Genomic DNA, 72,089 nt, shown 5'->3' with positions numbered 1-72,089 from the left:
TCTTCTGATGCATTAAGAATTGCTCATAACAAGAGCTTCCTAATGTTATATATCTTACGTTAAAATAGCGACATTTATCTCAGTACTCTGCATAGCTTTTGTATTGCAAAGCTAAGAAATTTTAGCTTATTTACTTATCTCTTGTTCATGATGCTGACATATATTGGGGTGAGTGTCAATTGGTAAAGACAGGACGGTTTCCCTTAATATAGTTGAAATAAAAATAATTCCATATAATATTATAAAACAATATATGTTCAATTCCACGTAACAAGGCTTGAACTCAAGACCAATAAGTCTTAAGTTACAAAGCTTACCATCTTAGCCATTTATTAGTTGTGTTTTTTTATCCAACAAAATTATAGCTAACTTAATTAGATAAGTTAATTGGTGTTTTGTTATACTATTTGTTTCCATTATGTAATGATTGAGTTTGGCAATGAAAAAATATTTATAGCAACACTTAAACTCGAAACCAACAAGTACAGACTAGCAACCCGGGGCATCGCCCGGGTCACACACTAGTTACTAGTTAAATCCAAACAACATAATTCATTATGCGCATTTTCACAGTCTACAAACCAAATAAAGAAAAATATTTTTTCTTTCAAAGATGGAAATTAGTTTAAATAAAAACAATAAAACAGCCCAAAGCAGCCACAATACATTACATAAGTTTCTTCCTCCAATCATGAGGGATCAAATGATGGTGCCATAGCACCCACATAGTTCCATGGAACACAAGTTCCATCAAAGCAAACAAAATCTGAAAGCCTTAAAATGTGTATGTCAAATTATGGTTTGAAAAATAAATTACACATAAAATTAGAATATCCTCCTCAGGCCACAGCATGCATGTTTTCTTATACGACGCACCTAGCTGTATATGGTGAAGTCTCAAGGCTTTACAATACAATTATCTCTGCCATTGGCGAAGCTCGGCCTAGTCGCATCAACTCACTTTCTACTTGCATCTTTTCTTCATCGAAGAAAGGCCCATTGAGCACGATTGTCATTACCTTAAGAGCGGGAGAGCATGCTAGTACAAGTTTTATCAGCTCTAACTCCATGCTCTTCATGAACTTAAAGCCAAATTCAGCATATTTAAGACAAGGAAGTGTGAAGTTTCCCTTGTTCTGAACACTCTTCGGAGAACATTTCTTAAATGATACAACCTGAGTATTTTACACAAGAGTACGTAACAAAGGTTAACTTACTTTGAGCTCGAGTAAGATATAAGATCCCTTAATTTTTAAATTCTTGGTCCATTTCTCCATTTGCGGAGTTTTAGGAGAAATTAGAGAAAGTAATAAATTATGGAGGTACTGGGGTTAGTAGAAAGTAAATTGGAGAAGAGAGAGAATCTAAAGGTAATAATAATCTTATTGGCTCCCACTAGTTGAGAAAAATGAACTAAATATTATAAAAGTTTTCGAAACAAGGAAATGAAACAAGTAATAAAAAAAATAGCCAGAAATGAAAAGTAAATAAAGTATTTAAAAATGGAGGAGTATGATATACGAAGTATAAGCTAATGAGGACACTTACATTGATGAATAGCCGTTGTAAATTAGGAGAGCTTCGAAGTAAGCAGAGGATAAAATGGACTGCGTAATTGCAATTCAATGGTACTTCCATAACTCTAAGAGTTTGTAAAGCTTCCAATTCTTTTACGAGCTTTTTAGGAGGTACAAAATCATGAATTAAATGACAACTCAGCTGCAAAACAATAAGATCAACAAATGATTAGGGGACAAAGGAAGCAAAAGCAAAGACTGGTTAGTTGTTTTCCAAAATCAACTACTCATTCCGTTCCACAATGATGTTCATGTTTTGAATCTTTCACTTTTTTAAGGAAGAGAGAATCTTCTAAATTTCTCTTAATCTATAAGAGCAAATATAGTCATGTGGGATCTAGTTTGATTCGTCTTGGTGAGTAGATTATTAATATCTAACTTTTAAATTTTTTGGTAGTGTGAGATTAAAAATATTTGCGGTCAAAGGTAGGTAAAATTTTGCATCGATTCGCGAAACAGGAATATCATTATGAAACGAAGGGAGTACTATTAAGTCTAAAATTGTACATACCATGGGTACACAGAATTGTTCGTCAAGAACAAGTTTCTGACAACTGAGCAAGCTGCCGAAGAATTCATTCATGCTTCTCTTCAACCCAGCATCTTGTAAAAGTTTCACATCCATTGCTATAACTTTTATGTTTCGAGTTTCTTTCAAGGATAGACTAGAGAGGATGCCTTTCACAACCAATTCTTGAAGATTTGGAGCACAAATTGTTAAATTAGTCCTTATTACTTTGATGTTTAGTTTGAGGTGCTCTAGCCTCGAGCAAAGGGAAATAAGATTTTCCAACGTCTGTGCCTCTAAAGCTCCAACTAGTACTGTATGGCTTAAATCTAGATCCATGACCTTAAGGTGAGGAAATCCTTTGAATGTTGGAGGCAAATTTAGATCATGGCAATTGTAGAGTTCCAACACCCTCAAGTTCTCAAAAGAATATAGACAAGAAGGCAAATTTAGCTTTGGTGACCGAACATGATGATTATTAGCCAGAGTAAATTCTTTGATGCCATGACGAGCAACGAATTGCAACCACTGACTTAAGTCTGCTTTCAAGTGAAACCAAGAGGGGATACAAAGAACAAACTTATCAATAGGGCCAATGTGACGAAGTAAAATGTTGCTTATGATATCCGAATATGCTTGTGAAGCCTCACAAATTCGATTTTCAAACCTCTTTAGGACATATTCAAAGAACTTTTGGTCAAGTATTATATTTGGAAGCATAACCCATTTATACCTCCAATATCTAGATAAGATGCTCATCCTCACAGCATGATCATAGGGTAAGCGCATTAGTATACACTCTGTTATTTGTTGCGGCAAATTGCTGATAATGTCATTGCTCTCTTTGCAAAGCTGCTTGCTGATTCCTGCAACAAAAATAACCAATATGCTATGAACAAATTGGTACTATTGGGATCATTATATCCTTGTAAATAGTTTTTTATTACCCTTAGTTTATTTAGTGCTTTGGGCTTGTATATTATATTTTGTCTTGTAATTAAAGGCCCATGTGTTGTACTTTTAGGTTGTAATATATTAGCCTTCTACCGACAGAGAAAGGCAAGAGAACAAATTGGTACTAATCGAAGCTTACAACAGAACACAAGTATTGTAATTTAAAGCCATAGAATACTAATACATACTCTTAAATTTACATAAATCAGGCCAATTGAGGGGACACCGAGCTAACAGATGCACATATATAGAGTTAACACCCAAGTCCCATTTAATGAGTGTTTTACTAATGACAGATCTGAATAATTTATTTTTGGCGTAAAAATTTTCTTCCCGCTAGAATATGTTGTCTTCGGTTTAAAAATCCTATTTCTGAGAAATATGGAAGAATATATACCATGCTAAAAATCAGAGTATATGATACCAAGAATAATCTTAAAATTTCTACAAAAGTCTTTCAGCTCCTACGTACTAAAGATCAAAGTCCATATCTTATTTAAATCCTAACATAAACCAGTTAAGATCATTCCAAATTTCAATATACCAATTATCATTTCAATACTACTGTCATAGATATTGGCCATACATAATACTTCGTAAGTTCGTATAAACTTTCGGCAGAGGGATGACCTTAACTTAGAACTTGTCGAATCCTACCCTAAAATACGGTATGGATCTTAATTTTCTAGACTTATGAGTCCGAGTAATTAAGTGAGTAGGGTATGGGTTTAGGTGGCATCGGGTAGGATATAAGGTTTGGATATAATGTATAATGTTTTCAAACCTAAAACCTACCTACAGACTCTTAAGACTCATACATAGACCCTCATATAGACTCGTACAATAAATTAACTTAGAAAAAGTTTCAAAATCAAATAAATCAACAATAAAACAAATGAAATGGAAGCATATTAAGTTTGTAGTTTTGCACTTAGTGGCAGATCCATGATTTCCAAGATGGTGAGTCACTATCAATTATTGATCACATTTTTTTCGGATATAGTTCAATATTGTTTTTATTCCAAAATTATATAAAAATAAATATATTAAAACCAAATTGATTTCAATCCAAAATAGGACACAAAAATTCATACTACAACCAAATGGGCAAATAGTATTTACAAAATCCGTCTTACAAGCTAAAAGTACTACAAATAACATATAACAAAGAAATAGTAAACACACATTACTCTTTTAATAAGAAAATGTAATAAATTTTTTTAAAAATAAAAGTAAAATGACTTTAGAGACAAGTTGTTAGATATAAAGTCTCTTTTAATTAAAAAACACGAAACAAAAAATAGGAAAATTTTGTCAAATAACACCTTTTAAAACACCTTTATTTCGAAAAACCACCTAAAACCAGATTTATTTTTGTGAGATAACACCTTAAGCCGGTTTCATGGAATTCATTCGGTTTTCTGGCATTGACCCTCACGTGAGAGTCACATGCTCGCTTAGAATTAAACCTACCCTTTCTTTTTTCTTTCTCTCTCCTCAAAAGCACCAAGACCACCACCTAGCCAACCCCAAATACCATTACAACCCACCTGAAAAAACCTATAATCTATCACTATCCACTTGAAAAAAACCCTTCCTTTCTTTTTTTCCCTTTCCCCCCTCTAATTAGACTTTCTCTCTCCTCTATTCTTCTTAACAACCCTCGGAATCTATCAATTGAAGGGGGAAACTCCATTGCTTTGTTAAAATTGCTGTAAACAACCTCAATTGACCTAATTTTGAGGCAGGTAAGTTGTTAAAGTTAACGAAATTGGTTGTTAATTTCATCTTTTTTATTTACCATAGTTTAGAGTTTTTAATTGGACGTATCAAAGGAGGAGAAACTGCCACCAACCCTTTTCTCTCTCTATTTGTTTGCTTAAGAGTGTTAAGGGTTTTTGTTAAGAAGTTTAGGGTTGTTAATGAGGTTGTTAGGGGTGTTTATGGAGATGTTTAGGGGTCTTTTTGGGTTATTTTCATAGTGGGTCTAGTGTTTTTGAAGGGTGACGGATGGTTTACGTGGTGGGGTTCAAAAGCGGATGATGGCGGCTAGGTTGAATTGGTGGGTGGTGGTGTCGGTGTCATCGCCTAGGTTGGCTAGGTTGTGGTTTGGTGGGTTTAATGTGAGGAGAGAGAAAGTAACTGGAGTAAAAAGGGGGAAAATAGAAAGGAAGGGTTCCGGCACGAGACCTTCATGTGAGGGTCAACGCCGGGAAACCTAGTCAATCTCCCTAAAATCAGCCTAAGGTGTGTTCTTGCAAAAAAATTCTCATTTTAGGTGTAGTCACACACACACACACACACACACACACACACACACACACACAAGGTGGTTTTTCACAAAAAAGGATTGTAAAAGGTGTTATCTTACAAAATTTCCAAAAAATAGAGATAATAAATAAGAAAGTTGCAGTAGTAATACTACCAACATCTAAGAGACCGGTTATTTATAATATCTGGTCTCTTACTTTAATTGTTTTAAAAAAAAAAAAAATTCAACTTCGAATTTTATGTTTTTGGGCTGGTGATACACGTGCACTACTGTGCACTTAATGTTACGGGACTTTGAATTGTAATATGTTTATCAGTTCGAGGATGACAACAATTTTTTTTTTTGTTATCGTTCTAACAATTTTTTATATAATTAATTTATGACATGTCACATTAACCTTTTTTTTTTTTTTTTTTTTTGTTTGCAATTTTATTTTTTATTTTTTTTTTGTTTGCGCGCAATACATACAATTACACTCAACAATAAACATTTAAAAGTTTGGGAAAAAAGTTGGTAAAGGACAACCCTAATTGGACCCTAGACCCAATTTTAGACCTTAAGGGCGATTTGGGTAGGGTATGGGTATGGGCATGTTAAAAATTCTATTTCCGAGTATTACTAAGCTAGATCCTACACATTGCCGGCCATCCCTACTTTCGATCCTTCTCTTAAAGTGAACCGAATAACTTAAATTAGGTAGTAGAGAGCACGAATCGAATATCTGATATCCGAAAGCTATGAAATTTGCAATCGGCCGAAAAGTTTTGGATATTCGATATCCGACAATTTCACATTGATATATTGGGATATTTGATATTTGAAATACGGAGTACTATATTAATGTTTTTATTTATGGATTTTTTCAAAAATTATATTTTTGTAAAAAAATATAAAATAACACCCTATTTTTTGGATTTTTGATCAGATATCTACTATTCGATATTCGAAATATGACTTACTTATGATATTTTTCGAATATCGGATATTCGAAAATCCGAAAATTGATATCAGAATAGGTATCCAATACCCGAAATTTTCAGATCGGATATCCGACCTGAAATCAATATCGGATCGGAAATTTTAAATTATCAGATCGGATGCAGATGATCGGATCTTCGGACAAAATCCAAAATTAATCAGGCAATTTTCCAACAGTGATCAAATTATTGATTATCAAATTCAGTGATTTATCAAACTTCATAGCAATACAGAAAAATTATTCAAATTACAGACCATTTGAAATCCAATTCACATCTAATTTATCAGAAATCAAGTTAATTAGTAGTTTGTCTGACAAATGAACCCTAAAAGCTCAAAAAAAAAAAAAAAAAAAAAAAAAAAAAAAAAAAAAAACCCCAAAATATTTGCATTTTATTCAATCAGCATTGTTATAGTATTTTTTTTTTTAAAAAAAAAACCCCCGAAATTGATTGCAGGAAGAAAGTTAGGAACTTGATGAATTGAAAAAAAGAATAAAAATTAAAAAAATAAATAGAGATGAAAAAAATGAATAACCTGACTGATAAGTGGACTCCAATGCCATTAATCCCAAGTATCAAAATTCTGTCAATTTTTGTAGGTGATGTTTGAAGCAACTTAATGAGAATTACCTCAAGGGCTCAAGCCTCAAGGGGCTTCCAAAAAAAAAAAAATTTCAATTTATTGTAAGAATAAAGTTGTGGGATATTATTTTCAGTTTATTGTAAGAATAAAGTTGTGGGATATTATTTTCAATTTATTGTAAGAATAAAGTTGTGATCTATCGTAATACCGTCTACATACATGTATAATATACATGGTAATCTTTATTTTGCACCAAAAAAAAATATATATACATGGTAATCTTTTGGAAACGCTCAAAATAGGATAAACATCAAGTGACGCGTGGAGTAATAGGTACCACAAGCTGATGTCACGAAGCAATATATTGAACTCAACGTGCATAGTGTGTGTATCACATTATTATTCACTTGAATTTCACTTATCTTGTATGAGTAATTAAAAACGGGGGCGGCAATATTAAGAATACACTTAGGAATACACATAATGAGTAAATTATGTACGTAATTATATTTTACGTTTTAAAATAGAAAAGACTCCTAATTCAAGTCGATGTTCGATAGGGGACAGTGAAGGGTGAAGGCCTAAGGCCTCCTGAACAAAGGACAAATTTAATCATCAAAAAGAAGAAAAAGGCTTAAATATGTAAATAATCATTACAATAGCAACCAGCCAACCACTACCAAAAATATCAAAATAAAAAGGAAAATTTGCGAGGAAGGTCCTTTTAATTAGCTAGTTGAGCTTGTGAGGAAGATCCTTTTATAAAAATAAGGTGGCAGAAAAGATCCTTATATCCCATTTGGGTTGTGGAGTGGGTCCTTTGACCAAGCTCCAGTGTTGACTTAAATTTTCTGACCAAAAATAGTCATGTAAGAAAAAAAGAGAGAGTTTAAAAAGAGAGAGAAATATGACAATAGGAGTAGTCCCCGTAATTTCTTAAACTCTCTCTTTATTTCTTAATGTTTGATACTTATATAGTTATATGTATTATTTCTTTTATTTAGAAATAATCTATTTCAATAATTTATTTTTGATTAAGATTGAATTTTGGTCAACTTTATTTATTTAAGATGTGGTAATTTGACCCACAGTAACACTAAGATTTGCATCAAAACTAACCAAAAACTTAAATATCTATTGGTTGATACCCAAGTTTAATGTGTTTTTTTTTTCTTGTTTGGCGCGGGGGGAGGGGGGGGGGGTTTTAAGATCCATACCTTATAAAAAGTGGGAGAATACTCTTATGAATAGTGCATGGACATTTATATCCCTAAAAATGTTGTTTTACATATTTACCCCATTGAATTCAAAAGCCTTAAAATTGTCTCTAAAATTGATTAATTATTTGTGTTTATTTCAATATATAAAGCATTTGCTAGACTCTCCATTTACATATTTACCCCCCTCCCCCTGAATTTAAAAGCCTTAAAATTGTCCCTTGAATCACCAAAATTGAATAATTATTTGTGTTTATTTCAATATTCAAAGCATTTTTTAGACTCTCCATTTTTTTACAAAAATATATAATTATATGATGACTTGTTAAATTTATTTAATTTGTCTCATCAATAAGTACTTAAAAATTACTATGCAAATAGATATAATAAAATACCATGCAAATATGCATGAGACATAAAGACCACCAATAATAATTCTACTTAAAAGGCTAGTCATCTGCACGCATCGCGCGCGTAAGAATCCCTAGTATATATAAAATAGGAAATGTTTGATTCTATTTGCATTGTACAATTTCATGCAACTTCAATGATACTTTTTGAAAAATTCAAACGCTATTCATTTGCATTAGAGTATTAAAGAATGAAAATTACTTGATATTAAATAAATTAAAATCTGAACGATCATTGGGTAAGAAATAACCCATATGATTACATTTAAATGCAATTGGGATGATAAAAAAAAAATTAGTAAAAAAAAAAAAGTTCAACAAGTTCTCAACGCAGGCTTGATATGATGCAGCCTTCAATTCAGCTATCAACTTTCAGTATCAAAAGCCCCTTTGAAATTAATTAGTTGAACCTACTGCACGTTTTTCTAATTTCTCCTTGATTGCCTGTTAGTACATCAAGTGCTTGCAATTTCACCATGGCACTAGCCAATTTTGAGTTGAATACGGAAGCACTTTGCGCGAATTGTTGAACAAAGGGAATCGTTTTAGGATCACGAGCCAATGCTTGGTCGATTGGGAGAATTCCTCTTTGCTTTTGGATTTGAACAAAGAAAGAGTTGTCGACTATATTCGAGCTCTGTGGATTTTGATCAAGAAATGTGGAATTGTTCGCTGTTATGCCCTTAGGGCATATTGGCATAAGTTGTTGGCGAAGAGTTGGGTCCATAATTGGGTCAAATTGGGTAGTACCTTGGTAAAGTCTATTTTGGAAGAATGCACAGCTTGAGACACCAACTGTGTGGCAACCTAAAAGAATAACCATCTCTTCTGTTGTAAATCTTTTTGCACTGAATGCTGAAATAGTTTCACTAACTGTCAAAAATGGGCTTGGAAGATTAACATCTTGGGCTCTTGACACTAGTCCATCTCTTCGTCCGGTTTGTACCGAATAGTTTGGCCCACCTCCCTATTAATTTTGGAGACAATTTATTAAAATATTTATAACAAAAAGATGCAAATTTTCTCTTGATATAAATTAAACAATTCAAGTAATTAAATAAATAAGGCTATGAAGTTACCAGTTTAATAAGCTCCTTAGTAGCAATAGCAATAATGTCAGCACACGATACAACTCCTGGACATTGTGCTTCTGCTATAGTTTTCATGGCATCAATCAATTCATATCCTCTTACGCTAAGGTTGGGACCAGCTGTTTTCTCAGTGGAAAGTCCATTTATAAGGATTGATGCATCACATCCCTTTAAAAAATAAAAATAAAAAAAATCATTAGATGACATATTTATAAATAATTATGACATAATGGGTGCTGGAATTACTAATACTTGTATTAAGTCACATTAGTTAGCATTTTATATGACAACGACGTACATGCACTATAAACTTTTGCATGATCAATCGTGTAATTTTATTAAGGGGAAAAAAAAAAACATTTTACAAGATGAGGTAACTATAAGTACCTATTAAGCTATAATAATAACTGTTTGTTTATAATGTGATCACCCTTTGAAAATAAAATTGATGCAACAATAGAGATAGAAAGAAAGTTAAGGGCTTACATGTACGAAACAATCATGGAATTGCATACGAAGGATGGCAGGAAGAATAATTGGATCCTTTAGGAAATGTTCTTGTACTTTGGCTGTAAGCGCTGCCTCAATATCCACTAGTTTGTTAGGGCATAGACCCTTATAAAACCCAACTTGCAAACCCGAAGGTCTAGTAGGGGTAGGAGGACTCGGAGGAGGGCTAAGAGGAGGACTTGAAGTGACTGGGGTAGGACTATTTCTAGGGGGCTTGTTATTTCCACGACCCATGTGTCCACCCTTGGAACCATGGCTCTTTTGCCCATGAGTAGAACCATAGGATTTACGACCATGGTTCGATTTTGAACCTCCTTGTTTCCAACCCGAACCTTTGGATTGACCCACATGGCTTAGAGCCAAGATGAGCATGGTTAGAGCTAACACTCTAACCAAAATACTAGTAACCGGAAACTTCATTATATTTTTTTTGCTTATTGTGAACGATTATGGATAAAATTGCTAGTGTACGTTTGCAAATGTGTTAGCAATTTGGTTTGTATGTTTCAATTGCGCAAATGCCTATTTATATATCAATGGAAGACATGCAAATTAAACTTTTGAATTATAAAATTTGTTAATAATTTAGATTTATTTAATAATTAATCAATAATTTCTAAACTTGGCTGTTAAAAAATAAAAATCACAATTAGTTTTGCAACAATACGTGCGAAGCAGATTGTATTGTCTCCGATTAAATTCGCCGTGGAATGTACATGTACATTTATACGTCGGTGTATACGTAATAACCTGCAGATTATTCCTTATATTATTATGGTAGGTGGATGTTTCCTAGACAATTATTCTGAACAATATTATCATATTATTATTATTGTACATTGCCAAGAAATTTGGGATAGAACACATAATAGAAGAGTTGACTTCCAATTAGAATATGAAAACACAAGAATATAGCCTGATTTTACATTTTTACAACAAGCTCAACTCAAAATATTCGAAGGTATATCGGAAACTTATTTTTTTTTTTCTCTGTTTTTTCAATTGTAAATAAAGTTGAGATTTCATACTTGTTATTATTGCATATTTTATATCATAATATTATTAAGGAATATATGTGAATAGTACTTCCTCCGTTCTGTTAATATTGCAACAATAGATTTTTTGCACTATTCATCACTCTTTTTTGACCATATAATATGATTTATACATTAAACAAAATATAGTCATATTAGATTTGTCTCATAAAATACTTTCACAATATCAACTTTTATTATTTTTACTATAACAGAATTATAGATATTTAGCATATAAAATGTATATTGGGATGCGTAATTTCCTCCTTGTTGCAATATTAATAGAACGGAGGAAGTATAAAATATTAAGGACATTTTGTGAAAAACTACCTTATAAAGCACTTTTTTTGCGAGAAACTACCTAATAAAAAAAATGTTGTAAGAAACTACCTTATAAAAGGATAAATGTTGTAAAAGACTACCCTTGGTCGAAAAATCACATTGACTTTTATTTTCCGGCGTTGATTATGTCACGTGCCAATTAAGAAAAAAGGAGGGAAAGAGTGAATTAAAAGTCACGAGATTGGCACGTGATGATGTCAACGCCGGAATTTGAAAGTCAACGGTGACTTTCCGATCAATGGTAGTCTCTTACAACATTACCCTTTTATAAGGTAGTTTCTTACAACATTTTTTTTGTTAGGTAGTTTCTCGCAAAAAAAGTGTTTTATAAGCTAGGTAGTTTTTTACAAAATGTCCAAATATTAAACGTTGAACTTAAAAATACTAAAGCAAAGTTATAAACATTTGGATCCTTTAAAATAATCGCATGGGGGAACATTTATTTCAAAAGGTTTTGTGTGAGACCGGACTCACGTGAGACCGGGCTCAATAACAAAAGTCCAACAAAAAAGGCGCGGGCTAACTAAACTCGATCGCGAGGCTCGCAACACCAAATACATATGACAGTAATAGTCTAATACCTGACAATAATATTCTTATACATGACACTAATATTTTAATATCTGACAATAATATTCTAATACATGACAATAATATTCTAATACCTGACACTAATATTTTAATATCTGACAATAATACTCTAATACATGACAGTAATATTCTAATACGTACATGACACTAATGTTTTAAAATCTGACAATAATATTCCAATATGACACTAATATTCTTATACCTGACAATAATATTCTAATACATGACACTAATATTCTTATACCTGACAATAATATTTTTATACATGACACTAATAATCCTAATACCTGACCATACTAGCTAATTTATTACCAAACAAAATAAACCTAATACCTGACTATAATAACCTAATATCTGACATTAATAATCTAATATCTAAATATCCAATATCTTATATAGTAGTATATATAACCTAATTTCTGACAAATATAATTTAATTTCTGATATTTATAATCTAATATATGACAATTGTAATCTAAAATCTAACAATTAAGATCTAATATAGCACCAATCTCGGAGATTCAATCAGCTTCAATATGGCGTCTTTTTCCCTAATTTCAGATCAATTTCAACGCTCATCTCTTAATTGAAAGCCGAAAACCTCGGCGACCGCCTCACAAACTCTCGATCAATTACAGAATTTTGCTTTCTCTTACCACCATTAACAACTGAATTAGAGCTCAAACTCAAAGCTAATTTCCTCGATTCCGAATTTCTCACCGTCTTTCCATTCTATTTCGATAATGTATAGGCAGAAACATTACAATTCCCAGATTGAATAACAACATTGAACCTTGGTGACCGTCTTACAGGCGAAGAAGATGGAGGTTTAAACAACAGGAGCCTAGTATTCTGGGGTGATGAACTTTGAGAGGTTGAGGAGTGTAATGTGGGTCATTGTGGAGTACTGATCCAAGAACAGGGTGTGATCTAGAATTATGATGCAATATGCATGAGAGCTAATTGGTGGTAATCGAGAGGAGAGAGAAAGAGTCTGGGAGATCTTCTTCTGAGAGGAGGTTCATGCAATTTATGTTTGTACGACTGGACTCACGTGATTCCGTTCTACACAATACTTTACCCATTTCATTATGTTTCATTAGTATTTTATGAGATTGAATTGATAAATATTTATCCAAGATTTTCCAGCATTCATAACTAATAACTTATTACTCTCTCCATTTCATAAAAAAATACTAGAGCAAAGTTATGAACATTTGAATCCTTTAAAAATATAGCATGGACGGCGGACATTTAATTATGTTTTAATAGTATTTTATGAGATTGATAAATACATATATACCCAAGATTTGTCGGCATAACATAATTGAAAACTTATTACTCTCTCCATTTCATAATATAATATAATGCTCTCCATTTCATAATATAATATAATGCTCATTTCTATCTAATTGAATTTTTAGAACAAAAAATTGATACTTCGTATTAGTTAATTATATTACTAATGCTGGAAAGCATTGCGTATCATGACAATTTTGTAAAGCAAGGGTCGTGCCATTTTTTTTTTTTTTAAATGTTATCTCAACTTACCAACCGTTTAAACAGAACAGATATATATACTTGTCAAAAAATATATACCTGGATATAATATTTATCACAAATTTTTGTATGCGGCTGGCCACATGGTGTGGCAGGGGTTACTTGTATGGTGATACTATAGGTGTTACTTGTTTCTGGGGTTACTTGTATGGGTGTTACTGGTTTTGTCAGGGGTTACTTGTAGGTGTTACCTGTATTCCGGGGTTACTTGTATGGGTGTTACTGGTTTTGGTCAGAGGTTACTTGTAGGTATTACTTGTATTATGGGGTTGCTTGTACTGGTGTTACTAGTTTTGGTCAGGGGTTACTTGTAGGGTGTTATTGGTTTGGTACGAGATTTTGGTCTGGGGCGGTTACTCAACCCATTCAAGTGTTCCATACAAGTAACCCCAGAATACAAGTAACATTCTACAAGTAACACCTACAAGTAACTCCAGAAACAAGTAACCCAGAATACAATTTTTTTTTTCAAGAGTTACTTGTACGATATTACTGGTTTTGGTCAGGGGTTACTTGTAGGGTGTTACTAATTTTGGTCGGGGTTACTTGTAGGGTGTTACTGGTTTGGTACAGGGTATACGTACAAGCAACCCTTGAACAAGTAACTCATACAAGTAACCTTGAATAAGTAACTCATACAAGTAACCCATGCATACAAGTAACACTTATAAAAGCTAGTAACGTAACTCATATAAGTAACTCTTGAATAATTAATCATAAAAATAACCCATGAATAAGTAATCCATACAAGTAACCCCTTAAAAAAAAAACAAGTAACCCCTAAAAAATACAAGTAATCAGTAACTCTTGAAAAAAATAAAACAAGTAACCCCTGAATGATACAAGTAACCCCTGAATAAGTAATTCATACAAGTAACTCTTGAAAAAAAAAATATAAGTAACCCCTAAATAAATATTCATACAAGTAACTCATGACAAAAAAATACAAGTAACACCTGAAAAATACAAGTAACCCTGACAATACCAGTAACTCCCATTATTTTTGCTGACTTGGCAGCAGGCCACACCATGTGGCCTGCTGCACCAAAAAGGCACTGTTTATTTTTTTGAAGAAAATATTTGCAAAATCTGGTTCATTTAATTTGAACCTAGGTTTGGTGATTGATATAATAATTTGACTTTTTTAGGGGAAAACCAATCATTGACCTTGAGCTAACTAAATTATTTTTGTGATCACGAAAGATGTGCGAATATTTTAAAAGATATGAACAAATATAAACCAAAAGACATTATTTGGATGCACATAGACATGCAGACGTTAATCAGATTCACTATATATAGGTGGTTGAAAATTCTATCATAATATTTTCCCAATTGTCTAAACTAAGCCATGCATGAATTATAAGACTTATTACTATAACGTAGCCCGTACCATATGATACTCCGTACCTAATACTAAGGTAAATGGATGCTATATGTAACTAGTATTTGGCCCGTACCTGTATGATAGTCCATACCTACTACCAAGGTAAAAGGAAGGATGCTTAATTTATAAAATACTTAGATAACAATAATGTAAACGCGACATGATTCAAGGTACCAATACTAGAATAGCATGCACCAGGATTAACAGTCTAACATATTTCTATTGACTTTATTTAAGTTGTATAAAACATGGAAATATATCTGTTTAACATAACCTAAGGGATAGTTCCTTACTTTCATATACTACTAAAATAAGTTCCAATAGAGTCTAGGAAAAATGAGTTCCAATAAGGTCCAGGAAATTAAAAATAAAGATAATTTGATAAGGAACTTTTTTTTTTTAAAGGATCAATAAGAGCTAAATAAGTTCAATTTATAATTATAATTAAAATAGGTTCTAATAAAGTTTAATATGTTTAGATACCTTATAATTAGGTGAATAGAACGTATTAATAATAACTAATTACACTACTATTTCCCCTCAAAAAAAAAAAAAAAAAAATTACACTACTATTTCCATGAAATAATTTTTTTTTTTTTTGGATAGGTTTTGTTCTTATACTTCTACATTTTCCTTTTTCTTCCCCCTTCCCCTTTTTTTTTTTTTTTTTTTTTTTAACTTTGTTTTACTTTATTTTACGAAGTATTATTTTTTTTTTTTATGTCATCCCTTACACTCTACAGAAACGCCCCACCACTTAATCACTTTATTATTGATTATTGAACAAATATCATGCTTATAGCAAATACATACCTGTATTTGATGAGCGTCATACAACACAGGGTATGTTGGTCAATTTTTTTCAACTAAATTTCAATGACATATTTTGTGTACCATTAAAAATATATATAACATCATTATTAAAGTCTTAATTGTAGTATATACGTATAAGATACCACATTAGTATCATTGAAAGTTATCCATAAAACTCTATTTATACTACTAGAAAAATATTATGGGCTCATATTATCTACAAAAATTGTCAAGGACAAATAGTAATTATATTACATTATCGGCTTATCGCACATTGCCCAAATTATACATTTCTTGTTGTAATTTATGTCCCAGTAGTACTGTCAAGGACATACACAATAAATTTTTTATTCCAAAACTAATAATTAGTTTTATTAATTTATGACTAATAATTAATTGGTTTATGGAAAGTTTTAGAATAGGAGTAGACAACTGTTTAAGCTGAGAAAGGCCAACCTAGTTGACTTTTGAACCTTGAAAGTTAATTGTTCTCCATACCCTTCCTCACCACTGTCCTCCTCAAAACTAATTCAACTGCCTAAATAACTAATTGTTGAAGCCTAGGATTGATATTATTATTATTATTATTATTATTATTATTATTATTATTATTATTATTATTATTATTTTTCAATTTTTAAGTAGGTGCGACGTGTGACTTTAATTACACTATTTTGATGACTCGAATTGGATATTATGTTGCATTAGTTAGGGTATTAAAACATATGAATTACTTGTTAGTTGTTACCATATAAACTAAAATCTGAAAGATCGATCATAGAGCAAGAAAGGAACATATGTGATATGTTTACATATAAATGCAAATGTAATGATAAAAAATTGTATTGTAAAACAGCTCATCAACTTAACAATTTCGGGCTTGATATGACACAGCCTCCGTCAGCTAAAAATTTTCACAATAATAATAAGCAACTCTGAAGTTTGATTAATTGAACCTACTGCACGTTTTTCTAATTTCTCCTTGGTTGCCTGTTAGTACATCAAGTGCTTGCAATTTCACCATGGCACTAGCCAATTTTGTGTTGAATAGGGAAGCACTTTGCGCGAATTGTTGAACAAAGGGAATCGTTTTAGGATCACGAGCCAATGCTTGGTCTATTGGGAGAATTCCTCTTTGCTTTTGGATTTGAACAAAGAAAGAGTTGTCGACTATATTCGAGCTCTGTGGATTTTGATCAAGAAATGAGAAATTGTTCGCTGTTATGCCCTTAGGGCATATTGGCATAAGTTGTTGGCGAAGAGTTGGGTCCATAATTGGGTCAAATTGGGTAGTACCTTGGTAAAGTCTATCTTGAAAGAATGCACAGCTTGAGACACCAACTGTATGGCATCCTAAAAGAATAACCATTTCTTCTGTTGTAAATTTTTTCGCGCTGAATGCTGAAATGGTTTCACTGACTGTCAAAAAAGGACTAGGCAAATTTACATCTTGGGCTCTTGACACTAGTCCATCTCTTCGCCCTGTTTGTACAGAGTAAATTGGTCCACCACCCTGTTGTTGGAAAATCATTAAAAGTAACTATTTAATCCGAAGAATTGGCATCGAATGAATTGAATAATCACCATTAATACGAAAACAAATTAAGTTAATCGTTAAGGCTATAAGCTTACCAGTTTAATCAGTTCCGTAGTAGCAATAGCAATAATGTCAGCACACGAAACAACATCTGGACATTGTGCTTCTGCAACTGCTTTTAAGGCATCTATCAATTCATATCCTCTTACGCTAAGATTAGGACCAGCTGCTTTCTCAGTAGAAAGTCCATTTATGAGGATTGATGCATCACATCCCTTCAAATAATTTAATAAAAAAGACCCTTAGTTGACGATTACAATTCATGATAATGACATGATGGGAGTGGGGAATTAAAAACTTTAAACTAAATTAATTAATTAGTGTATTTTATATGAGAGACATATAGAAGTTATAAGCTATTGCATGATTCCATCAAATTATGTAGAAAGTAGTCAGCTTAAAATAAATGCTTATAAGTAAGGCCATCACTTGGAATTAAAATTGATTATGCAATGATATAAAGAATCGAGAGCTTACATGTACAAAACAATCATGAAATTGCATGCGAAGGAGGGCAGGAAGAATAGTTGGATCCTTTCGGAAATGTTCTTGTACTTTGGTTGTAAGCGCTGCCTCAATATCCACTAGTTTATTAGGGCATAGACCCTTATAGAAACCGACCTGCAAACCCGAAGGTCTAATAGGATTAGGAGTAGGAGTAGGCGTAGGAGTACTAGGAGGAACATTAGGAGGACTTAGAGGAGGGCTTAGAGGAGGACTTAGAGGAGGGCTTAAAGGAAGGCTTAAAGTGATTGGAGTAGGACTAGTAGTATATGTAGGAAGCTTGTTATGTCCACGACCCACATGTCGACCCTTGGAACCATGGCTCTTTAGTCCATGACGAGTAGAACCATAAGACTTTCGGCCATAGCTCGATTTTGATCGTCCTTGTTTCCAACCCAAACCCTTAGACTCACCCACATTGCTTAATGCTAGAATGAGCATTGTTAAAGCTAACACTCTAACTAAAATACTAGTAGCTGGAAACTTCATTTTATTTAGCTTCTTTAAATAATCGATTATTTATCAAAGTGTGTTATTAGTGTATGTTTGCAAATGTGTTAGCAAATTGGCTTATTTGTTTCAGTTGGGCAAGGACCTATATATATTGCAAGACATGCATAGGTTTAGAGGTATAATTAATTGTTTATTGATTTTTTTTTTAATTTTTTTATATCTCTTAAACTTGGTGGCTGAAATATACAATTAGTATTGCAAGAAGACGTGCTCAGCAGAACGTATTGTCGCCATATTCTTCTGGTAGGCAAAGTCTCCAACACAATTATTTGGAGATTGTTTAAAATATAAAGGATAAAATAGACGTGTCGCCGTACAACCTTAAGCTGGTCTAATTAAATACGGATATAAGCATATTATCTCTCTTTTGTCGGTTGAATAAATAGTGTATTAAGCATATTATATAAGCATATTATATCAACATAATCCAAATTAAATACAAGTAGTATTTATCGATTGAATAAATGTACTAAGCGCCTACTATTAGAAGTTGCACAAGATCCTTGTAAATTTGTTATTGTTCGCATTGTAGTTTTGCCTTTAATATTGCTTGCTTCCACTTTAATTTTGTAATGACAAAGGTTTTAGTTTCGAATATTTTTTGAGTATTGGAGAATTTTTTTATTTCTTTCAATGCAATTAAAATCATATCCTCCAAAAATGATAAGTAAATATAAAAAGAAAATTGTAGAACTTTTGATAATTCATCTTAACTCTCTCACTATTATTTAATAAGTTACTATTGATAATTACAACTACTCCAGTAATTCATCTTAACTCTCTCATAATTATTTAATAAGTTACTATTGATAATATTCGTTAATAAAAAAAATACGGAGTATTAAACTAGAATTAGTTCTAGAGCCAAATCATAGTTCATTAGGATCATGCCATGGGAATAACATGTTGACTTTTTAATTATGTAATCTCAACTCATGTTCGTCAAACGTTTAACATCGAGCAGCTATATCCGGATATCATTTTTTATATGAAGAAAATATTTGCAAAATCTGGTTCGTTTAATTTGAACCTGCATGGGTTCGGTGATTAGAATAACATGTTGATTTTGTAAGGGGGGATTTGGGGAAACCACTTAGTTGACCTTGTCCAATTCTTCAATTATTTTCTTAATTGACTACCAAAGTTATCAGAATGCCATAATATTATTTAATTCAAATGATTTGTTCAATGAGATATGTATGCACATAGACATGTAGATATTAATTTTATTTACTTTAGGTGGTAGAAACACCTAGCAAGAATGTTTCTCTATCTTCTTGTGATTTAGTATTTCCCATAGTCTTGCACATAAGAAAATAAAAGAAAATATTAAGATAAATAAATAGTAACCCTTGCCACACGGTGTAGGGTTACTATTAATCTATTATATAAATAGTAGGTACAGTGGTACACCAATCAACACGTGATTAATTTTGCATACATTTGGGATAGATTTTCTTACTTCTTCTTTTTTTTTTGTTTTTTTACAAAGTTTCACATGTGGCTCGCCACACCGTGCGGCCAGCAGCCACAACTTTTTTAAAAAAAATTTTGTTTTCAAATTTTGTTTTCTCTCTCTTCTCTCTCTTCTTTTCTTCTTCTCCAAGCCCAGATGCTTCATCTCATTTTCTCGGAGAACACAAATTCTGCAACCATCGTCGATAGTTGTTTTCGTGGTTCATTCGTCGGAGGTGGTGGTTTCGTTGGGTGGGTAGTGGTGGTTTGGTGACTCCGTCTCAGTAAAACACTTTCATGGTCTAATTTGGCCTATTTAACCATATTTAAAATGAAATTCGAAGTCTTTGTTTACTTTTTAATGTAATTGTTTGATTTAATTTTATTTTTATTTTATTTTTTATTTTATTTTATTTTATTTTTTTTTATGGTTTGGTTAGATCGGAGTTTGTTTGTGGGTTAGGTGAATAGTGGTGGTGGCGTGACGTATTGGGGCTGGTGGTGTGAGTTCGGGTTCAAATACGGTTAAGCTGGGTTTAATGGTTTTAGGTGGGCGGATCGCATCTGGGTTAGGGGCTAGTGGCAAGGTGTTTGGGGATGGGGCTGGTGGCATAGGTACCGGAATTGGTGGTTTTGTGGGTTTGGTTAGTACAATAGTCGAAGGTTAGATGATGGTGGTGTTGTGGCCATTATATTGTTGATGCCATTGTTGCGACTTTCGAAGATTAGATGGTAGATTGTTGTGGTGGTTGGAATTGGTGGTTTGGTGGAATTGGTTGTTAGGTCATGGGTTACCAAGTCCGGTTAGGGGTTACTGGGATAGGGGTTACTAAGTCTGGTCAGGGATTACTAAGTCCGGTTAGGGGTTACTAGGTGGGTCAGGGGTTACCAGGTCGGAGGGGTTACTTGATTAAGAGTTACTAGGTCGGTGGGGTTACTTTCCCATTGTTTGCTGACTTCGCCCCTGTCGCATCGTTCGGTTGGCCGCACTAGAAACACGCTGTTTTTTTTTTTTGGTAGAAATAATTTCATACTCCTTGTTTAATTTGATTTGTGGCATATATATTTGCTTGAAAAATTGAATCTGCGGCTTGATTGTCATTTGTCAATGAGAGTCGGAATTAGGTTGGTTGATTAAGATTTGTCATTTAAGTGACACAAATTCTTATATGTGACTGGCCATATCGTGTGGCCAACCATCAAACGAGTTACTTCGTTAGTGTAAAAGGGGTTACTTGGTCAGTGTTAAAGGGGTTACAAAAACATATAGATAGAATGAAGAAGGCTTTATTCCAATTTACAAAATTTATATGCTTCAATGTGATCAAATTATATAACTTTTTTGAATAATTTAAGCTAGAGATTAATCATCAAAAAACGTAGAAATTAATAGGATCAAAAAAAGTTATTCATAATTAAATAAATATCAATAATTGAACAATCAAAACCTCATTGAATGTACCTTATATGATTATATTACAAGGAAAATATAATGCTTGAATGTAATAACATAAAAAAGCCAATTGTTCTGAATCCTTGGCAAGATTTGAACATATATTCTTCAGATTTCAAATTTTGTATCAGATAAACTTCAATTATTAGTTGAAACTACTGCAAGTTTTTCTGATTTCTCCTTGGCTACCAGTAAGGACATCAAGTGCCTGCATTTTCACCATGGCACCAGCCAATTTAGAGTTGAATAAGGAAGCACTTTGCGCGAATTGTTGTACAAAGAGTGTCGTTTTTGGATCACGAGCCAATGCTTGGTCAATTGGGAGAATTCCTCTTTGCTTAAGGATTTGATCAAAGAAAGAGTTGTCAACTATGTTTGAGCTTTGTGGATTTTGATCAAGAAATGTTGAATTGTTCGATGTTATGCCCTTAGGGCATGTTGGCATAAGTTGTTGGCGAAGAGTTGGGTCCATCAGTGGGTCAAATAGGCTAGTACCTTCGTAAAGCCTATCTCGGAAGAATGCACAACTTGAGACGCCTACTGTATGGCAACCTAAAAGAATAACCGTTTCCTCTGGTGTAAAATTTTTATCACCAAATGCCGAAATGGTTTCACTCACTGTCAAAAATGGACTTGGAAGATTTACATCTTGGGCTCTTGACACTAGACCATCCCTTCGCCCTGTTTGTACGGGATAATTTGGTCCACCTCCCTATTGTTGAAATTATTGACCATTTAGTATATATATAAATGAATTACACAAATAAGCTTGATGAGAAAACAAATTAATTAATAAATCCATTGAAGCCTTGAATTTACCAGTCTAATAACTTCCTTAGTAGCAATAGCAATAATATCAGCACAAGAAACAACACCGGGACATTGTGCTTCTGCTATAACTTTCAAGGTGTCAATCACTTCATACCCTCTTACGCTAAGGTTTGGACCAGCTGTTTTCTCGGTGGAGAGTCCATTTATAAGAATTGATGCATCACATCCCTTTAATTTAAAGATAAGGAAATAAAATAATAAGTAAAATAGATACAAATTAGTTGAAACATATTTACAAATATGTGATAACCATAGATTAAATAACAAAAAAGGTCTTACATGTACGAAACAATCATGAAATTGCATGCGAAGGAGAGCAGGGAGAATAGATGTATCCTTTTGGAACTCTTCTTGTACTTTGGTGTAGAGCACTTCCTCGATATTTTCTAGTCCGTTAGGACATAAACCTTTATAGAAGCCGACCTGCAAACCAGAAGGTGTAGGAGTACTTGGAGGAACAACGGGAGGAGTTAGAGGAGGACTTGAAGGGATAGGACTAGGGCTATTCCTAGGGGGCTTGCCATTACCATAGTCTTTACGACCATAGCTCAATTTTGATCGTCCTTGATTCGAATTCGAATCTTGAGATTGACCCACATGGCTTATTGCCAATATAAGCATTGTTAGAACTAGGGCTCTAACTACAACACTAGTAACCGAAAACTTCATAATTTTTTCTTAGCTTCTTACAATGGATAGATTATTAATTAAATTTTAATGATTAGTGTAGTATGTATGCAAATAAATGTAATTAGCAAAGTGGGTTGTTTTTCTATTTAGGCAAATGCTTAGATTTATACCATGTACGGAATACATTGTTAGGGAAGACATGCGAAACGTGCAAAGATGATTGAATTGTCGCCATGAAATGTTCGTCAGTGTTGACGTGGTAATATGCAGATTATTTCAGTCCATAACTTATATTATATTATATTTTGATAGGTGAATTCCGCTAAGACAATTATTCTATGATTTTAAGTTATAATCCGTATGATTGTACTTCATATTGTAGTATTTGCCAAAAGAAGATATAGGATAGAAGTTACGCGTTTACATACAACTTGGAAGTTGGAAGTGGTCTAAAACTTGTGGATGCATGAATTCCTTCCTCTTTAGAAAACATACATCATTTTGATTTTACACATTTTATTTTGAAACTTTCCGATATACAAAATACATTATACAAGTACAAAGAACATTAAACAAGTATGAAATATCATATAATCACTTTTTTTAAGTTTAATCTAAATTTTTAAAAAAAAATTTAATGTAATATTTCAAGTTATGTGTTGAAAAAAATATAATTTACTAAAAAAAATTAGTTTTATATTTTTATTCAATTGCGAGTATCAAATTTAATATGAGTACAAATTAATGATTCAAGCTGAAATTTAGTTGGTACCAAAAACATTATATCTGAACCAGCAGCGTAAGGCAATAAAGTTAACATATGATTATATATTTATATGCATATAAATGCAAATACAATTGCTTAAATATAGAATAGAATTAAAATATAGCTAACCATATTCCATTCCTGGGCTAATAACATAAAATAGCCTACAGCTTAGAAGTTTGATTAGTTGAACCTACTGCAAGTTTTTCTAATCTCTCCTTGGCTACCGGTACGAACATCAAGTGCCTGCAATTTCACCATGGCACTAGCCAATTTAGAGTTGAACAAGGAAGCACTTTGCGCGAATTGTTGAACAAATGAAACTGTTTCAGGATCACGAGCCAATGCTTGGTCAATTGGGAGAATTCCTCTTTGCTCAAGGATTTGGACAAAGAAAGAATTGTCAACTATATTTGAGCTTTGTGGATTTTGATCAAGAAATGTGGAATTGTTCGCTGTTATGCCCTTTGGGCATTTTGGCATAAGTTCTTTGCGAAGAGTTGGATCCATAATTGGGTCGAATAGGCTGGTACCTTGATATAGTCTATCTTGAAAGAATCCACAACTTGAGACACCAACTGTGTGGCAACCTAAAAGAATAACCATTTCTTCCGTTGTGAATTTCTTAGCATTGAATGCTGAAATGGTTTCACTCACTGTCAAAAATGGACTTGGAAGATTCACATCTTGGGCTCTTGATACTAGTCCATCTCTTCGCCCTGTTTGTACCGAGTAATTTGGCCCACCTCCCTATTAATAGATGAACACAAAATTAATTAAAAGAGAAATAATAAGATGTATGTTTAAATTAATTCCGAAGTAATGAGTCACAAATGAATCACCCTTCCATTGGAAAATCAAAAGGAAAATCATTTAGTGTAAGAATTTACCATTCTAAGAACTTCCTTAGTAGCAATAGCAATGATGTCAGCACAGGATACAACACCCGGGCATTGTGTTTCCGCTATATCTTTCAAGGCATCAATCAATTCATATCCTCGTACACTAAGGTTGGGTCCGGCTGTTTTCTCGGAGGAGAGTCCATTTATAAGGATTGATGCATCACATCCCTACAAAATTTAAACAAAAAAAAAATTGGTGAAACATTTTAATTATGTCATTATCAACCATACAAACAATAAAATTGATGCTACGATATAGATGGCTTGAAAGTTGATTAAGGACTTACATGTACAAAACAATCATGAAATTGCATGCGGAGTAGGGCAGGAAGAATAGATGAATCCTTTCGGAAATGTTCTTGTACTTTGGTTGTGAGTGTTGCCTCAATATCCACTAGTTTGTTAGGGCACAAACCTTTATAGAAGCCAACCTGCAAACCAGATGGTGTAGTAGGGGTAGGAGTACTTGGAGGAACAATAATAGGACTTATTAGATCTAGTGGAGGTCTTGAAATAATCGGAAGATTAAATCTAGGGGCCTTGTTTCTTCCATGACCCATATGTCGACCATTGGAACCATGGCCCTTTACTCCATGAACCGAACCATGGGATTCATGACCATAGCCCGGTTTTGTTTGTCCATGTTTCAAACTAGAACCATGAGATTGATCCACATGACTCATTGCCAAAATGAGCAATAGAGCCAACGCCTTGACCAAAATACTAGTAATCGAAAACTTCATTTTTTTTTTTTTTTTTTTCCCTTCTAGCTTCTCACAATTGATTATAAATTATCAAAGAAATTGTTAATGTATGTATGCAAATGTAATTAGCAAATTGGTTTGTTTTTCTCACTTAAGCGAATGCGTATTTATATACACTACGTACATTGCATGTAAAGACATGCAAATGTATAAGTATTTGGTTAATAATTAATTTAATACAATGCACATAACAATAATACTTCCAATACATAGCTTGGTTGTCAGAAATTATGTAGCAAATCGTGCGTAGAAGATCGTGTTATTGCCATGGAATGTACGTACGTAGGAGTTGACATAATTATGAGCCAGACCTAGTTGATAACGGATATCAACAAATTTTTGTTAATATCACCAATTTTCTCTCTCCTCCCCTCATATGACCCATTTTTCTTTCTCTCTCCTCCATTACCATGGCAACTACTTCCTTCTCTCTCCTCCAATCACATGCCGGCCAAAAAAACGACAACCTAGTAGCAATTTATGAAAATTGGGGCCATACAAACCCTTTAGGGAAAGGGATTTGCTCGTACTGTGGTGTTGCGGCGGCCGTGTGGTGGTCGGCTGGAGTCGATTGGTGGTCGGCAGGGGTCGAATTCGTGAAGGTAAAGGTGGTGATGTGGGTGGTAGTAGAGGTTGCACGTGGTGATAGAGGGGAGAGAAAGAAAGTGTGGTTGCTAAAATTACAATATTAGCCTTGGTGTGATAGCTAAATTTACAAATTAATCCTTGATATTAACAAGTTTTGTTAATATCTGATATCAACTTGTATTTGCTCCATAATTATATGCAGATTATTCCAGACAACATATAATCTGGTAGGTGAATGTCAATCATTCGAATTTTATAATAATTGACAAACATATATATAAACCACTGTATATGCATGGGATTAAAATATGCGTTGACCTATGTATATGTGATTGTATGAATATTGTGCATAATTATCAAATTAAATGAATCTTGATTATCTCCTTGGTGGCTTGGCTATCATCTCAATTATTTATTTTGGGGTCCTATGAAATTTCAATAATGAAGATCAAAGGATGCATATATGTTGCTAGAGATGAAAATCAATAGTAATTCTTGATGGATAATTAATGTGTCAAACACCAGTTCTTGTCATAAAATATGAGAGTCTGGCCACATACAAGATATTGGTCTAGCTAGTGTAAAAAAAGGAAAAAAAAACGAAATAAAAAAATGATATTCTATCATTTGGGATCTAGATTTCCTTAATGAGTTTATTTTTTAGATAGGCATTGCTACTTAAGGTTATTTTATATAAATTACCAATTAATTAGTTATTTAAAAATCAACAATGCTTAAAGGGGATAAAATTTACAAACTTATTGTGATACATCATCATAGAAACTGATCATAATTTAGTTACTGTTCACTTTAGCTTAATATCAGTTCAGTTCAGTTCAGCTCCAATCAGTTCAGCTTAACTCAACTCCTAATTTTTTTCTCTCATAAAATATTCATTTCAGCTCTATTCAATTCAGTTCAGCTCCAATCAATTCAATTAAGCTCAGTTAAGCTCCAATAAGTTCAGTTCAGTTCAGTCCAGTTCAGCAAATGTGAACACACCCTTAGTACATATTCAAGTATGAGTTGGATCGAATTTGGGTTAATTGAAAAATGACTTGGGATTCAAATCAATCTTATCTGTATGTATCTGATTTTCCAAGTCAATTTTATGTCATCTAATTTTTGGTAATTTTTGGGTTCACTTAGCTTGGCAGCTGGGTCAATTTTTTTTTTTTATCATCCAATCCAAGTTCAAGTACAATTGGATTGTGGATGAAGTTAGATCATTTGGGATTATCTGATTTAATTTTGTCATAAATTTACTTATAATTAACCATAATAGTTTGATAAGTTCATATAATAACTTCAGTTAAGTTCGGATTAGTTAAATCCAAAATATAATTTACCCTAAATACAAAGATTTTCAATAATACCTTCAAGTTGTCCATGCATAAGGTATTAAGGTAGTATACAAATTCCTCACTCAAATCATTGTTTGACTTGCTTTTTACTAAGGGGAGAGAGAAAAACAAATGTTTGGTTATACTATAAAAAATACGGTATCAATCAATAACTATATACTAAAAGACACACCAACAATGACACGTGTTATTTTCTGATGTGTCCTTAGTATATATATTTTTTTTGTTAAAAAAAACTTTTGAAAAAAATGATAGAGAATATACGCAAAATATTTTTTCCCAAAATTTTTAATCGTAAAATAGTATATTTACCAACTTAGATATATAATCATATCTTTCTATTTATAAATAAGTAATTGCTTTTTAATGTATATAATTTTTATTTATAGTAAAAAAAATCATGAATATAATCTTTCAACCTAACATAATTAGCGAATGAAATTTTTTTAAAATGTGAAATAAAAAATATAAAAAAGAAAGTTTGAATTAAAAATATAATATGTAGTCATAAAAAAAAAAAAAAATACCAATTTTTTTATATATTTAAATATAGTTTTAATTGACACTCCGTAACGAAGAGTGAAAAACCGTGCATGACACGGGATCTAACCTAGTATAATTAATAATTGCGCACTCAATGTACGTTTTCTAAATTATTTTGGAAATTTGCTGCAGGTGTACAGAATCGGTTATGTATTTGTTAGTTAGACTTCTAATAATTAAATTAGAAGGTCAAATTCTTGTTTAATGCCATTATTAAGACTATTAACAATGCATGGGACAATTAGACCCCTAATAATCACGTAATACATTGCATATCCTGCTAGAACGGTACAACTTGTGACATATTTACAATATACATGTATCTATAACAATTATTAATATCATAATTAAAATTGTTGTTAAGATTTTTTTTATTCACGTACAATATTTGTTAACCGTTAACGTCAAACAGCAGAATCTGGGATACTATTGTTTTTGGATTTGCGAAGTCTTGTTCGTTTACTTTGAACCTGGCATATATTGTTTAGGGGCGATTTGGGACTTTGTATGCGCTAATGCACATGGAGACATTATTAGTAAACTCTTTTGGAAATTTTTAAATACTGAAGCCTAAGTACTTTTAATACTCTAATGTAGTTATGCAGGTAATACATATAGTTCATAGTTAATACAACCCCAAATATAAAATGTTCACGGCTTAATATTCCCAAAATGTATAATGGTCAAGACAAAAGAAATAAGTAACAATTTTCTATTACTCTCTCCGTCAGTCCGTCTCCTAATAAGTATAATTTGTATTTTGCAAAGTACTTCAACATCGTAATTGTAATTGACTAAAGACGAATATAAAAAGCAAGCTAAGATAGCGATATTTGGTTGATTAAAATTGCATGAATAAATAAGAAAGATCAGATAATGGGACTTAAAATCATATCTCATGCCCTAACTCGCATAAAAGTAACGGGCTTTTTGGACTTTTTAGGCCAGGTTTGGGTTTTTAACTAAACATATGTTTTTGAGTTTGTCCAAACGCATCCTATATTCGAGATGGGCTAGCGGGTTAGGCCGATATCGATCATCTCTTATTTAGAGTGAGTGTGAAATACCTTAGAAATTTTATCTTGATGAATGTGAAAGAAGTTTTATCTTGGGATAGGACAACAAGTGTTGAGATGATATGAGATTATGAGACTATAATTTGGGGGCAAAGGTGATAATAGATGCTAAGTTGCTTTTAAGGTAAGTTATCATCACTAGGTTTTTTGGGTATATAGGGACTGTCAATTACAAAAGTGGTGTAAATAAGATTTTATTCCTCAAGCATTTCTCCAATTTTTTGCAACTCCTAATATATATACCAATATATAATCAAATTTTCTTTCGAAGAAAATAATTAATTCATGTAAATCAACATGAAATAATTAACTAGATTGTTATAGTGAAATTGAAATGCAAGCTAAGTATTAAAAACATACATAAGGACTTATTTCAAATGACATACATGTCACTGATGTCACTGATCCAAGTGCTCAATGAATATATCTAAATATTTACATCCACTATCTTCTAACGCGTTCCCTAATATTTTCCGTAACACGTTAATTTTTTTCCCTCAATTCATCTCCTTTTTGTTGAATCATAAAACTCTTAATTTGTGCCGCTATATATCTCCTTCCTTAACGGATTTTCCTTGCACAAATTAATTCTAACCTTCCAATCATCAAGTAAAAACTTTCGATTAGAAAATTGATCAACAAACACCGGAAAACACAACAATCGGAACCTCATACCACATGCTTTTTAACACAAAGTTCCACTCTCACAATGTGTCAAGAATCCACCAATAGCAGAATGAGACAAAATCGCGATTTGATTAGTCCAAGCAACAACCATCCCACGACCACGAACGAGCTCCTCGAACCCAACGGGCAACAAGTGATCGGATTCATGAAGCAAAGTACGAGGGCGAAGCACCCAAATAAAATCAACGTTGCTTTCCACAAGACCATAAGCAATCTCCATAACATCATTTTGAGTGAAATTAGAAAGGCTACCAAATGAAACATACAAAACCGAACAACTGGGCTTGGTACCTAGCCATTCCAAGCAATTGGACTCGGCCCAAAAACTTGTGGACACAATATTTTGAAGTGACTTGGATTAAAAAATTGGCCCAATTGCAAAATTGGACATGATATCTTGTAAGGCTGAAATGGTGTTTGACTCAAGCTCTTCAACTGTGTTACAAAGTACATAATCTGCTGATCTAATTTCTTGGAATGATGGAAAAGTTGAGTTACGAATGTTTGTTGAGATATCTTTGTCATGGAGATATGACATTAAGTCTTGTGGGTCAATTGAGTCTACTCCTGGTATGTAACTAATTGGATCCTTCCGAATATCTATTGACAAAAATTGATATGACAAAATTTTAACATTAGTATAATATGGTAATTATTCAAAAAATTCATCCTTCTTTTCTATCAATCCAACATACAATTTATCTCATGCAGCAAAACACTCTGTATAACGTAAGAGAAATTAGAGGAAAAAAAAAAATTAAGGGTTTTTACGTTATACAGAGTGTTTTGCTGCATGAGATAAATTTGCTACACGAAGTAATTATTCAAGAGTGGTGATGGCCTTTGAGTAGTGCTGTCAAATTTCAAACCGAAACCGTTTAACTGCCCGAAACCGACCGACCCAAATGAGAACCGAACCGATTAAAAACCGATTTTTTTGAAACCGAAAACCGACCCGAACCGTATTTTAGTAAACCCGAAACCGAATCGACCCGAATAATGTTAAACCGTATAAGAACCGAACCCGTTAACAAACCGAACCAAATATAAACCGAACTGAAAGAAAACTGAACCGAAAAAGAACCGAACCGTATCTAACCCGAAACCGGTTCCAACCCGAAACCGTTTAAACTGGCAAAAAAACCGCTTACACCGAACCGTTAGCAAACTGCTACCCGTTTGCACCGAACCATTTAAAAACCAAACTGTTTGTAAACTGAACTGGTTATAAACCGAACCGTTTATGAACCAAACCGCTTTTAAATCGAACCGTTTACAAACTTTTTTATATAATTAAATGGATTTTTTTTTTTTTTTTGACGGGAATATAATTAAATGGATTAAATATTAGAAATCTTAGAATATTTTTTTAAAATAGCAAGGCAAATCATTCATTAAGGATAATCAGTGTTCACAAATAAGAGCAAAACAAGCAGGCTCAGGCCTTGCCTCAAACTATTAGCAACACTACTGCCTCTAGTCATGGATATAAATTATTAAATAAGAAGCATATAATAACCTAATTGTAAACACAATAATACATTAATACACTAACTCTTATAATCTACTTCGTAATAAACTAGTAAGATCAGTATGACTAAACTTGAAACAGAACATAATATGTATTTATAAAATCAATGAGAATTTGTTTAGAATATGATGCCTAAATAGTAAATATGAAATGATTCGCGACTTTATATAAAACTTGTGAACACAAAAGGTTAGCAAGTACTATCAAATTTCAAACCAAAACCATTTAACTGCCCGAATCCAAACAACTCGATAAACAATTTATTTTTTGAAACCGAAAACCGACCCGAACCGTAATTTAGTAAACTTGAAATGGAACCGATATGAATAACGTTAAAGTGGTTAAACCATCGAAGAACCGAATCAGTTATAAACTGAACCGAAAAAGAACCGAACCAGTTAAAAACTGAATCGAAAAAGAACCGAACCAGTTATAAACTGAACCAAAAAAGAACCGAACTATTTCTAACCCGAAACCGTTTCCAACCCGAAATTGTTTGAACCGGGATAAAAACCGTTTACACCGCACCGTTAACAAACCGCAACCCGTCTGCACCGAACCGTTTACTACCCGGACTGTTTACAACCCGAACCGAATTAAAACCGCTTAAGAATAAACCGAAACCGAATCGAACCGATAACTATTTAAACCGAACCAAAACTAACCCGTGAGACAATTAACCGATTTCAAACCGACCCGATTGAAGACCGAACCGATTTCAAACCGAACCGAAACCGAACTGTCAAACCGTTTTGACAGTGCTACCTTTGAGAGATTCAAATCGTATTCTAGTGATCCATCATTTTATTTTTGGATTATTAATTACTCTTATCAGATCATTTTCTTTCTTTTCCTTTTTGTTTGTCTCATACTTGTGAACAATTTTTCGAGATGTACACATATTCAAGCTATCAATATAAGAAAAATTGGTAAAAATAATCTCAACTTTAACCCATTCGCTTTTAATAATCCTAACTTTGGATAAATATTGATGAATAATCCCAAATTTATGGGGTATTCGCTTTTATTGGTCCCAGCCGGTCACATGACCTGTTATAAAAAGTTGTTGGACACGTGTCATTACCTAAGTGGTCAAAAAAATTAAAAAAAACTAAATAAATAATAAAAAAAGTAAAACAAAAAAAAACCAATCCCAACACCCAACCCTGCCACTGCCGGCAATGGGCAACCCATTTCCTCGACTCCCACCTTCTCCGGCACCCGTTAACCCCCAATAATCCTACTACCGATAGCCCACTTACCCAGCCCCACCTTCTTCGACACCTCCTAACCCCCTCGAAACCACTACTCTACTCATTCAACCACCCCGAAATCACCCCTACCCACCACCACAAATTTGACCATCACCCCATCCCTAGCCCCGAAACATCATCCTATCCCCTTCCCTAGCCCTGAGCCCCGGAACCCTCTAAAAGAGGAGTTTTAAGGCCTGAAATGGGGAGAATGGTGGTTTTTGTGGTTGGGGAAAAGGGAGGAGGGGTGATTTTTAGTGGTTGGGGGTTTTTAAATACTTGCTCTATTTCCTTGTTTGGAAAGCTTTTACAATATTTAATTCATTTATCTCACCTAGTGGACCCAACCTAAATCATATTTTATTAATTTCATATTCTCTTGCTTTTAATTCTCTTCACTACTTTTGCCTTTTATAATTTTTTATTCTTCCACCTATCCCACTACCTCCTTATTTTATCATTTTTTTTCAATTTCTCCTTAAGACTCCGTACATGGAGGAATGGAATAAGTATTTAAAAACAGAAAGAGTATTTTATTTATCAAAGATTTTTCATACTTAAAAAAAATGGAGCTATGATAGACAACTATACTAATTCAAGTCGAGTATAAATTTAGGGGATGTAAATTTCGATAAATTAATGTTTGAATTTAAATCAGTTCATCAAGTCAGCTAATTGGATACATATACTATTTTAACTATGTTAACTTATGATTTTTAGAAAAATTACCACAATGGTTATGTTATTATCATCCATTCATCCTTTAAGATTTTGCTCCATACATGAGATATGAAATGCCATAATAGGTTTCCTCAATAACATAATAATCCTCGCATCAAATAGATAATTAATTAAATAAATAAAAGAATGTATAAAGAGTAATAGAGATAGAGAGTAAATAACTAAATACCAGGGCAATCAAAGTGACCATGTTGCTTAAGGAGATGAATATGATACGGAGTAATAAAGATTGAAAACCAAAGCAGGCTCAGTCCAAAACGAAGCAAATCGAAGCCCAAACTTTTTAGCAATCCTAGAAGCCCAAGGATAAAATAAGTCAATAATTAACACATCAACTTTGGGTTTGCATTCAACACTAATTCCTCAATTTCCTTATTTACTAAATCAAACATACCACCATGCAAACACCAACCTACAAACTCATCACCTTTACCCGCCCCATCAAACTCCAATGGCAGCCCGTCCGGTATAGCCCTATATACCGGATATCAAGCTCGTTACGAGCTTGAGAAAAGATATCATCGGAGTTGTCACTAGGGCGGGCTTGCGTGATTTGTTGGTGGAGGAATTCAAAAGTTAAGAAAGTTATATGGTGAAGTTTTTTGATGAAGCAAGTTTAAGGGAGAAGTTAACTGCTGGATTTAAGTGGCCTTGAAGTGGTAAGGGAAGAACTATTGCACGATGAACTTTTTTATTTGAGTTTTGAGCTTCCATAATTTGCCATTATGAAGGGGAATGTGTTACTTATATTATTAGCTTGTGTTGGTAATTTAATTTCACTTTTATTGCCGTCGAAGGATTTTTATATATGTATATATATTGTTGGTAAGTAAGAAGAACTATCAACTAGTTCAGAACCTCTCACTTGTTAATCAAACTTGAATTAGTGAATTAGACACTTATAAATTAAAGTAAGCATGAAATTAAAGATAAGACGAGGATTTCCACCTTTAATTTAAATAGTTTCTAACAATAGAAATAAACCCCCAGGCTAATAAATATCAAAGTACATAATTTATTTCCTTATCAATAGACCAATAATATAATTTTTTGTTTTTCTAGGTGTTTAGAGAATCTAAGATAAAATGATGAAAATCGATTCTAAAATCTTTTGGAATCGGGATGACAACTGTAACCACTTGAGCCATCTCCTACTCTCTAGGCCAATACTTTGTTAATGGCATGGTTTTATATAGGGTTGGTGAAATGCACACTTGCACAGTTTGGTCAAATGATTATTTACGAAGGCTAAATATCAAAGGTAATATATTTACTTGTATTCCTACAAATTTAGTGAAAATAGTAAATTTTAGAACAAAAACATAGAGTTTTACCCAGTTAATTCTCTAGACAAACAAATTTTGTTTATCTAGGAGTATAATCGTTTTTTCAAGTACCCGTGGAGGAGTACATGCGTCTTTTTATGTACTAGTTGAGGAGTATATTTGTAATTTCATCACCAAACAGTAAATACAAGTTGCAAACAGTAATTGGACAGCTCACCAAAAATACTGAATAAATGACCACACTTTTTCAATAAATTTACAAAAATGCCACCAGATTAACAAAAATTTGTTTATCTGGCAGATAAACTTGTATTTGCAAAAAAAAAATAAGTACAAAAGGACAATAAAAATAAAATGTGAAAATATGTGCTTTGTAGGTCCATGCATATCTTTAGAGCACATGGTGCAAAATATCTTGTTTGTTTAATTTAGGGTGATATTGCTCTTTCATTATTTGTCCTTTGTTTTCCACCGTTTGTCTTTTCATTAGTAACCGCGTTTGTCTATTAGAACTGTGCAATTCCGCGTTTGTCTATTAGAACTGTGAAATTGTGCACTATTGCCTGTGTGTAGGGTGAATTTTTTTTTTTTTTTTAATAACAAAAAAGTTTCATTAATTAAAAGTCATAAGACATATACAATAGAGATTCGACATTAACAAATACATAATATATTGAATCAAATAAAATTTTCCTCCATAAAAACTACGATCGTCGAGTAGATCTTGCACTGTAGAACATCTCTCGCTTATGTCACTGAAAAATATAGCCGTGTTGGAGAGACAATCTAACAATCCTTTGTAGTCGTGAGGATGTTTTCCTTCTGATTCATATTTATGTATTCGAAAGCCTAATAACTTTTTCACCAACGAAATAGTTTCACTACAATCCATTAGATCTAATATCATGGATTCAAAACTAAGAAATTTCTCCGTCGAAAAGAGAAGATAAATCTTGTCTTTCGAAGGAGGTCGAAAAACCCTTGTTTTTTGAAGAAGAACGAAAACCCTTTCTTTCTTTCGAGGGAGAAAAGTTCGAAGCATTATTATAAACCTAAAAAAACTTTAAAGAAACAAGAATTGGGGCTTTCCACCGGTTAAAACCGATGGAAGCCCCTTTAAAATTCAACAATAGAGGCTAGGGTTTTGGAGAGAGGAAAGAGGAGAGAGGAGAGAGGTTAAGGTTAGTTGACAGTTATAGAATATTAGCATGATGTCATCCTTGTACAAGGTGAAGCTTAAATAAAAGAAACGAGATAGGAAATAAATGGAATATAAAGTTAGGGTTCATTAGGCATCACTGTGGTTTTCTGTTTTTTGGTTTTTTGTTTTTCAAAATAATATGATATATGTCATATAATAAATCAAAAATTAGCTAAACTTGTTAAAGTCATAATGTATAGACACCTACTTTTAGCCTCTTGTCTCAGCAAGAAGTGCGATGATGTTACAAAAATCCGTTCTTCATACTAGATCAATGTTGAAGTGTTTATGGACTATGAAATGCATTATGAAGTAAGTTAAAACCCATATTTGAAACCAAGTTATCTTAGAGCATTATCCGATTATTAATTAGGCCTAAAACATGCTCATACATGTTTAAACCTGATTAATAACAGACCCAATGCAAATGTGTCAAATGCAATGATTGGATCCAATGGATCTTACATTGTTAAAAACCGAGCCAATCTGATCAACCAACTATCAAATTTCTATGCAAGGCCAATACCGATAGATAGGCCTTTTAAGATCTTTCCAACGGTATATTATAACCCCCACAATTCCGAGTTAAAACGAAGAAGTTATGATCAAAACACTAAACTGGGCCCTAAAATCGACACCCATGCACTCCAACGGCTTTGCTCCATAACATATTTTAACCTAATTCCAACGGCATTGGAAAGTAGACATTTAGAGATTTCCAATGATATATCACACGTCTTAATCCAACTTCGCAATAAAAAATTATGGGAGCTTCAAAAACATGTTTTCATATAAGGCAAATCGCACCGAGCGCAACTCAGTGAGTTGCGCGCTCCTGGAGCACGCAAGTCATTGAGATGCACGCGGTACCCAGCGTGACTCAGTAAGTTGCACGCCCCACCTGACGTCGCGGCTCTAAAACCCTAAACTTAGATTCCTACGCCTATAAATAGGGGTCTTCGTTCAACCTTAAGAGGGACGGAAAAATCAAAATTCTAACCCTAGCATTCTCAAAACCTTAATCTCTCAAGTTCTCTTACTATCATACTATAAACCCAAAATCGTATTTTTTAGAATAATTTGCGACTTTTTTTACGACAATAAAAAATATTGCTCAAATTTTTGGCCTACTTTCATTTTAGTTGTGTATATTAGAAACTACAACTAATAAATACAAATACCAAATCAACATATCACGTACTTTTATTATTCCTCGACTAATTTATGATTATTATACTTATCAATCAATAATAAATTATTATATAATATTGTGCATGGCATGGGATCTAACCTAGTTAAGTTAAAAGAGAACGCAATTTTTATACTAAGCCTAAGTATCATAAGGCAAAGTTATATTTAACATATTCAACGATCAATTTTTCAAACATTATTTTATATTACCAAGGAGAGATTATACATTTAAACTCCAAAATATTTAATGTTATATACAGATTTGGGCCTTACTCGCAGATCAAGAGAATGGAGAGAGAGAGAGAGTCTACTTTATAAGTTCAAAGGAGGTTCCGTCCTAACACCATATGACAATGGAAATAGCCCCTTAACCTTAAAAAGTGATTGTCACTTTCTTTTTCAATCAATGATGGACACTTATATGTGATGATAGTTGGGAGATCTATTCCACATTTAACATATGCTATTTTGGCAAGAATATAAGTAGTATATTATATGACTGCGCAATCTTTTATACTTTCTTGAAAGGAAGGAAGGGAGAATGATTTAAACTAGTGCCACACATCACACATGTGCATTTTTAGAGTGAGTTGGTGTGTTTAAGATTTTAAGTATTGATCATAGGTTATTCCCCAAAAAAAAAAAAAAAAAAAAAAAAAAAGGGTATAATCATAGATCTTCTGAAAAAGCTACTCAAATTAAAGGCTCCCAATGTGTAAGATTACTTATAAGTCATTCATTGATTTATGTTGCTCAAAAGTATTTCTAGATGTAGCCATAATCTATGTTATGTTAAAACTAAAAAGTCTCAAGAGGTAATATGAATTTGTGTGATGCTAAAACTCTAAAAGATACATTTAGATACAATCATAGTCATCAGCTTAATGTAGAAACTAACAATCTTTAAATGCAACCCTAACTTGTTTGTCACTGAAAGTCATTTTTAGAGGCAATAAGCTAAAATCTAGTGAAAGCATTTCCAAACCCAAAAAAAAAAATAAAAAAATAAAAAAATAAAAGGGATCTAGTTAAAATGTAATTTTAGAGGCAACCATAAATTTTGTGATGCTAAAATTTTATTTAGAGGCAACCCTAATCTATGTGATGCTAAAATGGTAGTTTTAGAGGCAACCATGAATAATGTGATGGTGAAAAATAGCTTTGGAGACATGATGTTAAAAAGGCAACTTTAGAGCAAGGCAAATAAACACAAAAAATGTGAATATCTGATGCTAACTTGCTAAGTACCTTATCCAAATAAAGTTCACAAACGACATTTTCCAAGTGGGAAGTTCCTACTTCCCTACTCCCTCGTTTTTAAATACTTGTTCCATTTTTCATTTTCGGTCGTTTTTAAATGCTTGATTTATTTCCTTATTTGGAAAACTTTATGATATTTAATTCATTTCTTTCAAATAATTGAACATAACATAAATCATATTTTATTAATTTTACCTTCTCTGTCCTAAAATTATCTCAACTACTTTTGTTTTTTATAATTATTAATTCTTTCACCTACCACACTACCAACATATTTTAATCTCTCTCCAATTTCTCCTAAAATTCTGCACATAGAGAAATGTAACAAGTATTTAAACAGAGAGAAAATTATTTTACTTTCATACTTTAATTTGTAGACTTTTCAACACCCCAATTTAGAAGCTCTCAAAAAAAAAATTAAAAAAAAAAAAAAGTGTTTAGAAGTTATCACTTGTATGTAGCTCTACGTGTATGGTGTATTTGGGTAAAGCAGCGTTGCTTTGAAGTACATTATATCGATATACATTGTAGCTTGCTGAGATCTTGCACTATGAATAATTGAACTGTTACAATTTTGGGGATATGTTTTCTTTTATTCATTGAATTTTTCTCATATAGATAATAAAAATATCTAATTCTAATATTCCTAAATGTCTTAACAACTTAGATATCACTCATACGCACACTAGGAAACTTCTTAGGAGGTCTTTCTTTCTAAGACTAATGTCAGCTAAACACGCTTATTTGAGAAATATTTTAGTATATGAGTTACCTTTTTGTTTTTTTTTTTTTTGGGAAACCAGTATATGAGTTATCTAAAAGAAGGCTATGGTTAAAAAAATTCCCTTCAATTATATTTTTATCCACCTTTTGATTTTGTATTACCATTTAAATTTTAAACAACCTACAAAACTCTTATTTAATAAGGAAATTAATCTAATCTTACCGCACAATTGCTCTCAAAGTAAGTAATAAGGAGTTGGTATTACTAAATTTCTGAAAGTAATCCACTGTTGACCTTATGTTTTGATGATGACTCAAGGAACCTAAGCAAACTCATATTAATTTAACTTTTGTTTAAGTTTTGATGATGACAGGTTTATGCAACGAAATTCTAGAGTAAGAATGGAGCATGGAACAATGTCTAAAGATAAGCTATGAAAGGATAAAAAAGACAATCAGAAGTTAAGTTCCTTAAGTGAGGAACTGAAGCTCCAGAGTCGAAGCTTCACAGAGTTTCAAGGAGTCTAATTTATTTTATTTTTATCTTAGGCTTCTTGTATTTATGTTAAGTACTTTGATGATTGATAGGATTTAAGTGGATTTTAGGTTATATGAAAAATATTTTATTTTCCATATTTTAACTAATTTATTTTAGAAAAATATCTTTTAAGTTAAAATATCTTTTTGTTAAAATTCAAGAAGACAATATTGTAGTTAGAGAAGAAAACAAGAAAATATCATGATCTTTTGATTTATATAATTTTCTCAATTATCAATGTGTTTATTTTTCAACTGTATGACATGTTCTTTTCAATTAGCCAGCATGTTTTTTTTTTTTTTTTTTTTTTGGATATATTTAATAGGCTCTTTCTCAATTAGCGTGTTCTTTTCTCAATTGTACAACATGTTCTTTTCAATTAAGTAGCATGTTCTTGTTTTTTGCTGCAAAACTAGCATGTTATACTTCTTGTTATTGATATAATCATGTTCTTTTCAATTAGCTAGCACGCTCTCTCTCTCTCTCTAAACTTCTCTCTCTTATTTTCTCAATATAAAATATTTAAACTAATTTAGATTCCGTGTCATCCACGTTAATTTGTAGTGTAATTATTAATTTACAACTATTTTAATCAATAAAAAAAATTGTCAAAAATTAATGTGAAATAAACTGCTAAAACATTTACTAAAATGAAACATAGTCATGAAAAAACCGATTAGCTAAATATGTACTTTAAAGTTAAGCATTTGAGCATATGGTTATTTTAAGTATTTCAGTGTGATATTGTTAAAGTGTAATTTTTCTTGTTAACTAAATGAAATTTTTTAAAGTTATGTACTAACTTTAAGAATAAATTTTCTTTGCACACACTATTAAAATCACTCCAATATTTCAATCAAAACTGTGCAACCTACAATATAATAATATTATTACGTATCATTTTAAGGTTGTCTAAACATATCATTCCGACAACGTATTATTTATTCAACTAACTTTTATTCTGATATGAACTCTAATTAGATATCATATATTTTAAATTATATTTTGGTAATATTTTATATAATAATTTATATATAGTTATCAATCAATATGTATTACTACCTCTTATTTTTATTACAACTTTGGGGTATTATTTGTGAGATACAAAATATTCCAAAGTTGCAAATAATAAAAATCGGAGGTAGTATATATTTATTGATTGATGTTCTTACATAAATATCAAGGTAATTTGCCTAACAAAAATAAGTAATAAAAATCCTATGTTGATAATCTAATACGTAAATGATATTTTTCCTAAGGAAGTTATTGTATTTTATTATTTCTATAATTAAGGATATAAATTATTATTATTTTTTACAATTAAGTTTATTAACATTTTAGTCAATTTTTTTTTTACCCTTTTTTTTTTTAAAGTAGTCAACTTTTTTTTACCTCATTAAACTTTACTTAAAATAATATTTTCTCCTAGAAAATAAAAAAAATATATATATATATTTAAGGACACATCAGACGATGGCACGTATCATTGCTGCTGGAAGAATGTTGGGATTTTGATTTTAGAAGCTAATAAAATGGAAATGATCAAAAAAAATTCCTTGAATTGAAGAATAGATTGATTTGAAATTTTTTTTATTTTTTTTAATTATGATGATCTAGCAAAGTAAAGCATCAATTTTAACTGGGTCAGGTGTACTATGAAATTTTCAATTCTTTTTGAACTTGCAAATATACCAATACAATGAGAACACCTTTTCTTTTGAACCCATCATATATTTTTTTTCCTTCTCCTCGTGTTTAAAGTTTTTCACATTCTCTCACATGAACTCTCGTATTTTTATCATCTCATCTTGCATGAACTCCGTAATTAAGGTTTTTTTTTTCTTTATCTCATCTCATCTCATCTCGTGTTTTTTTTTCTTTATCATCTCATCTCATCTCGTGTTTTTTTTTTCTTTATCATTTGCTCCTCCCACGTGAACTTTCGTGTTTAAGGTTCTCTCATTCTCCCACATAAACTCTCGTAATTAAGGTTTTTTTTCTTTTTTCTTTTTCACTTGCTCCTTAGCTTCCACATGAACTTTCGTGTTTAAGTTTTTCTCATTCTCCCACATAAACTCTCGATGTTTTTCATCACCCTAGGCTTTTGGTACCATGTTAAATTTTGAAAAAATATTTCTTTTTGTATTTTTCCCATTCATAATATTTGGCCACATTGCAAAGTATAGACTATAGGATTATCTAACCCTAATATTCCTAAATATTTTAACAATCAAAATATATCACAATAGCTCACATTAAATTTTTTTTACATGATATTCTCCAAAATATTATCATAATATAATATCACAATAATATGTTTATATTTCATTCTATTTCTTAAACTAGACTCCTAGTATTACATAATAATTAATTCATTGTATGATAGTATTCTCACAATATTATACTATATGAAGCCCGTGTGATGTACAATTTATTTGTATTTTTTTAAAAAAACAAATCTAATATATTTATGTTATAGAATTTTTTATTTTATTTGTTCTACGTAGAATACCATTATTTAATATTCTAATTTTTAAAATAAATTATGAATTTCCTCTCATTCGTTATAATTTTAGATAATTTGTTTTTTGAAAGATTAGATAAAATTTCTAATTTCACAAGATAAAAATAATTTAAACTTTAAAATCTCATTCGCCAATTTTGCTTATGTGACATTTGAATTATTTAATACTACATGAATTAAAAATCTCTTATTTGATTGGCTATCACTAAAGTTTGTAATCCGATATGGCGCATTAAGAAGAATTATATCCTACATGGCTCTCTAAAACTCGAAATAAACTCCCATTTATATATAAACTAGTATTGTGCCCCGTTTGTTTATTGAATTTTAGAATAAACCTTTTGGCTTGAATGTTAAATTCGGTCATATATATTCACTTTTGATGATGTAGGATATTCAGACATGTGATATCATACTTAAATTATTTTTAATTAAATTGAATGTATTGATTTAATTTTTTATTTTTTTTTTACTAATTCTCTATTATTTTACATACATTATAAATAAATCTTATTTTGAAGAAGTTTTTAAAACGAATTTCAGGATGGAAATAGAACCGAGTTATTAGATTTTTATTAAAAGTTATGTTTAATTTTTTATATAGATTATATAAGTAGTGTATCGATAATAAAAATTTATACAATATTTTTATCTTAAAAAATCTATCCAAAATTCGATTACTTAGCATTATATGTGTCATAAAAACCTATTTGTCCCCTACATGGCACAACACTTGGCAAAAAACTAAAATGCCAAGTGTTGCTTTCTCATGACCTGGCTGCTAGACCGACTTTATTTATTAGTGATATGACTAGCTTTGTAGGGTAGGTGGAAGAATAGAAATTGTAAAAAGCAAAAGTAGTGGAAATTAAAGTATTGGAGGAGAGAGAACATGAAAGCTATACTATATAATTAAGTTCACCATAAGTATCCCTAAAGTACACTTGGCATTACATCATTAAAAAATTTCCTGCTATTTGTTACTTTTTTTTTTCTTTTTTTTTTGTTATTGAAAGAAGTTTGTTAAGTTTAGCCTTATATTTAGGGAAGGGAATGATAATTTTAATTAAAATATGAAAGTGTAGTAGTAAAGTATATAGTAAATGTTATGTATTACTATATAATACTACTTAATTTTTTTGAAGAATAAGATTAAGCTTTAATATTACGAATACTAAAAGTCTTAAATTACTCCAGATTTCTTCCTTTTCACATTACTTGTATATCACAATATGATGTTTATTATAATTTGTTTTTTCTTATAGGAAATGATTTCGTTTTACACATTTTTAAATAAACGAATAATGAAAGTATTATTGTACTTTAAAACCATGCATAGTACGGGTTTTAAATTAGTTAATAAAATATGATTAACGGTGGGTCCGTTAAGTGAGAGAAATTAATTAAATATTGTAAAAGTTTTCCAAATAAGAAAATGGAGCAAATATTTAAAAACAGATGGAGTATTATTATTATTATTATTATTATTATAATTTTTTTTTTTTTTTTTTTTTGGAAAACCTTAGTCCTCACAACCTTAATAAATGAATATCATTTTTCCAAAAAAAAAAAAGAATTTAATGACAAAGGTCTAATTGATGACTAATGAGTAATTGACTAATTGTGTGAAATGTTCATACTAGCTAGTACAATATAAAGTTTTTTTTTGACACAATATAAAGATAAGGTCCAAATAACGTCCACAAATATCATTTCGAAGTTGGATGCTTCGCCCCTCCCCCGCTCTCTTGTACTGATAATTGGTTTTTTTGTAGCCATCCCGTTAAGGACAGGTTTTACTTGTTCATATGTCAAGGACTGGTAAGGTCCCCCACTACAAATTCTACTCGTATAACTATTTGCACATGCTTAAATAGTTATACAACGTTGTAGACTTTTCAACACTCTACTTTTTCATTTGGGGTAAGTCTAACAAAGAAGACATAAATGACACAATGAATTAGTTTTGCGTAGGATTTGAAGGGTATTATTTATTTGAAGGGGGTCTTTTTTATCTATCAAATTGGTTAATTGGCTTTATCTTGAGCGTTATATCACTTATATAAATTGAATTAAAAGTATAAATTGATGTATCTAGTGTTTATATTGGGACCATTGTACTATATAACTAGTGTTTAAATTATTTAAAACATTGATTGCATCTAGTGTTTATATTGGGACCATTGTTTTATATAACTTGTGTTGAAATTATATTACATACCATCTATTTACCAAAAGTTCACGCGTTGTAGTAGGTTTTTTTGACTATAAATATCTTGGTCCAGCATCACTTAGTAAAGGTCTTTTTATATACTCTTCTTCATTCACTCTAAAAACAAAAACAAAACAAAACAAAAAAAATAAAAACTCTTGTTAGTTTAACAACAATAATAATGTTGTCCCTTGGTATTACCATTGTTGTATTTCTCCTTGGCCTAATGGGTTCATGGAGATCACTTATGCAACTACTTAAGAAAAAATTTATGATTATGCCCTCATCAAAATCATTGAATACACCAAAATTACCTCCTAGCCCACCAAAATTACCCATCATAGGACATCTTCACTTAGTAGGGAGCCTCCCTCATCGTAGCTTCCAAAACTTAGCCAAAAAATACGGGCCTATCATGCACTTAAAGCTTGGCTCCATGGACGTCATTGTGATCTCCTCGCCACAATTGGCGGAACGCCTTCTTAGGAATCACGATGTACTTTGTGCAAAGAGGCCTATGTCCGAGGTTTCTCATGACCTTTCATATAATTCTAAGGGAATTATTTTCACACCATATAGTGCATATTGGAAAAATGCGAGAAAATTATGTGTCATGGAGCTTATGAGTGCTTCAAAAATTAAGTCATTCGCATGGTTGAGGGAGGAGGAATTAGGTAAACTAATGACTTCATTGATGGCTGCTTCAGAAGCTAATCAAGCCGTAGATATTGGCGCTAGTGTTGGTGGTGTTCTTGAGGAATTGATATATAGAATGTTGTATGGAGCTCCCAAGAATGATTTGGCTCTTAGAGCTACTGTCCTTGAGGCTTTGAGACTATCAGGAACCCTAAATATTGCTGACTTTTTGCCTTTCCTTGCACCATTTGATCCTCAGGTTTGTTTCAAGCATTGTCTCTTTTTTTTTCGTTTTTTGGTTCCTTATCCGGTTCATCTTTTGGGCTAATCCGGAATTCAGGGATTAGTTCTTGGTAGTTAGATTCTAGCCTCTTTCTAATTGTTCTTGCGGGGGGTCGAATTAGATGCATTCAATGGTTTACTGGTTAATTTAAAAGTACATACATGTAGTCTCTAAACTAAGAATATGGTTAAATTTTATCCACCTCATATTTTTTAAATTAATTAAAGTTAACTGATTTATTTAATCAAAAGCTTACATGTACTGTAGAAGTCAAAACTAAATAAAAAAAAGCATATAATATAAGATCAAGTATAATTCTACTATGATAACACTAGAATTGTTATATTGAAATCTTACTCATTCGGAAACAATTAACTAATGCATTAGAAATAGTAGAGCTTTTTATAAATACTGCTAATTATTAATCAAATCATATTTTAATTATTACTAGTGTTATAATAAGTAGATGCCCATGCATGTTTTCCTATACAAGTTAAATAAATCAAGCACAGTTTGGGGCATTACCAATATTAACTATTATGGATTTATCAGGGACTAAAAAGACGCATCAAAAAACTTATGAAGATTGTGGATGATGTCTTGTAGAAAATCATTAGCAACCATGAAGATGAAACAAAAAAGGAGCAACGAACTCATAGAGATTTGGTAGATGTAATGTTGTCATTGATGAACAACAACGACAATACTAAAGCATCATATGACATTCAGAGGGATGGTATAAAAGCCATTTTAATAGACCTAGTTGTACCAGCAATTGATAGTGCTACCAATATAGTTAAGTGGGCACTTGCATCTCTTTTAAAGCATCCAGAGAAAATGAGAAAATTGCAAGAAGAGATAGAAAGTGTTGTAGGAAAAAATAAAATGGTGGAGGAGAAAGATGTGCCAAATTTCAAATACTTGGACCTAGTTATTAAAGAAATATTTCGCCTATATCCCGTCATTTTTGCTCCACATGAAGCCATGCAAGAAATTACATTCGATGGGTATTATATTCCAAAAGGCTCACAGATTTTTTTAAATGCATGGGCGATTGGTAGAGATCCAACAATATGGTCAGATAATTATGAAGAATTTCATCCTGAAAGATTTTTGGTTAACGATGTTGATATAATTAGTGGACAAGATTTTCGCCTTGCACCCTTTGGTTTTGGTCGAAGGAGATGTCCTGGTACGCAACTTGGTCTACTAAATGTTAAGCTAATATTGTCTACATTGGTGCATTCCTTTAATTGGCACATGCCTAATAATACTTCTTTCAACAATTTAGTCATGAAAGAGAAGTTTGGCCTTGTCATGTCCATGGCAAACAACTTGACACTTATTCCTAAATATCGCCTCAATGTTTAACTTGAGTCTTTTTCTAAAGATTTATTGGCACCTTTTTTTTTAAGAGAACAGCTTTGGTACTTCTTATATAACATTAGAGTTTTTATTATTATTCTTATCGTTGTTGTTATTATTATTATTATTATTATTATTATTATTATTTGCTCAAGAGCCCAAATATAGTGTTAGATGTGTGTGTAAATGTGTAACTCTTTGTAATATATAAGTACTCCCTCTGTACCATAATATAGTTTATGTTTTCTTATTTGGGAGAGCCAAAATATTGTTCTTATTTTCATTTTTAAATAATACATAGAGACCACTATACCATCACTTTTCTAACTTTATTCATTCTAGTTCTTACATTACCATTGAATTTTGCACATGCTTTGTATTTTTATCCACTTTCTCTCTCTAAATTTTGTCTATATTTGTACTCTTCACTTTTATTAATGTACTTCATCCACTCTGTCCTCATATTTTTTAAATATCGTGACAAACACACAAACAAAAACTATATTATGAGACGGAATGAGTAATAGTTTTATATATCTTAGCTTGAATTTCCCTTACTTGCTTCACTGTATCCTCGATCATTTGGGGCCCTATAATCATTGTTTCACTTATGTCGTTCCAACAAATTAGACTACGACACTTCCTCCCATATAATGCCTCAAATGGAGCCATTCCTATGCTCGCATGATAGCTATTATTATAGGAAAATTCAATCAAATCCAAGCTATGCTCCCATCCTCCTTGGAAATCTATAACACAAGCTCTTAGCATGTCCTCCAAGGTTTGAAAGGTTCTCTCAGTTTGTCCATTTGTGGCAGGGTGAAACGCTATACTCATCTTAAGTGTCGTACCAAAGTTTTCCTGTACGCTTTTCCATAATTTTGAAAGAAACCTGGAATCTCTATCAGACACAATATCCTTTGGAAACTCCATGTAACCTCACAACATTCTTGATGTAAGCTTTTGCAAGTTGCTCCATCTTCCAAGTCTCCTTCATTGGTATAAACACCGCAGATTTTGTAAGTCTGTCCACAACTACCCAAATGATATCATTTCCACTCTTTGATTTTGGAAGGCAAGTCACAAAATCCATTGAAATGCAATCCTACTTCCATCTAGGAATTTCCAATTATCGCACAGTCCCCTGGAGCCCCTTGTGCTCTATTTTCACTTTTTGGCAAGTCGGACACTTTGCTACAAATTCCGCAACTTCATTCTTCATTCTAGGCCACCAATACACCTTTTTTAAGTCCTTGTATAGCTTATCCCCTCCAGGGTGCACTGAATAGGGTGTATTGTGTCCCTCTTCCATTAGCTAATATAGTAATAATGTTGTTAAACTTAGTCAAGGTTGTTGAGTTTGTTTCCTTAGCCTCAGCTTAATTATAGCCTTTTGTTTTAATTTTTTTTAAATAATTTTATTTATATATTTATTTTTTTATGGGATACAATTTATGATGATTAGTAATTAATTATAATAACTCGATTTATTTAGCTGTTATTTTTTAAATTGACATATTGTAAGATTTGTATGTAACATAAGTTAGGCCTAACAAACTTTTGTCAAGTATTAAAGACATTTAGACATCAATTGTTATGTTACCCATATTATGTATATTTAATTTTCAAAAATCACGCTAGTGCCAGATTACATGAATAATTCATAGGTCATTGTTCGTTGGTATTTAATTAGTTAAATCACATTATTTCTAAATAAATACTTTATGACATAAGCTTGACGTATAGTCACATATTGTTTGTTTCATAATGTAATGACATATAATGTTATAGTCATAACCTTAATTCTGTTGATAATTAACATGTTAAAGTCTTCATTGTAATTTAGATAAATTATTAATAGTTAAATTGAATTTGCATTGATAATCTAATAAAAATGTTTGATGATAACATAAATAATGTGACCACAAAAGTCATAATCATAGCATTCAATATGATTACAAAACTTTTGATGGTATTAGACGAATAAACAATAAAATTGTTTGCAATAAGAAATGTGATCGGTTAGCATATTGGTGAATACTTTATACTTATTACAAAAACAAGATTTACAATTTCATTTTTTTTTTTTTGTTATTTCGTTTTTCCATCAAACAAGGTTTTGAAGAAAATATTTTACAATTTCTTCCAAGATTTGCTCCGCAAACCCATATCATCGAAAAAGTGAAAAACTTAAGATTTACGAATATATATAATAGCAGATTTCACATCATTGATTGAAATTGTCTAATTAAAATGTATTATTTAGGATTAGAAACAACTCAAATTCGCGCAAACCCCGATTTTCAAAAACCAATTTTTTTTTTGCTGATGGTTTGTAAATTGGTGCATAAGTTCATTCTTTGTCAATGCGTGAGTGAATTTAAGGGACAAATATCATAAATTAGTGGTTAATTTCATCCATAGATGAAGAATCTTGAAGAAGATTGAAGAACCTTGAAGAACATTGAACAATGATGTACAATTTTTTTTTATTTTAATTTAATTTTATTAAATCTTATTTTTGGATTTTATTTTGAAGTGATTTTAATAAAATAATTACGAAAATTAAAAAAAAAAATTGAAAAATCAAAAAAAAAATTTAAAAAATGAATTCAAAAAGAAAAAAATTAAAACAGAAGTTTGACCAAGTATTTAAAATAAAGGAAAAATCAACTAATATGATTTAAAAATAGTAATGGTCATTTTAAACATGACCATAATAGAGTTTTTACAACTACTTTATCCAACTTAATAATGTACTCCGTAGAGAATAATAACACATCATGATAATATTCTTTTTGCATATCAAGAATAATATCATGATGTGATATTATTCTCTACTAATTAAGTAATTAATTAATATAATGAAAACTTACTATCTAATAATTGATGACTGACTGAGCTTTCAAAAAAAATAATTGATGACTGATGAGAAAATGTGTTAAATGTTAAAAGTATTTTTTATTTTTGAAACAAAATTAAATGTTAAAAAATAGTCCTCGCAATTAATTAAATGTTTAAATAACGTCTACAAATGTCAAAGTATGATAATTCTACTAGTACAATTCATTCCACGTGCTTAAATAGTTATACTCGTATTTATTAAACCAAGTAAGGATTAGTCAAAGTATGATGGTGATGACTCATCTATGGTAAGTCGTTGGAATAAGTATGGTCATCCGCAATAATACTTCTCCAGTATATTTTTAAGGATAATGTTATATGTAGCCCTATATAAGTATTAAATATACTCTTGTAAATTGTATAAATTAAGAATTCAAGACAAAAACACGCGTAAATTAGTGTAATTAGTGTTTATATTTTTATATTTAAATCAGTGTAATTAGTGTTTATATTAGTGTAATTGTGGGTTACGTGCTACAGAAAAATATTAGTTACTCCATAGAAACATTAACAATCCGTGAAGTAAAGGATACACACAAAATGCACGATAATAGAGTAAAAGTGAACCAAAATACCAATTTGTCAAGTAAATAAGGTACAAAATCGCCCTAAAATCATATTGAATAACAAGTTATCAATAAACAATAAAATTGTTTATAATGGGTAATGTCCTATTAGCATATTGGTGAATATCTATTACAAAAACAATATTTAATATTTCGTCTTCGTTTTTTTAGGATCAAACAAGGTTTTGAAGAAAATATTTTACGATTTCTTCAAAGATTTTCTCCATGAACCCACATCACTGAAAAAGTGAAAATTTAAGATTTACAAATACATTTAATTGCAGATTTTACATCCTTGATTGAAATTGTCCAATTAAAATGTAATATTTAGGATTTAGAAACAACCCAAATTCACGCGAACCCCGATTTTTGAAAACAATTTTTTTGGTACATAGTTTGTAGATTGGCACACGTATTCTTTCTCCGTCAATGCGTGAGTGAATTTAAGGGACAAATATCATGAATTAATGGTTGACTTCATCCATGGAATAAGAATCTTGAAGAACAAAGATGTAAATTTTTTTATTTTAATTTTTTTGGTTTGATCTTATTTTTGGATTTTTTAAAAGAAATTTAATAAAAAAAAAGTTATGAAAAACAAAAGATTTTTGAAAAAACAAAAGTTAATTTAAAAAAACAAAGAAAATGAATTAAAAAAAAAAAGAGGTTTGACCAAGTATTTAAAATAAGGAAATATCAACAAAAAACTTAAAAAATACTCAGTAATGGTCATTAAAAATGACCATTAGTAGAATTTTTACTCCTAAATAACTTAACGCAAAAGCTAATGAACGCCCCCGGGGCGTTAGATAAGAGAATTAAAAGTGGAAATATTAGAGTAAAACTAACATTAATTACACCAAACGACGCGTAATTTTGTCATGCATTCCTAACTTAATACTCTTTCAACCAATATAATTATTCCTTAACTAACGTCCCGAAACGCTCGTTAGCAAGATCCATAACTTAATTATGTAGAGAATAACATCACGTCATGATACTATGATTTTAAAAATAGTAATGGTCATTTTAAATATGGCAAGCTTATGATTTGCATGCATATCAAGAATAATGTCACATCATGACAACTATTATTCTCTACTACGGAGTAATTAATGAATATAATGACAACTAACTATCTAATACTTCCTCCGTTTCTATTTAGTTGACGCGTTTGATTTAGGCACATATATTAAGGAGAGGAGAGAGAGTGATAGAGAATGAAAAGCAAGTGGGATAGCTTGTAAATGTAAGGTAAAAAATTTACCTAAAAAGGAAACGTGTCAACTAAAAAGAAACTTGCTAAAAAGGAATACGTGTCAACTAAAAAGAAACGGAGGTAGTAATTGATGACTGATGAGAAAATGTGTTAAATGTCAAAGTATTTTTTATTTTTGAAACAAAATTAAATGTTAAAGTATAGTCCTTACAATTAATTAAATGTCTAAATAACGTCTACAAACTAGTTAGTGACCCGGGCAATGCCCTGGGCTTGTTTCTCTTCTTCATATTCAATTACATGACAAATAATTACATGCATTATATGATTATATCGTTTTTTTTTTAAAAAAAAGATGTAATATCATTTTCAAATTGGATGCACAAATGAATTATCAAATCAATATTCAACCCCTGAGTATAAATAGTGAATAATAAAAAAATTACACGCACTAACTTTTGAGTGAATTATATATAAAGAAAATCAACCAATGGAATCTCGTATTAATATATAGCAAATCCTACATATTACACAATCATCAAACCAAAATGCTACTTATAGCAAATCCTACATATTGCACCATCATCAGGCCATAATTAATTTAGGGTGATTTATTAAATGTGTAAAAAATATGAGTTAAGTATGCAAAATATATCCATTGCATGCCATGTAAGGTAGAGTAAATAAATACTCACCTAACACAATACTGACCCAGTAATAAAATGTTTCTCCAAGAGGTTTAGAATGTTTAGTGTATCATTTCCTTAGATAGTTAATTTATAGGGATAAATATATTGAATACATATTGGTTACATATTTTACAAATTAAATGGGTCAAAGCAATTTAAAAACATTTTAATTATTCAATTATGACAAAACTAATTACTAATAATGGCTAGTCTATTGGTTTGCAAGTAACATTTTCTCTTTCTTTAAAGTTGAAATCAATATTTCAATTGATCATTATTCTAAGGTGTAAATTAAATCAAGCTTATTTAACTACAATAGCAAAAGTGACATGGCAAAAATTTAAAGTGATGTGGCGAAATAACAAAAAAGAAAGAACAAATGACAAAATGACACTCCTTGTCTTGGAGTTTTAATAATAATATCGATATAGATTTTACACGTACTAACTTTTGAGTGAATTATATATAAAGAAAATCATACATAGGCCAGTAATAAAATATTTTTCCAATAGGTTTAGAATGTTTAGTGTATCATTTCCTTGGATAAGTTAATATATAGGGATAAATATATTGAATACATATTTTACAAATTAAATGGGTCAAAGCAATTTAAAAACATTTTAATTATTCAACTTTTCAATTATGACAAAACTAATTACTAATAATGGCTAGTTTATTGGTTTGCAAGTAACATCTTCTCTTTCTTTAAAGTTGTAATCAATAATTCAATTGATCATTATTTTAAGGTGTATATTAAATCAAGCATATTTAACTACAATAGCAAAAGTGACGTGGCAAAAATTTAAAGTGATGTGGCAAAATGACAAAAAAGAAAGAACAAATGGCAAAATGACACTCCTTGTCTTGGAGTTTTAATAATAATATAGATATAGATGTCATTTTCCTAGTGATGCTTCCTTAGTTACTCCCTCCCAAAACACAACTCGTACTAATTCTACTAGTACAATTCATTCCACGTGCTTAAATAGTTATACTCGTATTTATTAAACCAAGTAAGGATTAGTCAAAGTATGATGGTGATGACTCATCTATGGTAAGTCATTGGAATAAGTATGGTCATCCGCAATAATACTTCAGTATTTTTTAAAGATAATGTTATATGTAGCCCTATATAAGCATTAAATATATTATTGAAAATTGTATAAATTAGGAATTCATGAAAAAAATACGCGTAATTAGTGTTATATTTTCATGTTTAAATTAGTGTAATTAGTGATTATGTTAGTGTAATTGTGGATTACGTGCTACGGAAAAATATTAATTACTCCGTTGAAACATTAACAATCCGTGAAGTAAATGATACACACAAAATGCACGATAATAGAGTAAAAGTGAACCAAAACACCAATTTGTCAAGTAAACAAGGTACAAAATTGCCCTAAAATCATATCGAATAACAAGTTATCAATTTTATTGTTTATAATGGGTAATGTCCTATTAACATATTGGTGAATATATTATTACAAAAACGATATTTAATATTTCGTCTTCGTGTTTTTGGATCAAACAAGGTTTTGAAGAAAATATTTTATGATTTTTCCAAGGTTTGCTCCACGAACCCATATCATTGAAAAAATGAAAATTTAAGATTTACGAATACATTTAATCGCAGATTTTACATCCTTGATTAAAATTGTCCAATTAAAATGTAACATTTAGGATTTAGAAACAACCCAAATTTGCGCGAACCCCGATTTTTGAAAACAATTCAATTTTGGTATATGGTGTGTAGATTGGCGCATGTGTTCTTTCTCCGTCAATGCGTGAGTGAATTTAAAGGACAAATATCATGAATTAATGGTCAATTTCATCCATAGAATAAGAACTTTGAAGAAGCTTGATGAACATTAAAGGACAAAGATGTAAATTATTTTTTTTAATTTTTTTGGTTTAATCTTAGTTTTGGATTTTTATAAAGAAATTTTAATAAAAAAAAAAATTTATGAAAAAAAAAGATTTTTGAAAAAACAAAAGTTAATTTTAAAAAAAAAATTAAAAAAAGAGGTTTGACCAAGTATTTAAAATAAGGAAAAATCAATAAATATTTTAAAAAATTGTAGTCCCTCCGTCCCTAAATTACATTACTCCTTTTTATTTTTGGTATTCCAAAATTACATTCCTCCTTTTTATCTTTGGTAATTTTTTTTAGTAAATCAACTCTCTTTTTCTGTTTTATATTTAATGCTTTCTCACTCATCCCGACCTAATCTCACTCATAATCGTTGTGCCAAATTACAATGAATATGATTGGTTAAAAATTTTCAATTAGGAGCATGTGATTGATCCTTTTTTTTTTTGCAAAGGATTGATGGCATGTCATGAGTAATAACTAATCTTTCTTTGTACTTCCCATTGCATTATCTAATTATTGTTATTTGTCTTATTCTATCATCCTTAATTCCCGTATAAATTTCTAAACAGGAATGTGATTTAGGGACGGAGGGAATAATGGTCATTAAAAATGACCATTAGTAGAATTTTTACTCCTAATTGTATAGAGAATAACATCACGTCATGATACTATGATTTTAAAAATAGTAATGGTCATTTTAAATATGGCAAGCCTATGATTTGCATGCATATCAAGAATAATGTCACATCATGACAACTAACTATTATTCTCTACTACGAAGTAATTAATGAATATGACAACTAACTACTCGTATCTAATAATTGATGACTGATGAGAAAATGTGTTAAATGTTAAAGTATTTTTTATTTTTGATATAAATTAAATGTTAAAGTATAGTCCTTTTTTTTTTGACAATAGCAAAGGATAGTCCTTACGATTAATTAAATGTCTAAATTACATTACTCTTTGAAAATTTACACGGGAATTAAGGATGATAGAATAAGACAAATAACAATAATTAGATAATGCAATGGGAATTACAAAGATAGATTAGTTATTACTCATGACATGTCATCAATCGTTTGCAAAAAAAAAGGACCAATCATATGCTCCTAATTGAAAATTTTTAACCAATCATATTCATTGTAATTTGGCACAAGGATTATGAGTGAAATTTGGTAAGGATGAGTGAGAAAACATTAAATATAAAACAGAAAAAGAGAGTTGATTTACTAAAAAAAACTTACCAAAAATAGAAAAGAGAAATGTAATTTTGGAATACCAAAAATAGAAAGGAGGAATGTAATTTAGGGACGGAGGGAGTAGTGACTTTACTCATTTATTGTCACGTGAAAATGTGATTGGAATTGTTTTTTAATTAATTTTTTGTTTGAAAAAAAATAAAGTAATTGGAAATTGGGGGACGGCAGGGCATTAATGTAGCAACGAGCAACAGGTAATATGGAGTGCTCAACTTGTAATATTAAGGTTTTTTTTTATATTTTTTTAATTTTCATTTTTAGTCAACATAAAATTTGTTTTTTAAAAACCTGGTAGGGCACGTGCCCCACCTGGACACGAGCTACTTCCGGCACTGAATTAGATCACATATTAATTGGCATTTTCAGCCTTCCATAGTAATATATTTTTGCAAGCCATCCGCCTGGCAACTGACTTAGTGCGTAATCCAGCCACTGATGAATTCCACCCAAATTGGTGTGACATTGGAATTATAGTCACACTCATCAAGTTCACCTATTGGCATCAGATTATTACTTCTAAATGTAAGTATTCAGTACAAAAAACAGATGCACATATGCCTTAAAAAACCAATTTCCCGATACTTGAAACAACACACAATTCACTAAACTAGTACTACGTATAATCAATTATACACAATCCCTTCCATCAAATGATTATTAACCACCATAACAATAGAATTTTTTGTATAAACTACTTAGTACTTACTGCCACAGTGCCACTGATATCAGCAGGAACATTCTATGAATGAAGATGAGATTTTGGTTGATACGTTCTTTAACTTTGAATTGCATGTTCGTTCTTTAGGGAGTACATCATACAACCGGTACAGGTTTAGTTGCGACCATTAAAATAAAAACTAAATGAAATGCTGGTGACGACTCATCTATGGTAAGTCGTTGGAATAAGTATGGTCATCCGCAATAATGCTTCTCCAATATATTTAAAGGCAATTGTGGATCGGATTATGTGTTACGGCAAAATATTAATTACTCCATAGAAAAAACTACATTTAATACTATAAGTCTATAACCCACCATTTTAAATTCTATAATTGGAAACACTTAATAATTTATAATAATCAGTTGGCAGGTTATACTTGGTTTGTTTAACTATAAGTACCCTAGTTTAGCATAGTATCACATACATGATTCATAATAACCCTTGAGAATCAAAAAATTAAGATACTTTTGTTTTTTTGGTGTTAAGAGAGCCACAAAGGGCAGGTGTAAGAATCAACTAACCTCAGTATCTCCTGAAACCGAAAAGGTCTAACCATTTGATCTATCCCTCACTCTCAAACAATTAAGATACTCTTGTTTGTAAAACATAAACAGAAATTATAATGTTGTCCCTCGGTATTACCATCGTTGTATTCTTCCTTAGCCTAATGGCTTCATGGAAATCGCTTATGCACCTACTTAAACAAAAAATTACGATTATGCCCTCATCAAAATCATTGAATACGCCAAAATTACCTCCTAGCCCACCAAAATTACCCATCATAGGACATCTTCACTTAGTAGGGAGCCTCCCACATCGTAGCTTTCAAAACTTAGCCAAAAAATATGGACCGATCATGCACTTAAAGCTTGGCTCCAAGCACGTCATTGTGATCTCCTCGCCACTAATGGCGGAGCGCCTTCTTAGGAATCACGATGTACTTTGTGCAAAGAGGCCTATGTCCGAGGTTTCTCATGACCTTTCATATAATTCTAAGGGAATTATTTTCACACCATATAGTTCATATTGGAAAAATGCGAGAAAATTGTGTGTCATGGAGCTTATGAGTGCTTCAAAAATTAGGTCATTCGGATGGTTGAGGGAGGAGGAATTAGGTGAACTAATGACTTCATTGAAGGCTGCTTCGGCAGCTAATCATGTCGTCGATATAGGCGCTAGTGTTGGTGGTGTTCTTGAGGAGTTGATATATAGAATGTTATATGGAGCTCCCAAGAATGATTTGGCTCTAAGAGCTACTGTCCTTGAGGCTTTGAGACTATCAGGAACCCTAAATATTGCTGACTTTTTGCCTTTCCTTGCACCATTTGATCCTCAGGTTTGTCTCATGCATTGTCTTCATTTTATTTTATTTTGTAGGCAAATGCATGGTCTTTATTTGATATCACTAGATACAATCTAACGATGTTATACTGGTTAATTTTAATGTATATACAAGTAGTCTCTTAACTAATAATAAGAAATAGTTAGTTTTTATCCACCTCACATTTTTTAAACTTAAGTTAACTAGGAGAAAACTTGTGTGGACCTTAGATCTATATGCAGACAACTAGCAGTATATTAAACGTAATGATCCTAATTTTTACATAGTAGCCTTTATTTTCATCTTCCTAAGTTTGTACTTAAAAGACCATTTATTTAAAATATTGGGTCTCTTGAAACAAAGAGACCATTTATTTAATTAATGACTTAATGAGTCTTATTTAAGGTCTTTTTAAGCGTTTTTGTAGTAGTGATTAACTATATTAACTATTATGGATTATTCTTTCAAAAAAAATAAGAACGAACTATTATGGATTATCAGGGGCTAAAAAGGCGCATCAAAAAACTTATGAAGACTGTGGATGATGTCTTGGAGAAAATCATTAGCAACCATGAAGATGAAGCAAAAAAGGAGCAACGAACTCACAGAGATTTGGTGGATGTAATGTTGTCATTGATGAACAACAATGATACCAAAGCATCATATGGCATTGAGAGAGATGGTATAAAAGCCATTTTAATAGACCTAGTTGTACCAGCAATTGATAGTGCTACCAACATAGTTAAGTGGGCACTTGCATCTCTTTTAAAGCATCCGGAGAAAATGAGAAAATTGCAACAAGAGATAGAAAGTGTTGTAGGGAAAAATAGAATGGTGCAAGAGAAAGATGTGTCGAAGTTCAAATACTTGGACCTAGTTATCAAAGAAATCTTTCGACTATATCCAATCATATTTGCTCCACATGAAGCCATGCAAGAAATTACATTCGATGGGTATTATATTCCCAAAGGCTCACAGATTTTCTTAAATTCTTGGGCGATTGGTAGAGATCCAACGATATGGTCAGATAATTATGAAGAATTTCATCCTGAAAGATTTTTGGTTAATGATGTTGATATAATCAGTGGACAAGATTTTCGCCTTGCACCTTTTGGTTTTGGTCGAAGGAGATGTCCTGGTACGCAACTTGGTCTACTAAATGTTAAGCTAATATTGTCTACATTGGTGCATTCCTTTGATTGGTACATGCCTGATAATACTTCTTTCAACGATTTAGTCATGCAAGAGCAGTTTGGCCTTGTCATGTCCATGGCAAACAACTTGGCACTTATTCCTAAATATCGCCTCAATGTTTGAGTCTTTATTTAAAGCTTTGGCACCAGTTTTTTTTTTTTTTTTTTTTTTTTTTTTTTTTTTTTTTTTTTTTTTTTTTTTTTTTTGAGAAAAATGCTTTGGGACTTTTTATAATTTAAGAGTTTATTTTCACCCCTACATATAATGTAAGAGTTTATTTATTTTTTTTTTTTTCCTGCTCAAGGGCCAATATAGTGTTAGATGGTATGTGTAATGCTTTGTAATATATATATATATATATATATATATATATATATATATATATATATATATATATATATATATATATATATATATATATATATACACGTAAATTTGAATTTGTGAAGCTGCTATCTGTAAATCTTTTATAATTTATGTTACGTAGTATTTAAAAAAAAAAACACAGTACATGCGTCAGAATGATTGAAGTGAATTAAATAAGCAAAATAAATAAATAATAACAAAAGCTTGCAAAGACTTTAATTTTAAATGACTAATTCAAATTAGTTTATAATTTTTTGGATTTAGGAACATTTGTCGGTTACCAGTAGCTTAGGATTCTTATAAAGTAGGAAAGTGCTTGTTAGTGGATTAATATTTTATGCAGTGAATTATGATGTGGGAACGTGGGATCGATTTTGTTTCCCATTTATTTAGCTAATTCGTTAGTTTTATACAATAAATTGAAGTAATTTTTATTTTCTATTGTTATTTATTATTTTCAACAACAATGTGTGTCCAGGTGCTTTATCTCATGTTAGGTTATCCTCGTGTAGGGGTGAGAATGGATCAGATATCCGATTCGAAATTGGATTTTGGATCGGATATCCGTATTCGAAAATCTTGAATTTTAATATCCGTATCCAATCCGAAATGGTTCGGATATCCGAAAATTATATATCCGAAAATTCGAATCAGAAATCTAATACCCGATCTTTTATAATTTTTTTTTAATAATTAAACTCATAATCATAAAAAACAATTATTTATATATTTTAAATCTAATAAACCCACAAATATCAGAATATAACAACCCTGAAATTTCATAATATATAACAATTAAAATTAACACATACAATGCAAAATACTAATTAAGAAAGAGAAAAAAGACCCAAATGACAAAAGCCAAGATTAATTTGGTATGTATAAGATCAAGAGTCTTACATCTGAAAACCCTGAAAATTTTAACACTTACATACAAAATATATCGTTAAAACCCTAAGTAAATCTGGAAAAAAAATCAGAAAAGGCTTGAGCTGATGAGAGTGAGAGAGAGTCGCCGAGTTGCAGTTGGTGGAGCAACCGTGAGCGAGAGCCGCCGCTTAGGAGTCGCCGCTACCGGAGCAGGAAATGAAAACTGTTGTACAAATCTCAGTGTGGGGGGGGGATCTAAGAGAGTGGAAAATTTAGGATAACAGATCCGAAAACATAATTAAAATCAGAATTAGATACGGAGTATAAAAATAATTTACATTTAATAAAAAATAAAAAAATTGAAACCATTTTCAAAATTGAATTTTATGTAGAAACTTATATATTGAAGGCAAAAGTGTAGATTTAAATAAAAATAATAAAATAATTAATAATTGATGACATCATATTCCCTCTGTATTTTAATAAGTTTTACACTTATCAAATGTGGCCGTGTTTTAATAAGTGTTAATCCTTACATTGTTTTTGGCAAAAAACTACATTTTTGTAGTTTATCTTTATCATTTTACAGTCCCAACTCAAATCCACTATTACTTTTTTTTTTTTTTTATTAATTCATTTCACTCACATTTATTATTTTTTAATAAACTATTAATACCATTATCATTCTTTTATAATTTCTTTAATACTCCAACTACTTCATTCACCTCTTACTCCATATTTGATTTAAGTCAATTAAAATGCCTAAAACTATAAGTTAGTCAAATTGTAACACTTATTCAAACGCAGATGAAATACAAAGAATTGGAGGGAAAAATTATACTGTAAAAATGACACATAACAAAATAGTTTGAGGGTTAATAATGTCAGCAATATTTTATTTTAATAATATCTATATCTATATCTATATCTATACTTATATATTAAAAAGTGTTCCTAAAATCGTTTATGTGCCACGTCATTCCCCTCTCATAGCATTGTGCCATATCATCACTTATGACATGTCATTACCAATTAACAAATCATTCCAAATATTATTGATAGATTAATATTAAAAAACAATTGATGGGTTTCGAACACGAGTCCTTGAGGATACAAGATCTAACTCTTTACCGTGTTAGCTAATAATAATTCATGTCATCTATACAAATAAATAACTATAAATGCAACGCACCAATTAAAAAGAAAACGAGATAAGCAGTTTGAAAGAAATTAAGAGGAATAAAATTAACATTTCTCAAACAATAGAGTATTAAAAATTGCTTTCGATACTCTTTGTTAATTAGTAACATTATGTTTAACATTTATGCATAACATACATAATGGATGATCATATATTTCATAAATAAACAATTTAATCAAAGTGGTAACCCGGTGCAACGCCCGGGTCGCACACTAGATAATATAATAAAATGTGTTCATAAGAACGTCCACATGTCACGTAGACTCCACTTACTACGCCACATAATCTACTCAACTAATCATTACGCCACGTCATACACAAGGCGTTCCTAAGAACGTCCACGTGTCATGTAAACCCCCTTCACTACGCCACGTCACCTACTTAACTAATCATTACGCCACGTCAGAAACTTATAATAATAATAAAAAAAAAAGCTCTCCACACAACCTTTTAATCTAAAACTAAGTGTTTTACCACCAAGCTGTATAATTTTTCATGTAATCTTTTGAATAATACAAAATATTAATACGTAACAAATGACAATTCAATATGAATAACAAATTTAATTACAAGAAAATTGAGTTATAAATTACATTGTATTTTATAATCAATCCCATGTAATAACCCGGGACATCGCCCGGGCCCAAAAACTAGTATAATTTATCATACTCTTGTATCAAATTTAAAGTATTATTAGAACCTAGTAAAGTAAAGTAAAAAATAGGCACGGCACCAAGATTCAAAATAGTGCGATGGTAAAATATCTAACACGAAATAAGCAACAGCAAAAGCAAAGATATATGAATATAGAATATAGTGATTGTTGGTCCGTAGAGCTTGTGAACATACTTAGGCGTTATAGGAGCTCAATTCATGAATTAAGAATTGCATGTTACAATATGACGACCCACCAACTTCAACAGCCACTTTTGCCAATTCTTTCATTTTTGTTGCCCTATATCTCATCTCCCAAGCCTCTTCACTCACCATAACTTTTCTTATAGCCTCCTTTATATCCTCACATTTCACGTTCCCCTCCACCGTTTTGTTCCATTGCTTAGCTCCTACACCGACCCCGGTCTTTAATATTTCCGTCACCAATTTTTCATTCTTAAATTGTTCGGCGAATATTGGCCAAGTTACCATAGGAACCCCACAGGACATGCCTTCTAAAATTGAGTTCCACCCACAATGTGTGACAAATGCTCCTATTGCTTTGTGGTCCAATATAAGCACTTGAGGTGCCCATCCCTTTATAACTAGTCCTTTTTCTTTCATCCTCTTTTCAAATTCATGCAGTAACCATTCCTCATTTTCCTCATATCCACCATCCACACTATTCCTTCTCACCACCCATATAAAGTCTTGCTCGGATGCTTCTAGTCCCATCGCGATCTCTTGGAGTTGCAAGGTTGAGACTTCAGCTAAACTACCAAAGCTAATGTAAACAACCGACTTAGGCTTCTTTGAATCAAGCCACTCGAGACACTCATGCTCATCAATAGAAGAATCCTTCCCTCTTTGAAACTTAGCTTCTTTTCCGTGGTTGCATAGTGAAACAGGACCTATATGCCATGCCCTCCTACCCATCACCTTTTTATAATACTCAGCGTAATCAGGCTCTAGCTCATAAAAGCTATTTACAATAAAACCATAGCTCCTCGCCTCAGCCTCCATCGCACGACCAAATAACTTCTTCCATTCATCATTGATGTGCTCATCTCCTAGCCCTCTCAAGGATGTTGGTAATTGAGATAGTGTAAGCTTTATTTCATGAGGAAAGTGGGGGACGACGAATTCCTCCTCATCGGATGAACATAATTTGTAAGGCTCATACTTACCTAGTACTTGCATCAAACATTGTGAAAAGTAGCTAGTTCCATGAAATACTAACCTCGGAATGTTAAATTTGGATGCAACATCAGTAGCAAAAGGAAACAACATATCAGCAACTAGACAATTAGGCTTGTATTTCTCTATCACTTTCTCTAGTGATTCTTGTAGCATCTCGGTGGCCTCCATAAATCTCATAATCATTTCATCTGACTTTAATTGCTCTAAATTTTCGACTCCCTCAGGAAGGCCAACTTCCTTAGAATAAAATGGAATGAGTTAATTCCACATCGATTGGAGGACCGACATTTTTGTAACTTTCTAGTGGTTTAGTGAAGGTTGGTGCATTAAGAGGTGTTGTGACTATGGTAGTTTTGACATGATGTGTTGCGAAAATTTTCGCCATGTCTAAGGTTGGGATCATATGGCCAGCGGCCATAAGTGGAAAGAAGAGTACATGAAGCCTTTGTGGTTCTTCGGCTATCATTTTTATTGTGCTTGGGATTTTGTTGTTTACTTATACTTATAGAGCTATTTATGAAAGGGAAGAAAGCTTATGTCACTCCAAAAATTTGTACTCAACTTTGAATTATATTTATTGTTTAGATTAATGGAAAAAGGACAGTATAAAGTTGAGCACTTCTAAATAATCATGGAATGTTATGGTAGTGGGAAATCTTCGAGCACCAAACACCATTGTCACTCGAATGATTTCAATGTGGAAATTGTGTAAAATTTGCGTAGCTAAAAGTAGACGATTGATGAGTTTAGGTTAGGTGAAATATAGCATACTTAATATTAATTTTAATAAATGAAAAACAAAACTACGTCCTTTCACCATATACTTATTTAAACTTATATTATACGAAAACTTTAATGAAATTATAATGCGCTTATTTTTAAAGTGATTTTTTGTTAAACCAATAATTGATTGGAAAATTGATTTTGGGATACTCATTACGAGAGCATGGTTTTCATTTTCCAATTCTCTTCTAAGGTCCTGTTCTTTTCACCTTAAAAAAAATAATATTAAGTAAAAATAATTTCAATTCAGTAAAAATAAGTTCAGTTTAGTAAAAATAATTTCAGTTCAGTAAAAAATAAATTCAGTTCAGTAAAATTCAGTTTTCTTAAAGAAGAATTATAATAGAAAATCAGTAAAAATAATTTCAGTTCAGTAAAAATAATTTAATTTCAGTAAACTTAAGTTCAGTTCAGTAAAGATAAGTTCAGTTCAGTAAAAATAATTTCAGTTCAGCAAAATTAAGGTGAATCAAACAGGGCCTAACATAGTAACATACTTCCCTCCGTCCTTTTTTAAAAGTCTCTTTTCTCATTTTTCACGGGAATGAAGAAAATTGTAGATTCATTAAACTATGTGATTGAAAGTCCAAATTACATTAAATGCATTAAATAATTAGTGTGGAAAAAGAAAAAAGAGAATACATTAATGCATGGGAGAAAAAAAATGACCAATCAAATGCTGTAATTTACAATACATTAGATGCAAAAAATATTTGGCACAAAAAATCAATAAAAGTTGAGGATATTTTGTTGATTAAATTAGAAAAATGAGGTTAAAATGGTAAAAATTCACTTACTAAAAAGGGAAAGATTCTAAAAATTAGACTTTAATTTTAATTTACCACAAAAGGAATAAGGGACTTTAATAAAAAATACAGAGTACTAAATTATTGTAAATTGTAATACCATGAAATAGAGTAAGGAGTACATAATTTACAATTATCATTAAAAAAAAAGGAAATTTTGCAAAAAAATATTTTATAAGTGATTTTTTTGCAAGAAACCACCTTAAATTTTTTTTTTTTTTTTTTGTGCAATAACACACCTTAATCAAAATTTTGCAAAAAACACACCTTTTATAAGGCGGTTTCGGTGGGGGTGGGTAAGGAGATTTCGGTTGCATTCTGGCGCTTGGCGTAGTTGGGGAGTGGGTTTAAGAGGTCACGTGCGGGTCAGGCCAACATCGGAAAAAAGGGTCAAAACCTCTTTTCTGGCCAAAGGTGTGTCATTGCCAAAAAAAAAAAAAAATGATTAAGGTGTGTCATTGAAAAAAAAAAAAAATTGATTAAGGTATATCATTGTTAAAAAAAAAAAAAAAAAAAAAGTTATAAGGTGGTTTTCAATTATTGCATAAACTTTCTTATAAAAGGCGGTTTTTTGCAAAATTTCTTTATAAAAAACATTAATTTTGAATGAGTTAATACAAATGAAAAGGAACAAGGAAAAATGAAGACCCTGTGAGTTAAGATCAACATATATTACTTGTAACTTAGGAGATGTCTAAGAAATTACGTAAAATATTCTATTTTCCTCGGTTTTCTTTCGGTGTATCATTATTAGGGCTGGCAAACAGGTCGGGTCGGGTCGAGTTCAGGTCGACCTGTTTACATAAACAGGTCAGGACCCCCCAACCTGAACCCGACCTGTTTACTTAAACAGGTCGAAAAATTCAACCTGAACTCGACCTGGGCTTAAACGGGTTGACCCGAACCCGACCTGACTTGACCTGATTTTTTTTTAAATAAAAATAAAAATAAATGACCTTATAATCTGTTTAACATGTATATTTTGTTAATTAACTCTTTTTTTAAAAAAAAAAAAAAACATGTAACTTTTAACAACATAAAATGCAAATGTCCGTGAAAAAAAAAAAACATAAAATGCAAACATAATTCAATAGACAGTTCAAAATCAAAATAAGTGTTGTACAGTTCATTCAACAACACAACAATAAAATTAAATATGATTGATTGGCTGGGTATTGTTAAATACATAATTAAGCAGTAATATTTTAAAAGAGTGCTGCTGCATAGTTGAGTAACTTCATCATCTCATTCGGAATCCGCAAGTTCAGGAGAAATAGGGGTGTCAGTTGTCATCTGTTGATTAAGAATAAATTAAATAAATAATTAAGCAAACTAGATCTACCAAAATACAAATGCTAAATGCACAGAGAAACGGCACATGCAAAGAGAAATCACAAAAACGCAAAAATTAATAAGTAAAGAGAATGAAATTAATAAGTAAATTACCTTGAGAATGTTGAAATAATGAAGATTCACGATTTCAATCAACAATTTTAATGGAAAAGAATTGAAAACATGAGAGAGGAGAGAGAAAGAGAAGGAGTAAAGAGTAATGAAAATCAAAGAGTGAAAGTGGCGTGAGGTAAGAAAGTTTTTAGGGTTTTTCATTTTATCATTAGATAAATTGGGCTTGGCCCATATTTAAAAATTAACAGGTTGTAAATATAGGGTGGTAAATAGGTTTAGGCGGGTTGGGTTCGGGTTGACCCGACCTGAAACTGACCCAATTAACTAAACGGGTTTAGGCGGGTTGGTTTCAGGTTGAGATTTCCAACCTGAACCCGACCTGTTTAACTTCAGGTCGGGTTCGGGTTGACCCAATTACATAAACGGGTTGAAAATCTTCTTCAAAACCCGTTTATTTCGGGTTGGGTTCGGGTCGGGTTATCGGGTCGGGTCAGCTTTTGCCAGCCCTAATCATTATGTTACATTTTCATGTGCCGCAGAGCAGAGCAGCAGGTATTCAATTGATTAATTTCAAGTTCCATTTTAGCACTTTAAACTGAAGAGGAAGATTAAAATCATTAAATGGTTTTTTTTTTTTTTTTGTTGTTGTTGTTGTTGTTTTTTAGAGAGCCACTAGCTTAGCACGGGTGAGGAAGATTAATTTCAAGTTCCATATTGCATGTAGTACATATCACTCATAGAACTTATGGTTTATTTTATACGTACTTAATGATTCATGGCGTTGACTTTATCAAGACAGCAAAAAGCTTGTAAAAAATCAGGATATATGTCACCTAGCTCTTCTCTTCAAATTCAAATTAAAAACATGTGATTTTTGGCTATAAATTTTTTTTCAGTATCAAAACATGTTGATCAAAATACTTATTTGGGCTCTGTATCAAAACCTGTTGATCAAAATACTTATTTGGGCTTGGGCTTGGGCTACACGGCTTCACCCGTTAGACGTTAGTTAAAGAGAAAATCAATCTCGCAAATTTAAGGAGCTTCCATTGTAAGAGTAATAATCACTTATAAAATGTATAGCTCTGTCATCAACATGTGTTGTTTGAAAGTACTTTCTAATCATGAGTTTGGAGGTTCAATTATTATGAGTGAAAATTTGGGGGTAGTGAGATTTCCTTACCTTCCTCCCACTCTCACAAATTGACTAGCCCACTAACTCGGGCCGAGTTGAACTGTGAGGGTTTTAGCCCTATAGGTATTTTCATTCTTACCAACCAAACCAAATAAGAACTGCAAAACAGTAAATTATAGGCAAGCAACCAAGATTCAAATTCTTACTATATATCACAATATTGTAATAATTAACATCTTACAAAGATGTTTTTTTTTTTTTTTTGAAAGAACATCTTACAAAGATTTGTAGTTGTTTAAACAACGAAGTTGTTAATTAACATTGTGAATGGATAGCAAAAGCACAAATATATAGATTTTAACAATTTAATTATACTAGGTGCTTATGATTTTTTTTTTTTTTTAGTTTGGTGTTCCACGTAATTCACCCTTTGGGCTAATTCGGATTCATGGATCAGTTTTGGGTGATTAGGTTCCAATCCCCTAGATGCTTGTGAATATAATTAGGCATTGTAGGAGCTCAATTCATGAATTAAGGATTGCATGTTACAATATGATGACCAACCAACTTTAAAAGCCATTGTTGCCAACTCTTTCAACTTCTTTGCCCTATTTCTTATCTCTAAAGCCTGTTCACCAACCATAACTTTTCTTATAGCCTCCTTTATATCTTCACGTTCGACGTTGCCCTCCATCACTTTGTTATGTTGCTTAGCTCCCACACCAACCCCGGTGTTTAATATCTTTGTCACGTATTTTTCATTACAAAATTGTTCGGCGAATATTGGCCAAGTTACCATAGGAACTCGACATGATGTGCCTTCTAAACTCGAATTCCACCCACAATGTGTCACGAATGCTCCTATAGCTTCGTGGTCCAAATTAACACTTGAGGTGCCCATTCCCTTATAATTAGTCCTTTTCCTTCCATCCTCTTTTCAAATTCATGGGGTAACCACTCATTTTTCTTCTTCTCATCACCATTCAACGTATTGTTTGTCCTAACCACCCAGATAAAATCTTGCTTGGAAGCTTCTAGGCCCATTGCAATCTCTTGGAGTTGCAAGGTTGAGGCTTCGGCTAAGCTACCAAAGCTAATATAAACAACTGACCTAGGCTTCTTTGAATCAAGCCACTCGAGGCACTCATGCTCATTAATAGATGAATCTTTTTCCTTTGGATCAACTTATAGCTTCTTTAAACTTAGGGTTCTTCGGTTTTGCCCACTGATGATGGAATTAGGAGTAATTTCAAGGGGCGAATGTACACCAATGTGTCTTTGATTTTTTTTTATTTTGTATGTGCTTGCTCAATTGAACTTCAATGGAGGAAGTGGGAAAGGAGGTGGTGGGCTGTTTTTGGGTGGATGAGGCTGAATTAATGGGGGAGAAATTTTCATGATAACAGATTTATTGGGTGAGATGGTGTTGGTGAGTGTGGTACTGAATTGGTGGTGGTGGTGAAGTGGTGTTGGTGGGGGTGGCAATGAAGGTGGTGGCAGTGAGGTGGTGTTGGTGAGGGAAAAGAGAAAAAAAAAAGGAAGATAGTTTATGAGATCACGTGACTCACACATGCAAAGTCAACGCTGGAAAACCAAGTCAAACATCGAAAACCGGATTAAGGTGTTAGTTGGCAAAAAAAACAAAAAAAAAAGAAAGAAAGAAAGAAAGTGGTTTTAGGTAAGCCTGAGCACAACTATCTGATTATCCGATAATCCGAAGATCCGATCCGCACCCGATCCGAAAGTTTAGGATAACCGATCCGAAAACATTTTCGAATCGGGTACCCGATCCGAAATTTTCGGATATTGGATCGGATATCGGATATCGAAAATTTGAATTTTGGTTATCCGAATATCCGAAAATAAAGTCGGATATCGGATCGGATATCCGACCCGATATCCGAAAATTACTTTTTTTTACCCATATTTTAAAGTTCAAATATTATCCATATGTCCAACAGCCCAAGCCCAACAAAAACTCAACTTAGTGAACTTACCCTAATTTCTAATCCGCCTCTCTCTTCTCGCTTTCTCAGTTAGTCTTCTCAGTTTCTCACTCCTCTCACGAATCTCGATCTCTCCTCTAGTCCTCTCTACTCCTTTCTCCATCTCCGACCACCTTCAAAGACTCAAAACCACTACAATCTTCCCTCACTCCTCCACTAGAAGCGGCGACGCCCCTCACTCCTCCACCAGAAGCGGCGACGCCCCTCACAACTTCACCAGAAGCGGCGCCCCTCACTCCTCCACCAGAAACGGCGACGCCCCTCACTACTTCACCAGAAGCGGCGCCCCTCACTCCTCCACCAAGGTAACCCTCACTCACTCAATGTTCTACTGACATATAGAATTATAGATCTGTATATTATACCATTAGTTAAGAATCTTAGTTATGAGAAACAAGTATAAAATCAAAGTATCTTCTTAGTTTGTTTTTAATAATTATGTAGTGAATATGATAATGACTGATATAGATAGAACCATAGAATTAGCAAAATGAACAGAAAGATTATATATAGATTATAGGAATTTAGGATTAGTATTTAGTAGATTACTTAATGTTTCATATTATTTGTTATGGTGTTGTTGAACTGTTAATTTTCTGCTGTTCAAAACAACAAGTAATCAAAGTAGTCAAATATAGGATATCCGATATATCCGATCCGAAAAGTTTGGATATCCGGATTTTCGGATATCCGAATTTTTCGGATCGGATACAAATAGAAAATATACGAATTTTCGGATCCGGATATCCGATCCGAAATCCCCTTTCGGATCGGATATCCGATCCGTGATCAGGCCTTGTTTTAGGTGGGTTTTCACAAGATATTTTTTATAAGGTATTTTTCACAAAAAAGGTGTTGTAAAAGGTGGTTTTTTTGTGCAATTTTTCCATATTATTATACGAAATGTTTACAAACTCTTAAATACACCTGGTTCAATTCACATTAATTAATTGTACGGTAGACCACTTATTAGAGAAACACTATGATTCTTCTATTAATTAAAAAAAAAAGTTACTATGTTAAAATAAAAAAAAAATTACTATGTTAAAATAAAGGTTATTTTGTTAAAATAAAGTCATTGTGATTTTATAAAAGTCATAAGAGATTTTCTTTATAAAAGTCATAAGAGATTTTCTTTCAAAAAAAAAAAAAAAAAAAAAGTCATAAGAGATTAAATTTTTATAATGAAAATATTTAAAATACGGGTCAATAAGAATATAAAGGTCATCACTATATTAAAGTTAGGGTCACTATGTTCAACATTGTGTCGTACTTCAAGTTCGCAATAATATCAAAGGTCACACTAATTTAAATAAAGGTTACTATGTAAGAATTAAGGTTATTATATTTAATATTGTGGTCACTATGTTCAATGTAAGGTCAGTGGCGTGTGTATGGACCTCCGGTCCAGTATATCTTCCCTTTTTACTTTGGCATACACAATTTAAACAAAAAATAAAGGATTTTTTTGCTTTTACCACCAAGAAAAAATCAAGAAATTAAATTGTTTTTTACCACCTAAACTTTTAAAAGTTTTACTTTACCACCAAATAAAAAATTTTAAAAATTGTTTTTTACCATTTGCTGTTAAATTCTAATGGATTTTTTTTAATTCTTTGATTTTCATGCCAAACACATGGTCTTTAGGGTTTTTCGGAGGCATTTTGGCCCTTTGAAACCAATTTGAGGCCAAAATGGACCACAATTGATCGTAAGTATATCGTTTTGCGTTTTTAAAATACCTCAATTTGTGTGAAATATGCAAAATGAGGCATTTCCGACTATTTTTTTTTCCAATTTTGACCTCAAATTGGACCCGTCGTAGGACCAAAATACCCCCTAAATCTATGAAGAACATGTTTTGTGCATGAAAATATTGAACAATTTTTTTTTAAATTGTTAGATTCAAAAGTTTTCTTAACTGTAGAAGGTAAAAAAAACAATTTTCAGAAGTAAATTTGGTTGTAAAATAAATTTCCCACCAAATCTAAAAGTTTTGATGGTAAAATACAATTTCTTGATTTTGTTTGATGATAAAAGTCAAAAAATAAAAAAAATATTAAAAGAAATATATAATAAATTCATGCCTAATATATAGTGTTTATTTTCTTAAAAGGAAGGTGTAAGATATAGGAAGCGCTAAGAATAAGTTTTTTATTTTTTACGTTACCTACCAAAAAAAAAACCACCTTTTTTTCCCAAATCCTCCTTAATGACATCATAGTGGGCCCTGTATCAATTTTTCTTCTCTCATCCTTCTAAGAAATTAGTATAATGAAGTAATTAAGTAAAATATCGGCAGTTTCCTCAACAAAAAAAAAAAAAAAAAAAAAAAAAAACAAAAAAAAAAAAAAAAATAAATAAATAAATAAATAAATAAAAATAAAAAAGGGTAAAATATAGGCAAGCAGCCAAGATTCAAATCAATCAATTAACCTATACTAAAAGTGAACCTAAAATGACACTTGTCACAATGTCATTAACAATTTTCCCACCTATTTTACTTTCTGTTTTTAAGAAGATTCTTTAAGGAAATTATTTTATAATAATGAAAAATATCTTTCTTCCAGTTAAAATTCTTAACAATAATAACTCTCCATATAAACCCAACTAATATATTTTTATATTTACTTTTGAATTAATATTATGTGTATAATTTTTTTATAAAATTCAATACAATAATAACTCTTTAAAAAATTAATAACAACCGTGCATTGCACGGGATTTAAACTAGTTAGTACTATATTACAATATACAACCAACAATAAATTAACATCTTACAAAGATTTGTAGTTTTTAAACAATGAATGAAGTTGTTAGGTACTTAAGATATTAAATGTATAACATAACCGATGTAAAGATGTTTAGGCATTATAAGAGATCAATTCATTTATTAAGGATTGCATGTTTGAATATGACGACCCACCGTCCTCAAAAGCCGTTATTGCCAATTCTTTCATCTTCTTTGCCCTATTTCTTATCTCTAAAGCCTCTTCACCCACCATAACTTTTCTTATAGCCTCCTTTATATCTTCACGTTTCACAGTCCCCTCCACCACTCTGTTCCATTGCTTAGCTCCCACACTAACACCAATCTTTAATATCTCTGTCACCAACTTTTCATTATAAAACTGTTCGGCAAATACTGGCCAAGTTACCATAGGAACTCCACATGACACGCCTTCTAAAGTCGAGTTCCATCCACAATGTGTCACAAATGCTCCTATAGCTTCGTGGTCCAAAATTAACACTTGAGGTGCCCAACCCCATATAATTAGTCCTTTTCCTTCCATCCTCTTTTCAAATTCGTGCGGTAACCACTCATTTTTCTCCTCCTCTCCATTCACATAATTGTTTCTCCTCACCACCCAAATAAAATCTTGATTGGAATCTTCTAGGCCCATTGCAATCTCTTGGAGTTGCAAGGTTGAGACTTCTGCTAAGCTACCAAAGCTAATATAAACAACTGATCTAGGCTTCTTTGAATCAAGCCACTCGAGGCACTCATGCTCATTAATAGAAGAATCCTTACCCCTTTGGAACTTAGCTTCTTTTCCGTGGTTGCATAGTGAAAGAGGACCTATATGCCATGCCCTCCTACCCATTACTTTTTTATAATACTCCGCGTAATCAGGCTCTAGCTCATAAAAGCTATTTATAATAAAC

General features: G+C 31.7%; 6 protein-coding genes and 6 pseudogenes across 6 annotated transcripts in view; 3 read left to right on the top strand and 9 right to left on the bottom strand.

Moving 5' to 3' along the window:
• Window positions 1-905: 905 nt before the first annotated feature.
• On the bottom strand, window positions 906-6,854 carry LOC145600376 (F-box/FBD/LRR-repeat protein At1g13570-like). Its single transcript, XM_081656273.1, has 4 exons — window positions 6,827-6,854; window positions 2,089-2,951; window positions 1,549-1,719; window positions 906-1,175 (listed from the first exon to the last, which is right to left on the bottom strand). Exons 1-4 carry the CDS (start codon window positions 6,852-6,854, stop codon window positions 906-908), a joined length of 1,332 nt encoding a protein of 443 aa, XP_081512399.1.
• Window positions 6,855-8,901: 2,047 nt separating this feature from the next.
• LOC145600375 (peroxidase 57 pseudogene) lies at window positions 8,902-10,522 on the bottom strand (annotated as a pseudogene).
• Window positions 10,523-16,775: 6,253 nt separating this feature from the next.
• On the bottom strand, window positions 16,776-18,419 carry LOC145600374 (peroxidase 57 pseudogene; annotated as a pseudogene).
• Window positions 18,420-21,496: 3,077 nt separating this feature from the next.
• LOC145600373 (peroxidase 28 pseudogene) lies at window positions 21,497-22,851 on the bottom strand (annotated as a pseudogene).
• Window positions 22,852-23,761: 910 nt separating this feature from the next.
• Window positions 23,762-25,223, bottom strand: LOC145603055 (peroxidase 57-like). Its single transcript, XM_081659183.1, has 3 exons — window positions 24,768-25,223; window positions 24,469-24,648; window positions 23,762-24,328 (listed from the first exon to the last, which is right to left on the bottom strand). The coding sequence occupies exons 1-3, from the start codon at window positions 25,221-25,223 to the stop codon at window positions 23,762-23,764; spliced, it is 1,203 nt and encodes a 400-aa protein (XP_081515309.1).
• A 3,990-nt stretch (window positions 25,224-29,213) lies between these two features.
• LOC145600372 (UDP-glycosyltransferase 86A1 pseudogene) lies at window positions 29,214-33,741 on the bottom strand (annotated as a pseudogene).
• A 10,328-nt stretch (window positions 33,742-44,069) lies between these two features.
• On the top strand, window positions 44,070-46,567 carry LOC145602506 (cytochrome P450 CYP736A12-like). The gene is made up of 2 exons (XM_081658700.1): window positions 44,070-44,857; window positions 45,434-46,567. Exons 1-2 carry the CDS (start codon window positions 44,144-44,146, stop codon window positions 45,485-45,487), a joined length of 768 nt encoding a protein of 255 aa, XP_081514826.1. The 5' UTR covers window positions 44,070-44,143; the 3' UTR covers window positions 45,488-46,567.
• On the top strand, window positions 45,557-46,252 carry LOC145600371 (cytochrome P450 CYP736A12-like). Its single transcript, XM_081656271.1, has one exon. It carries the CDS (start codon window positions 45,557-45,559, stop codon window positions 46,250-46,252), a length of 696 nt encoding a protein of 231 aa, XP_081512397.1.
• Window positions 46,568-56,387: 9,820 nt separating the features above from the next.
• LOC145600369 (cytochrome P450 CYP736A12 pseudogene) lies at window positions 56,388-58,118 on the top strand (annotated as a pseudogene).
• A 3,163-nt stretch (window positions 58,119-61,281) lies between these two features.
• On the bottom strand, window positions 61,282-62,752 carry LOC145600368 (scopoletin glucosyltransferase-like; annotated as a pseudogene).
• Window positions 62,753-66,919: 4,167 nt separating this feature from the next.
• LOC145600367 (scopoletin glucosyltransferase-like) lies at window positions 66,920-67,318 on the bottom strand. Its single transcript, XM_081656270.1, has one exon. It carries the CDS (start codon window positions 67,316-67,318, stop codon window positions 66,920-66,922), a length of 399 nt encoding a protein of 132 aa, XP_081512396.1.
• Window positions 67,319-71,286: 3,968 nt separating this feature from the next.
• LOC145600366 (scopoletin glucosyltransferase-like) overlaps window positions 71,287-72,089 on the bottom strand; it is a 1,468-nt gene continuing 665 nt past the window's right edge. Inside the window, exon 1 of the mRNA XM_081656269.1 lies at window positions 71,287-72,089. This exon is cut by the window's right edge and continues 665 nt beyond it. Coding sequence (XP_081512395.1) covers window positions 71,288-72,089 — 802 coding nt within the window. The 3' untranslated portion in view covers window position 71,287.

This window comes from Chenopodium album, chromosome 21, assembly GCF_948465745.1.
Source record: "Chenopodium album chromosome 21, dcCheAlbu1.1, whole genome shotgun sequence".
NCBI lineage: Eukaryota > Viridiplantae > Streptophyta > Magnoliopsida > Caryophyllales > Amaranthaceae > Chenopodium > Chenopodium album.
This window is presented reverse-complemented; position numbering and strand designations above follow the sequence as displayed.

What these genes read in the sequence shown, in the direction of transcription:
- LOC145600371 (XM_081656271.1), top strand. Translation starts at nt 45,557, where the DNA reads ATGTTGTCATTGATGAACAACAACGACAATACTAAAGCATCATATGAC.
- LOC145602506 (XM_081658700.1), top strand. Translation starts at nt 44,144, where the DNA reads ATGTTGTCCCTTGGTATTACCATTGTTGTATTTCTCCTTGGCCTAATG. An exon ending in TTGCACCATTTGATCCTCAG is followed by an intron (nt 44,858 to 45,433) that starts GTTTGTTTCAAG and finishes TGGATTTATCAG; the next exon opens with GGACTAAAAAGACGCATCAA.
- LOC145600376 (XM_081656273.1), bottom strand. Translation starts at nt 6,854, where the DNA reads ATGGCATTGGAGTCCACTTATCAGTCAG. An exon ending in AACAATTCTGTGTACCCATG is followed by an intron (nt 1,720 to 2,088) that starts GTATGTACAATT and finishes ATTGTTTTGCAG; the next exon opens with CTGAGTTGTCATTTAATTCA. An exon ending in TACAACGGCTATTCATCAAT is followed by an intron (nt 1,176 to 1,548) that starts GTAAGTGTCCTC and finishes TAAAATACTCAG; the next exon opens with GTTGTATCATTTAAGAAATG.
- LOC145603055 (XM_081659183.1), bottom strand. Translation starts at nt 25,223, where the DNA reads ATGAAGTTTTCGATTACTAGTATTTTGGTCAAGGCGTTGGCTCTATTG. An exon ending in TTCATGATTGTTTTGTACAT is followed by an intron (nt 24,649 to 24,767) that starts GTAAGTCCTTAA and finishes TAAATTTTGTAG; the next exon opens with GGATGTGATGCATCAATCCT. An exon ending in CTAAGGAAGTTCTTAGAATG is followed by an intron (nt 24,329 to 24,468) that starts GTAAATTCTTAC and finishes ATCTATTAATAG; the next exon opens with GGAGGTGGGCCAAATTACTC.
- LOC145600367 (XM_081656270.1), bottom strand. Translation starts at nt 67,318, where the DNA reads ATGGGCACCTCAAGTGTTAATTTGGACCACGAAGCTATAGGAGCATTC.